Raw genomic sequence first — 72,089 nt, forward strand, 5'->3', positions numbered from 1 at the left:
CATGCCTTTTTCCTTTGCACTTTTGTCTTAAGTATGCAATATATTTTGCACTTTATGTACTGGTTCACATCAAGAGCTTTTGTGAAACCAAGGAAGGCGGCAGAGATCTTCAACCTTGTCATTTCTCCCCTCCAATGCAAGTTCAGCCTTGTTTAAGGTTATGCTGTTCCTCATCCACAACTTCCTCCAGAATTGTCCATAAACTGGTAGCAAGTTCACCAATCACTAGCGTTCCTGCTATTGATGGTAGGCACATGCTTCTACAGTGATCCAGACTCCTAGGCTGTCTTCCTACTGAGGCACACAATTGCTATAGCACCCAATATGTCAGCAAATCTCTTACCTTTCTGTCTATTTACATCTTCCTCATCTTTTTACTATGATAATGAACAGTTTGTTTATCATTCCTGCATGACATAGACTGGAGAACATTTAAACATCAAAATAATGTTTACTACATATTCCATCTCTGTGGGTTTCTACAACAGTGCAGCAGTTAGAGGAGGATCCTGCAATCCATTCCTTTTCCCAGAGAGCTATTGATCTGTGCCATGATCTTCAGAATATTTTTTAATTGCCCATCTCAGCTACTCTACTCTGAACTGGGAATATTACTTCTGTTGAACAAGGATGATGCATCAAGTGCTTTAAGATCCCCAGAGCAAAGAGACTGACATTGGAAGGTTTGGCAGGCAAAAGAGGCAAGGATGTCTGACCCCAGAGCTCTGTGCCAAACACTGTCAGTGCAGACTGACTTTGGCTTACTGCTTCTGATTACAATTATTCTGCTGCTGCAGAGTCAATCCTACACAGAAGTCACAGAAAGAAATGAGCACATTGACTCTTGCTGGAGACAGGCACAGAGGGCAGCATTCAGGGCTAAAAACCTGTGCATGCTATAGAAAACTGGTATTATCACTTCCAAGCCATGGAGCTGAAGGTGGGTTCTTGTTCCCTCACCTTCAGATCTGCAATTTGCATTCTTTTCTACTTTATTTTATTCTGGATTCTTTGATGACACGATGCTTATGATTATTGCTGATCCTTTATTAATGTAAAGTAAAACAATCTGCTGAAGATCTTCAGGTTCTGGTGCATGACATACCCCATGGCTGGTCATAAGACAGGGAACCAGGTACATGACCTACAAGGAGTTGCTCTCCACAACTGTAGACAGGGAATATACCCAGAAGCATGGCTCTCTTCAGAGCAGACCCTCATGAGAATACACACTTCTTGGATGTAGAGGAATGCTACAGCTTCTCTCTTGTCTTGGGACTCTTCCTAGCAGACCACCACCACTCACACTGAGTGTTCCACCATAGTCAAGAAAGCGTGGAACATTGTGTTGCACACAGGCCTGCAAGTGCCACAGCAAGGAGATGGAAGGAAGGACCATTGGCAATGTGCAAGGCGCGACTGAGCAGGCAGTACATGCATGATAACCTCCAGAGCTGCAGCTCCCCTCCCTGCACTATCGTTAGGTCCTTTGGGGACTTGCTCCTAAGACTGTCTAGAGCAGCCTTAAACTCCAGCCATCTACAGAGCTAACCCTTTACCTCTGCTCCATTCTGGCATAATCCTGACAGGACTGACACCAACCATGTCCCTGTTTGTCTCCTTTCCCTTCTTGATGTGCACTTAAGACTTACCCAGATATGAAGAGTTTCAGCAGAAGCCTCACAATTTCCTTTTCTCACCGGTTTTCCTCTTTATGTCTGGCTCCCTTTCCCAGTTGCCCACCAGAGACAAGTTTGGAAGAAAAGATCCATTCTTTGGAGAGCTGTCCTTCACAAAATGGCAAAATCATGCCAGCCACTGCAAATGAAGCGTCTCCTGTGAATCAGATTGAGGCTACCCTAGAGGTTAACTCTCGGATCAGTAGTAAGTAAGGAAAGCTGAATCCAAGGCAGGAAGTAAACTTAGATCTCTGGGGTCAGCACTTCTAATTAGGCAAAGTTTTCTGAACCTAAAACGGTGCCTCCCCAGGGCTGCTGTCTACTGCAGCTTCTTCAATTTCTTTTCTTTGTTGCTGGATGCTTTGTAAGGAGTAGAAAGAAATCCTACAGTTGAAGAGGGAGATCCTTCAGTGTCAAGCATCACAGATTCCTACCTCTTTGATTGTCCCAGATGCTTCTACAAGACTGCACCACTCTGGCCAGACTTTCTTTCTCTCATAGTTCACCTGTAGCAATTCTGAGTTTTGAGCACCGGATGCCCCATGGCCAGTCCCTGCGCTATGGGAGGAGGGTGGCTGTCACAAATTGCAATGAGGTGTGGCCGGGTTGTGCTGAGTAGCCAAGACAGCTTGGAAGAGACCGGCTCAAACAACAATCCTATTCACCACAGATGGATTCTGAATAGGATGCCCCTGGGAGACAAAGCACTCCAGACACAGCAGGAAGCTTCCTTCATTAGGAAGAGACTAAAATATGGTTTGTATTGCACGAATAGGCAAGTAATTGGAGAGCAGCTCCAGCTCCAATTCACTCTGCGGGATCCATTACAGCTGTGTTGTAACAGCACTTTCATGGGCTGAGGAGGGAAGGGCACTGCAGGGAATCAGATGTGCCTGTGTAGGAGATTTTTTTTTTTAAAAATTAAGTGTTTTCAGCTTCTGTCAAAAGGCTATTGCCAATTCAGATCAGGTCCTACATTCAGATATAAGGCAATGAAGGTGTTTTGTTAACAAACCTTCTGAAAGGTCATATTAGCTCTATGATTTGCTGCACCACAATACCCCATTAACGTGAAGTTCATTGGAAGTGATGGGTTGTTAACGTCTGATTTTCTAAGCCATCAGCCAAGAGAATAAGTGCTGCTTATTGGTATGTGTGACCCTACCGGATCATCACTGTATTGGGACCACAGGAGTTGGTCTAGACAACCTGTTTCACTCATAACATTTGTCCTCTTAACACACCTGTGAAAAATGTTCACCCCATTTCAGAGATGGGGAACTGAGGCACACAAGAACTAAGGACTGGATCTGCAATGAGACTTAGGTACCTTGTTTGTCCAACACCTAGCTACTATGGAGGCCATCAGGTCCTTGTCCCATTTCCATCTAAATAGTCACTCCAGAGAAGTTTCTTCTACCAGGTATCTGTAAGGCTATTTGACCAAGATTCTCCCATAGATGTTGAAGATCTACTCAATAGTCAGTGGAGCTGAGGTTGCAATTCATCTCATCTGAAGTACTAGCCAAATCACCACTAAACCGCATAAGGAAAGCTCACATAACCATCTTCACAAGATAAGGCATTTTTTCACCTCATTTCCCCCTTGCCCTTCGCTTCTAGAGCCTTTTCAGCAGCTGAATGCAACGCAATGCAACTTATGGAGAAGTCTTTTCAAAAATGAAAAAAAAAGCCATGTTGTACTTTGCAGCTGAGTCTTAAAAATATCTTTTAAAGATAGGAATGCAAAATATAAGAAATTTCCTCCTGACCCGAGGAGATGGACTCTTTAGAAAAAGCTGGGACTTTAAGAAATAACAGGAAAAAGGTTTGCTTTGTAGTCATGAAAATTGGCAATACTTCAGATAAATTTCAGAATGACAAAGGCTTTAGATACGAGCTCTTTAGTGAAGTGAAGTCTCTATTCCTCAAAGATTTCCAAATTGTTGGGGGGGGGCAGTAAACTGGGGTCCACCATCTCCTGTGCTATTGGCATCTTTCTGACTGTTTTAGGGACCCTTGCAAATCTTAAACCACATTTCTCTTTTTTTTTTTCTCCCTCTTTCCCAGGCCACCACAGAACCCCCAAAAAAGAAACCAGATCCTGTCACTTCGGAGACGGTGGTGATCTGGGGGCTGCGCCTCTGGCAGGTGATTGGTATCTTTGCCATCTTTGTCCTGGCAGTCAGTAAGTTGTAATTCTCTGCCTTGCACCAACCACAACACCACCCCAAGTAGGACCTGTTCTTGGAGGACTACAGACCAAATGGCCATGGAGGTCACAGGCTGAGGCTTTTTGGTCTCTGGCATCGCAGGGCTACATACAGGGGTTTTTGCAGCAGGGAAAGGCAGGTGTGGTCTTTGAAGGAACCACTGATGGGCCACCATGGCTTCATCTTGTAACATACTGATCAACAGGTCCTAGCTGGTGGCATCCCAGAGAAGAGAGACTACAGGGCTGTGCCACAGCTGGGACTGTTTTCAGTTGCAGTACCACATTCAAGCCCAAATGCATGTGATAGCCATGGTCCTGCCCTGTCATACAACCATACAAACCATATCTAAAGGTGTTGTCCCACATGCTGAAATAAGAAGCCTCAAGAGATCTGCAGTCACAGCCAGATCAGGTGTTAAGGTCCCTAACTCCTGTCCTAGGTGCCAAGACTCCCACTTCATTTTAGCAGGGCTTTCAGGACTTAAAAACCTCCTTTTTTTGGACCCAGACACTAGGAAGCCACTGGCTTAGACCTGGAGACTGCAGTGGGTCAGACATTCTCCCAGCACACGTTGAGGATCTATCTGGGTATGGCCGAGTCCCCACCTGAGTGTCTTCACCCAGCTTCATCCCCTTGCAGCTCACTCTCTGGGAAGAGCATAAGCCAGCTTCACTGCATTGCAAACTATTATCATGAGCTTCCTTATGAGAGTATCACTTAGGACACTATCATAACCCCATCAAAATTCAAAGGCAGTATCTTCTGCCCCCTCCTTGAGCCAGCTATAACTTCATACAAAAAAATAGATCAGTTTGAGTCAAATGTGATAAATCTGTTTCTTTCCCATCTTCTTCCAAGTAACAAGTGATAGAACAAGAGGAAATGGCCTCAAGTTGTGCCAGGGGAGGTTTAGATTGGATATTAGGAAAAATTTCTTCACAAAAAAAGTTCTCAAGCCTTGGAACAGGCTGCCCAGGGAAGTGGCGGAGTCACCATCCCTGGAGGTGTTTAAAAGCCGTGTAGATGTGGTGCTTAGGGACATGGTTTAGTGGTGGACTTGGCAGTGCTAAGTCATCGGTTGGATGATGATCTTAAAGGTCTTTTCCAACCTAAACGATTCTATGATTCTTCTTACTCTCTAGACTTTTGCAAAGCGTATAACCAATTCATTTCTTCCAGCAAGCAAAGTTACACTGACTCATCTACAGTTCCCTTGAACCTCCTCTTTTTCCTCTTAGGGACAGGTGAGCAGAGGGACAGAGACTGTCCCCAGTCCCTGAAGGTAAATCCCATCAACTCAGAGATCACCTCAAATCCTTACCCACTCCAGGAAGGACATCATCCAGCCTTATGGACTTAGACACATCTAAATCTTCTATGCATTTTTTACCATTCTGTTCTCATTGTGGCTTGTGGCCCTAATTGCTTATTAAAATTAATTTTATAAGTGGAGCAATGAAGCATTTCAAACTGACTAAAGGAAGGCCTTGAGTGCCCTGGCTTTCTGCATCCCTTCTGTTCTCATTCCTTATAAGTGATGAGCACTTGCCACGTGCAAGCTCCTGGTGAGGAGAAGCCACAGGTGATGCCAACCCTGACCTACAAGCAGCCGTTCTTTAGAACATGGGTTTGCTGGGTCAGCGCTAAAAAACATAGTATTGCAGACAACTGATTTCTAGTGCTCCCTGTTACTTTTTAATTTGCATCTAGATGTAGCCCTAATCTAATCACAGAGCATAGCAGTCTGTGTGTTGTTGTCTCTGCTGGTACTGGGTGAATCAACTCACTTCTTGTTGCCACAGCCACCTCTTTGGCTGCTGTGGGTAGCCTGTATCAGTCCTTCCCTGATAGCCGCCTCATTATGTTCCATGCTCTGTTTAAACCAGACATTCACATTTTCAAAGTGGGTACAAGCATTTTCCTCTGTTTTCTTTTGCCCTCATTGCCCTTTCTGGGCAAACACCGCACCCTACACCCAAAGTCTGGGGGATAACTACTCCCACAACTTGCCAGCTCTCAGTCAATGAAACTCATGTTAATTCATTGTATGCCACAACACCCTTCGCAAACAATCACAAGAAACTGCACAGCAAAGTAAACATGGCCACGTATTTAACCCTCGTGACTCCACACACCATGTGAAATAGGCATCAAAATTAACAGCAGGAGCTTTAGAATGCAAGTAGACTTGTGAAGGGGTTTGTTTAGCTGTTTTTTCTTGGTTCGGGGGCATTAAATGTTAAAGAAATTTTCACCCGGTAGGTCTGATTGTTTTGTTGTTCGTTAGAAGTTGTCACTGGCATTACCAGGTTGTTTAGGGTTAGAAGCATGGAAAGTCTGCCATGCTGGCAAACCAACGCGTCAGATGATGCACTGCTTGCAGAAAAGAAACTAAAGGGTTTTTTGGTTACCTAAAAATACCAGTTGCAAGAAGCAAACATCCGTGAAAGTTTACTCATCTAGTGACAGCCCAGAAATGAAATGTATTATAGAAAACATTCAAAGAAAGTTACAGCCTGGGTATTTAAAGTGCTGAAAGCAGTGATTTATGAGAAACTAAAATACTTTTAAGATTCTGTGTTTAGGCAAGCAAACAAATAGGTTATGTGCAACTCAGTAAGTAACATCTGCTTTAAGGTTCGAGTTCCCATTAACACACACAGGTGGTTCAACAAAATCAGACTATTATGTCAGCCTGCTACTGATATATTACTGAGAGGTAGGAAAGTATTTGCCAGGAGATCACAGGGTTTTGGCTTGCTGAGCCTCAGAGTGATAAATAGATTCAGTGCATCGTTACGTGGAATGGAGTCAGTTTAGGGCTCTACTGCTCTGTTACAGCCTTTTTGTTTGAAGAAACTTTCTTTCAATGAGCAGAGGGGATTTGAAGGCAACCATACCACCTCAGTCAGCTTTATGAAAACAACAATTATTTGGTGAAGACAGCAACTATTAACCAAGTCTGTGATCCAAGTCAAAACAAGGCAGGTTCAAACTTAATGACATTAGAATAACTGAATCATATGATCAGTTCTCACCAATTTCTCATATCTTGCTCCAGCAACGTCATCCTCTTCCTTTGCTTTGCGATCCCCAAAGCATTGATGGTTCCCCAGCTTTAACAGCAAAGCTTTAACTCTCAGGAGCAGATGCAGGTTTTTCTGTGAGCGAGCTCTTGGAGGCTACCTTGGTATCAGTCCAGAAAACGAGGCAATGATCTACTTTTCTAATGGGACAAGAGCTGGAGAAGAGCTTTTAGTATGGCTTCCTTTTCCTGGTTCCAGGAGCACCTTCCCAGTCAGAGCAAGAGGGTAGCACAACCCTCTAACACCACAAACCCCCTGCACTAGAAGACAGAAGAGCATCCTTTCCAGGGCTTCTCAGGGCCTGCACGTGATCCTATTAGCTTACCATCTCGCCTTGTTATCAAGGCTTTGAGGGTGTGCCTACTTTGTCATGTGAATTCAGGTGAGGAGTAAATAAGCATGAGCAGAGGAATTGAGATGCTTTTAAAGTTAATGCCCCCAGCTACCTCACTGTAGGTGATTGTGGAGCACTTGAATTGGATTCCTTTCAGCTGAAATGGAAACAGAAAATAGTTGCCCCAGAAAGGTATGGTCCCAGATATGCATGATAATTGCTAAGGGCAGCCACAGGACCAAACTAGAGCTACTCCAGAGTACCCCTACCCTACCCCTGAAATGCACCAAGTGTGGACGGCAGCTCCTCCATGCTCTTCCACCCCACAAACCTGCCCCTGCTGAGCGACAGAACTTGCAAATATAGATACGTTGCTCTTAGCAACTGCCACAAGATGGCATCATCACATAATAAAAGGCAGGAAAAATAACCAAATCCCAAACTCTCTTACATTTCCTTATTTAATGGAAAAAAAAAAAAAAGATTAAAAAACCCCACATAAAGGCATCTTATATATCAACACACACCACTGAAATGGGTAAAAAGTCTCTGGGGAGATCTTCTAACTCTTAGAAAGGTTTTTGGGTAGGTTACAAACCAAATGGGATGCCTCCTAGCTCTACCCAGCAGAGACCAGAAGAGATGAAATGTTTGCACACCTGATAGCAGAAGGTTTTTCTGTCTCTCCTGCAACAACTGATAGCTAGCTTTCTCATAGGCCATGTGAAACCATCTCTCTGTTGGACCCGTCCATCTCCATCTTTTTCCTTTGTTTCTGCTCTGCGATAAGATACATCGTGAGAAGAAAAAAAACGTTGGGAGTACAGCAGCCCACAGTAGACAATATAACTTTGTAGCACGTGCAGAGCATCATTCAGGTGATGCTGGAGGTCTAACTCTCATGGATGTGTTCAATAATTACACAATTCTTATTCATCTACTAAAATATCAGGACTGCCAAGTCTTTTTGCTACAACTGGAGAAGGCACATGAGAGCTCATTTTTAAAGCAAGCATAACTTCTACAGGGAAGAATTTGGAAAGAAAGGGAGGAAAAAGAAAGTTTGTCTGGTACCACGCAGAGCAGGTCAACTCACTGTTGCTCCTCTCTCCCCAAGATTTTAGCTCAATCATTTTGTCCTTGGTTAAAGGAAACCTTCCTTTTTGGGTATTTGAATCAGGTAGAGCAAGTGTCCTAACAGTGTGCCTTGAAATCCTTACCAGGGCTGCCTTTCAGCACCTGGCATAACTCAGCCACCCTGCATTGCTTCTCTGAATGCTGGTTGATAAGGAAAGAGACCCCTTGCAGGCAGGAGCAAAGACAATGGTTGCATCTGCCTCTCTCTTTCTTGGAGAGACTTTGATGAGACAACAACAGAGGACTAAGATGAGATTAGCTGCCAGGAGGATTTGATTCACTCAGGAGCGCTGCTATCTGGTTTCTTGGTCTTTTCCTTTTTTATTTTTTGTCCTGTGGAAGCTATAAATGGGGAACTGAGGCCCAGCACTATCACCCAGGTAGGGTGGGATTGAGTCATAACCTTGGAATCTTGCACAGCCTGTTTCATCCACAAAGACTGAGGACTTTGCACCAGAAGTATTGTCCTTCGCAAACTGCAATGCTGTGATGGAGGAGGGGATGGTCCTGATCCATCCCTGGGAAAGCCAGCAGCTGGCCCAAGGCTTGCCCCGTGTGGTCTCCATTGACTCACTCCTTTCTTTGGCATCACAACCACCATCAACATTTTTATGCAGCCATGTGGGCTGTTTATTTTCCTCTCTGGATGTTACTTTGGTTTCAAGGTCTGCTGGTTTCCTTGTTTACGTACACCCCCCAGGTCTGTTGACAGCAGCCCACCAGGGAGGATGCAGGCAGCGCCTCTTTGAGTAATGCCCCACTGATTTCTGCAGAGGCAATCCAACAACTGGGTCTGGATGCAGGGCAAAATGCCTTGACATCCCTGCTGGCATATCCCTCTGGAGTGAAAGACATGAATAGAGGGGAGAGGGCATGAAGAAGGTGATGGGAGTAGGGACAGTGCTGTGAAGGGGAAGCAATACCTCTCAGCTCCTGCCCAGGGTCCTCCTTCTTCTGTATCATGCCAGCTTGATGTAGAGTGTCAGACAGATGTATTTCAGGTACCACAGGCAGGGAGAGACACCTTTCCTTATCATCCTGCTTTGAATCTCTACTCTGTTGAATGGAGAAGGTGAAGGTAGAATGGAACCGTAGGAGGAGGTTCCCATGTGGGGTGGGGTTGCAGCAGAGCTGTTACTGCATCCCACCGCGGTGTTCCAGGCAGGAGCTCATGCCTTGTGCTCAACTCAAACTGAAGACCAAGCTGGCTTTGATGGTACCCAGTTATCCTGTCAGGGAACTGCTGAGCTGCCTAAGCTGGTGGTGGACTTTAGATCACCTTGTGTCCATGAGTGGTGGACCTTTAATTCGTTGGTATTATTCAGTGCTGGTGTTTTAGTGGCATTAGAACAGCTCTGGGGCCATGGAAACACGTTTGCTCACTGCACGTCCTTACACATAATCCACGCCAGGTCTAGTACTACTGGGAAGCAGGGCTTACCTGGATGAGGAGTGACAAAGTAGTGGGCTAACGCAGAAGCTGATTGAAAAATTAGGAGACTCAGTTCTGATCTCCTTTTCCCTATCTTTGTGTCCTTCCGTAAGGCCTACCAGAGATGCTTTCCCGTTCTCACCTATGCCAGTCAAATTGTAACATGTAGCTCCAGACATGAGCATCAGTAATTTTTTCTCCTGGCATACAACTACAGACATGAAAGCTTGAAGAAGCAGGTCTGTCATCAGGGGGGATGCTTGGGAGTCACGAATGCAAAGCTTTTGCTTACCTGCCTGCGTAAACTGGGAGTCTTTCCCTTGAACCTGTCAAAGGTTCAAGAGGAGTATAAAATAGTGTGAGAGTACAAGGGAGGGAGGCTCCCACTGAACAAACGCGTTCCCAGGAATCAAGTATTATTTAATGAGCACCAACAAAGCTGTTAAACATCTTGAATGCAATTAACTGAGCGCAGTTTAATTTGAAGTGTTAGAGGTTTTATTTACCAACTTGCTGCGGGTGTTGAAGTATAAATGCCAGGCAAAAGATTTACACTATTAAATAACCATTACTTTTTGGATGGCAAAACTACCCAGATGTTTCCATTAATGTGCAGAATATCCAGTGAGGCACAGATAATTTAGGCTAGCTCAGGGATGCTTCACATGGTGCTTTCTGACAGAGACTTTAGCCGTCTATCTTCAAACACTGCATCACCAGCAGCCCAGCATATGAGAAACGCTCATCAGGGTGCGCAGAATAATACCTGAAGGGATGGATGCAGGGCAGGGGGGAGTACTGTCCTCTATCTCAGAGAACATCACTTGGGACAAGGGATGGTTTTTACATGGGGACAATAGGTTGAGCCCTTCTTTTGCCCTCAGCCCAAGTTCTCCCATGGAAACCTCTTATCACACGTGAGATATTTCCTTCAATTTTAGAGCTATCCTGCACTTGTGTGCCTACAAAATAGCCCAAGCCCCCAAACTTATTGGCACCAGCATACGCAGCTCAAGCTGAGCACAAAAAGGGGTGCTGAAGAGAAAGTAAAGTGTCTTTTACAAAGGAAGGAACATTTTTTAAGTACTCTAATTAATAACAAGTAAATATTCTGTCTTGTTGATTATTTTGATAACAACATATGCTGTTCTTTTTTTGCACTATAATGTTATCTTAAACTTCCATTGTTGTGCATGCTCACACACACACAAACACACACACGCCCAAGGCTACTACAAAATTCTTTGCTGCGATCCCTATCAGCTCAAAAGCATTGGAGATGCCATTGCTTGAGGCTGGCTTCTCCTAAATGTGACACCTATCAGGTCACATAAGGCTGTGTCTGGAGTCTGCAAGGGGAAGAACTGGGGTATTGGACCATGGCTGGGCTCCAAAACAGCTCCTCTACGTGAGTGTTCCCACCAGCTGGAAGCCTAACCTGCTTCTTCATCCTCCCTCCCAGTCAGTGACCATTCATGCTCAAGGCAGGGGGGTGATGGAGTGCAGGTTTATGCACAGGTGGACTCTGGCGTCAGAGACGGGGACAGTGAGGAGAGGCTGCTTTGCTGTGTGGCACAGTGCATGAAGTGCAGGTGTGCTTGAGATCTGCTTGGGACAAGGGACTCATTTGTGTATAGCTTTATGGATCTGAAGGTGAAAGTTAGACTTGCAGCCTTCCTGGGCAAACCCACTTGGTTAACTCTTCATGCTCTGATTTACTATTGCTACTGTTATTTCAACAGACCATCATAATTTTAATTCCCATTTGCCCTTCAAGTGCAATTTCATGCCTGACCCACCCTGTACATTTTCTCTACTCAGTGTGGAGAACAGGCACAAGCCACCATCTCACACAAAATCCAACTAACACCAAACAATAGGTATTTTGCAGATTCCCAGGACAAGGTAAATAACAGCCCATATCCTTCCTTGTCAGGTTGTGTAAATGAATGTAGATAGCAGCCATATGTTGCTTGCAATTAATTAGGACACGAAATCTGTATGTAGCCATAGGACTGACTACATGAGGTCTGGGGGTAGACAGGTCTGAGCTGCACAGACTAGATCCAAATCTCCTTTTGATCTTCCCAAGTCACAAGATTAGCTGTGGGTGTTGGGATCCTGGGTTTTGTTACTAGCTCTAGTTTGACAGAAAAGACAAGCCCATCTTATTGACTATATTTTTAATAACTGCCTGACAAGAGTTATTTCTCCTTGTTATGGAACAATTATCTTTAGATCTTGCCTCACACAGCTGCAGTGTTGGCTCCTCCTTGTGACAGCTCCTCTCCTTGCATGGAGGCAAGAGAGAGGATTCAGTCCCAAACCTCTCACCCCCTGAGATTGTAAATCCCACCCCTGCTCCCAACCTTTAAGATGGGACGGTGGGGAAAGAAGATTAGAGAGCTCCACCTTAGCCTCAGGAGCGATTGCACCAGGCATAAAAGACCCCAAGAAAGAGACAGAAAGCATAAGAAACCAGGAGCTTTTTTTTAGTTAGGGCTTGTGTTAATTAATAGCTCAGAATTCCAGCCAAAACCTCGAATATGGACTAAGATGACTTCATCATCTACAGATGACGAATAAACAAACATTCAGTGACTAAATGATAATTAGTAAAATTTAGTAACTATTATCAGAGCAAAATGATCAGTTAAACAACACAGTGCAGGGTAATGCTGCAGTAAGGAGTTATTTGAATGTATTAGTGGGGGTAGAAAGGTTTTTTGACCTCTGTATGCAGTCCTGGTGAGATGCTTGTGCCTACGTATGAAAACAAATGCTGAAAAAACAAAGGCTTGCAGGAAAAAAAAAAAAAAGCCAAAAAATCCTCACCTCTGTTCAATGCCTGGAGAAAGGGCTTCAAACAAAAGTCTCACTGAACTCACTTTGTTTAGCTTGTTGGAAAGAAGATCAAAAGGCCACTTGATTGCAGCATTGAAGCACTTCAGAAAGAAGGAAAGAAAAAAAAAAAGTATTAAAGGTCTTTTCAGTCCAGTGGATAGAGGCAAAAGCAGGGTCTGGAAATTAAACCAGCTCAATTCAAATGAGAATTTGAGAAATAAATGTGGCAGGGAGGGTGATTAAACATTGCCACACTCTCCATCCCTTAACAGCTCTCTCCTGTAAGGCGGGATTCAATCCAACACAAGTTATTTCACTCAGGCAGTAATTAAACATAATACCTGTGATGTGCAGAGAGGTCAGATGATGTGATCTAATGGTGTGGACAGACACTCATTTCCAGACACCAGGAAAATATCACGTGTAGAGGCGTAGTTAAGCTTGATGGCTGAGCAAATATTGGAGCGGCCCTGACCCCTTGCAGCAGTTCTTTCAGCATACCCTCAGGACATCTGACAAAACAATGTATTTAAAAACATGTTTTGCTTGAAGTCATATTGGCACAACTACTGGGACTAGAATCTAAATCTCTTCATTCTTTGGCTCCTATTTTTGCTTTCTAGGAGATTAGTACATTAATCCAAGTACTAGATTTCCATTGAAAGAACAGCCATAGAGTGGGATAAAATACAGGACTGAGAAGGGTCTTGAGAGAGCATCTAATTAATCTCCAGCCTGGGCTTTAAATCTGACATTTTTACCATCTATGTCTCTCCGTTTTCCAGAAGAAAGCAGATCCTGAGTCCCCATTGCCGCAACCTGATCCCAAGCCTGAGCCACAGCCAGGATGCGGTTACGTGCCCAGTAGATGGTTGCACACCCTTTAGAGAGAAAGCCTCCTCCTTCTGCAGCCCAGCTCAGGGACCTCTTCTGAGGCACTAGCACCTCGGCAATAGCTCTAGTAGCAGCAGTGGCATCTTTAAATGAGGTGGTTCAGGCACCAGCAACAGCATCATCTGAGCGCTCAGGATGGACCAGTCCTACAAGCAGCCACCCAAGCACTAACTAATTTTTTTAAGAGTTTAGTAGCCCTCACTGATCACTGCATTATCACAATTAGCCAGTTATTAGCACTGCTGTGGGTAGCTTGAACAGCCAAAAGACACTAGCTCTTTCCTTAAAGCATCATTGTAATCATATAGTAAGCCACTCTCCAGGCTTCTCAAACAGCATTTAAACACAAGTGCTGCAGTTAACTTGCCATTGAATACATCTGCATTAATTGCTTGCATTATTAACAATGGAATGGCTGCCTAATTAACTCAGAGCAGCACAGGCTACTTTGCTAAACGTTAATTAAATGCTTCATTGGCAGACTGTATTTTTTCAGCTTCAAAGGGAACAAACCTACTGTGTATTGCAGCCAATTTCCATTCAATTTATAAAACTGTTCAGTTCTCAATCATAGCTCTGCTGAAGTATTACACCAAGCAGTCTCTGGAGAAGATATTTCATTTACATCTTTCCCAGCTCCTAGGAGAACCAAGTTGTTTCTTTCCTTCTTCTTTTTGTTTGTTTTTTTTTTAAATTCACTGCCCAGCTAAACTAGAAGCAACTGTGTTACTGTTGATGAGCTAAATTCACTTAAGTGAAAAGAAAAAAGAGACCATGAACAGGGTAACTTGGCCACATGGATATTTAATTTAAGCTGATAGGGCTCCTTTCATGGTCTTTTGCATATGCTCTTAGCTCGCTTCAATTAGAAAACAAAATATTTTTGTTTAAGCCAGTGGGAGTAAACACACAGCTCTAGTCACAAGCATCTAATTGTTTGTGGTGGAAAGTATGTGTTTAACATTTGTTCTCTTACCGTACTTCAGATGATAGTTTTTTGGGGCCATTTCTCAGCTCCTCCAACCTGAATAGTATTGGATATGAATATTAGGAAGACATTGCCCCCAGGAAAAATAATGAAAACATGCTAAAAATCCAGAAAGCAACAAGCCTCACAGTCCTCGTTATTTCCCAAGTCAGCGTTTTTTAGTACATGCTGAAGAATGAAAATATATCATTTGCAATACCTCTTTCATCATCATAGATAGCAAAAAGTTGAATCCTTTAAAATACCCGGTTCATAAAGAACCACTAAGTATTTGTTTCCTTCTTGAAAAATTACATTTCACATGATCAGCCTGGGAGAAGCAATGAAAAATATTTTGATACGTTGTCAGCTTGAATCTTCAGTCTGGAAAGAGAACACCATATGCAGGACCAGACCTGACTTTTTAATTTAAAACAGAAATGTTCCTGCAAAATAGGTGGCTGAATTCAACCGTGTATGTCAGGTAACTGAAAATGAAAAAAAAAAGGTGAGAAAATGATTTTTACAAGCCAAACAGCAAAGCAATTCACAGCGTGTTATTGAAAAAGAAAAAGCTTATATTTTAATCGTGGAGTTAATGGAAGATGCTTATTATCACAGCATCACAAGGCCATATATTATTGATACAGAAAAGCTGAGAAAATGGAGAGAATTGAAAATTGCTCCACTACATTTTGTCACACGGGATGTTTTTTCTTCTGCTTTATGTAGTTTGATAGCAGAGAAACCAGGAATAATGTCGCCATTGCAAGCCTTGATGGCCAATATTTTCATGGACCTTCCATGGTGCTAATGGAGCACTGATACATCTTATGGAGATTGCCTTAAGCTCACCGTAGCATCAGACCGGCAATAGTTTACTCAGGCTGCATTTTAGAAGCCTTCTCAACAATTAAAAAGAAAGCTGAAATTCTGGAAAGGAAAAGGAGACCCACAGCATGAAAAAAAGGGACTAAATATTGCTTGATAGCAGTGTGATTAAAGCATTGACCTGGGGAATAAGAGAATTGGTGAATGTTTAATATAAAACAGAAATTCAAGGCTTGAAGTCAGGTCATCTGCCTGCCAGAAGAAAAGCATAATAACAAATTCTCAAGCTACATCCAAGCTAACTGGTCCCCCAAATACTTCATTCCAATGACCCGGAATTAAAAGTGATCAAGCTATCACTGTTCAACGGAGTTGCAATTAATATTCCTGCACATATTTATATCCCAAACAAAAACTTTTTGTTTAAGCTATTTTCATTGTACCCTCATGGAGGTTTTTAGTGTTGTTTCTTTTTATGTTATAATTCTCCTGCTCTGAGAACATGGGCCCATCCGTGAACGTGCTCAGCTGATGCCATGTCACATACTAAGCTTTTGTAAGAGTATTGCTTTGATGTTTAACTCTCATGGAAGAGAGTACAGTCCAATTCTTGATCTTATAGGAATGGATATTTTCAAACAGCAATCCTCATTACCAACCAGCCTCACGTGATGGCTAAGTGTAACTGGCGTCAGACACAGCCAAGTCGGTAGTGATGAAGCAGGTCTGAGGTGAACCCAGAAAGTCATGTCCATGGGTCAGGGTCTGGGTCCATGGGACACATGACCAGGCATGGGCACAGCTACAACATCCACTGCAGCTGACCTCCGGCGGGGGCCAGGCACGAGAGCATCTGCTTAAGAGTCACTCCAAGTGACGAAAAGAGGAGCCTCCACTGAGGCCTCTTCTAACTCCTCCTTTGAAGGCCACCAGCTGCATTACTTCTCATCTGGCCCTGAACCCAGGCAGCCAAACCCCAGAAAGGGTAATGATGGTGAGGATGCTCTCAGAACCCTTCCAGGCACATTTCCCAGGTTGTCTTCAGAACGAAAAAAATCTCTGCTCTTCCAGTGGAAAATAATGTCAACCTTGGCACCAACAAAGGCCCAGGAAACCCTACAGGTCACATTGCTTTCTGGTTCACTTGATGGATAAATTATCAGTGGAACAAATATAATCTCACTGGTTTAAAGCAGGAAAAAACTTAAAGTTTTTAAAGGCACAATAGAAATGATGCTAAGGTAGCTCCAAACTTCTAATATGCAATAAGCATTTCACTCTTAAGTTCCAAAGTATGAGATTCACCTCTTCTAACTGAGGGAACAGTTCACACACCTAAATGTAGATCTCTGATGTCATTTGGGAAGCCTTAGGGCACGTTGTCCAACCTCTGGCTCTCACTCCAGGGGGTCACAGCTCTTCCACAGCCCTGTGTCAGACTGATCACTCCAAGCTCTTTTTGTAGTTAATGGGAAGAAAGGCAGAGAATTATTTATATTATTATTTATTATTTTTAAGGTTTTAAGATCACATTAATCACCCTGTAGAGATGCTTCTCTCTCTCATCAGTGATAAAGGGAGCATGGAGTGACTGACCATAATCTCTAGCTTTGGGACACATAAACCAGAGCGGATGAATTCCACTCACTCTGTCTCCTGTGTCTGACCTGGAGGGAAAAGCAAAGATATCCAACAGGCAACTAGCAATGAAATGACCATACCTGGCATCAGTTTCAGTGTCCTAAAGCTCCTGTACCAAAATCCTATTCACTGGCCTATTCTTTTAAAAAGATAATGGCATTCAGTCCAATACTTAGCCCCCTGCATGGCTTGAGCCTCACACTAAGCACAACTTGCAAGAGGGTTGGAGATAGGAATAGCACTGTATTATTTTCACATAAGCCTCTTGCTCCAGTGGCTGGTTCTGAATCATTTCACATCCCAAGACAACATAAGTCGCCAGTACCTCAGTTAACACTTCACCTCCATTAGAAAGTTAAACAGAGAGCCCAGCTCATGACTGTCATGCAGCAACTACCATTTTTGTCTCTAGTAATTGAAAAGAAGTAGAACTGCGAGAGATACAACAACCCCTACTCTTTCCTGCAGGGCTAAGCCAACCACTGTGATATTGGCAGGCATTTTGTCCTTGACTTTCAAGGGCATTGACCAAACTCTTTGGGCTTTACTTGAAAGCTGACAGTCTCATCGTTTATCAATCTCCAGGAAATATGGTTCTAATTTTCCCAGCAAATTTTTCTCAAATGTGAGTAGAGGATTTTCTGGCTTAGCTGAATTCCAGAGTGCTTTTAGGAAAACAGTAGATCTTGATTTAAAAGTGGTTAGAGAAAAAGCACGTACCCCATTCCCCCCAGTAAATTGTTTCCCTGCTTGCTGTCACTGTTAAAAATGGATACTTATGTCTAGTCTGACCTTGCCTTGGGTCCTTGCCCAGCTACTGGGTATTTTTTTTGTCTGCTAGCCCGAAAAGGTCTGTGCCATTCCCTTGGTTGCGATGTGGCTGTGGCAGGCTCTGTGGGCAGGTGCACAGTGAAATCCTGCTGCCCTGAACAGCAGGGCAGAGCCAGCTGTGTGCTTTCCAGATGTGGTACCTTACCCACCTGCGAGCTGCCAATGTTGTGCTGCCAATAACACCGTAGGAGTACTTTGCTTTCCTTTTGTAAGACAAGTAAAAGCTCAATTACCCTCAGCTTGTTGCTGACCCTCATGGAAGAGCAAGGGTAAAAGCATCTTGATTGCTTGCCCAATTACAGGTTATTACAATTTCATGTTGTTTCAGGCAATTCACTTCAGGTTCTCATCCTGTTGTGACATTTCAATGGCCCTGAATGTGATTCCGCTACAACACCTCTGCAGCAAACTGTTGAAGGGGAGTGATATTTTTGGCAGCAAAATTCAGCAAAGGGGTAGAGGAGCTGCTACATTTTCCTTGGTAACTTCACACCAACCTCAAAACACTGAGACAGGTGTTTTACTACTTTCCTTTTCTCTTTTGTTATATGAAGAGGTCATGCAGAGCTTGTTCCTGGTTAACGTGATCCCTCTTTACTTAGGAGAGGATGGAGAGGTACAGGACAAACTTTTAGGGAGTAAAATTTACACCAGCAAGTGGTCTGTATGGTGTGTTGTGAAGGCTGTCTGCAAAATGGTTTTACTCCTGGTGAATGAGAAATGCTCATGCTTGGAAACAAACAAAGATTATTTCTCTCATTTGGATTAGTCTCAAAGTTCTAATACATTGCTCATGGTGATACAAAGCCAGAGGAGATTACCTGACTTCTGAAGTGTACAGAAAGTTGGATGCTTGCTCCTTTCTCATAGTGTTGATGCAGCATGGGGAAACTCCTGTTAAAACAAGAGACAGAGCATATAAAACTGATCATACAACATCTTTCCAAGCACAAGGCTCTGCCTGCCTGCAGAACCCATTTCCACAAGGTATATAAACGAGGTTTAGAACTTAGGTAGGTTGGAAATTTGAGCTTTGTTTAGAATAGAAGAATCCCTCAAACTATTTTAAAGATGCCCACAAAAAAGCAACTGAAAAGTTCATAGATGATACCATGAGAGCTCATGCTTCTTGACATGTGTTTATGACCTATGGGCCAACTAATTTTATGATTACCTGTTTCCGAGTTTCATTGATCTTTTCCCTAAAGTTGCAGCTTTGTTGTTGTCAGAAGTGGTACATGGATGAACCAATGATCTGCTCAAGCCTGTGAATTCCTAATCTAGGAAACCAACCAATAGTGGTTTCATTACAATGAATTGTCTGAATCATGATTAGATTTGCAAATGGAAATTCTGAAATAATATATAAGTTTAAGTGTGAAGGGAAAATATTTCTTACTTGGAGTAAAAGCATCACCTGCATCCTTAACTCATGCAAAGAAGCCTAGCTCATGGAAAGAAGCATGATGGAATAGTAAGAGCATGACGGGGGAATTTAGGAGAACTGGGTTCAATTCTTGGCTTGCGCTAAATGGATTTGGATGAAAGTCAGTTAAGGCATATATTGAGCTCTTGTTCTGGATCTATTTTGAAGGGTTTAAAGCGTTTCCATGCCAAACTCCTCATTGCTTTCTTCAGCTCGAGCTCCAGCATCTATCTACCACAAAAATAAGTGGCTAAGATGTGTTATCAGGAACCTATAGCAATAACACACTGTTGAAAGGTGACAGCACATCTTAATTGCTGCTGAAATTTCCAAAGAGATAATGAATTTAAGTTGTTGATGCTCTGATGCTCAGAAACACCAGTGGCATATATAGTTTAAGGCAATGGTTTACATTGATTTTGGTGGGAAGGACATGCTCAGTCCTTTACCATAACTCAGCTGAAGAGTGGGAATTCTTTATTTTCAAGTAAGTCAATTGCTTTGGACTGTGTGACCATACCCCTCAGGCAGGTACTTTCACTGATGTAAATGGCTACATGTTCCCACAGGAAGAAACTCTTCTGAAATTAATTTGTCTTCCTGCTGTCTCGCCACTATAAATGGGCCAGCCTGTACTAGACAGAGATCTGCTGACTAAACTGAATACTCTTGCTTCCCTCTCACTTTTCCCAGTTATCACGCTCTGCTGTATCTTCAAGTGCCGGATTCCCCGGACAAAGAAAGAGATTGAGGCACGATATGCTCAACGGCAAGCAGCCAAGACATATGCAGACAAACTGGAGACTGTGCCACCACTCAACGAGCTGACAGAGATCCCTGGAGGTACTTCCCATGCCCACACCTACACATGAGACCCATCTCTTTTGGGGTTGCTTTCTGTATGCATGAATGCAAAGGGCTAGGTCCTCCTCAGTGTAAATCACTGTGGCTCCTTGGGCATAACCATTAAGATATTGCCATAACTGAGTAAACACCTCCCATTCACATGCACTAAACCTGCAGCATTTGCAGCAGCAGGCATGGTCATTTAGATGAAAGGGACAGTTTCTCCATTGGTACAAGTCAGGGTCATTCCTCTGAAGTTCATGTTTAAAATTTCCAGAGTCTGATTCATTTTAAGGGCCAGTTCCTGGGTTGGGGGGGCTGGTGTCAGTAGGAAGAAAAAGAGTTGTTAGAGTTTCACATTACCCACAAATGGCTTTCCCAATTTGGATGGCTGAGAGTATTTCTGTCACCGGTCTCTGCTCCGCTCACTCATCTTTCCTGATTCTGTACCCTAGGCTCTACTGAAACTCTTCTAACTCTCTCTGGTCATGTCCAGTCCAGACCTCTCAACTCCCTGCCTGTGGTGAAAGAAGAAGATGAAATGGCCCTGCAAGGAAATTAGGGGACTGCCTTCCTGTCTGTCTGTCTATGGCTTCTCTTTTCTGATGAGATCCATCATCCCTTGGACTCTCTGCTTCTCAGTTCCCTTTCTGTGTTTCACCTCTTTTCTCAATACCTTTTTATGAATTTTTTTTTCTTTTTCCTGTGTCTCTGCAAGCCCTGTGGTCTGTAGCTTCATGGAAACTGGGAGTTTCCTTGACTCAAAATGTGATGCTTCAGTCCATGAAACTGGTGAAAGAGGCAGATAACATAATTCTGGAAATTTAGTCCTACACCAGCAAAATACAACAGTAGGAACTTGCACATATCTCAGTATTTCAGAGGTGTTCAGACATCTGACTATGCCTGTACCATAAACTGAGGATGGCCAGACCACTCTCCGGAGCTGAACCCAATTGGCATGAACAAGCCCTTGGCCATTCAGTTAAACTCTCTTAACCTACTTTAAAGTCAAAGGTCATCCAAAAGTCTAGTTAATGCACTTTTACATGTATGAGTAATCACACATGGAAGTGCTTAGTATTGTATCCTTCGATTTCCTGCCCAAAAGACCAAATTCTGACTCTGTAAGGACTGGCTATCAGTAGATCCCAGAGGGTGTAAAGGATCATGCCTGTAGACAGCAGAAAGCCAAATTCACTCATTTGCTGCTGCATCCTCTTCCTGCCTAGCTGTTACTTCTGGAAAACCAATAAATTAAGGATGAGAATATCCAGAAGAGACAGAAAGGATATTTGGGCAGCAGAATGGCCGCTTCACCCCAGAATGCTAATAAATTTTGATCTCCTGTAAGCAGCCTTTACATCCCACAAACATGTATTCCATCCAAAGGCTGGCTGTTTTGGTGCAGATTTAATCAGACTATGGTAAATTATTGCAGCATGAACTCATGAATAAATTACAAGAAAGAAAGCAATTTATGGGAAGTCAGCTGCATATAAAGACTACATCAACTTTTATCCAGTTAAATGTGTAAGTTGAATAGTTGACCACCCTTTGACCTTTTGAAACTCCCAGAATTATGGTCGTGGCACGGTGCAGGGTAGGAGGCTGGTGGATAACACATTGCTGAGTGGCTGCTGATGTCTGGCAATGGCTCATGAATACGTGTGCTCTGAAGCTCCTAGTCCTCTGGGGTCAGATATAAATCTGCCCAAGTTGCCCTAAAGGAACTGGTACTGGGGTGGCGGTCATCTAACCACAAGTGCATTATCCACATCTATGGAGAAGTCTGCATCAGCACTACTTCTTTCAACTTTATCCCTTTATCCACAGTGGAAAATAAAAAGGCTGTGATTCCTTTCACGGCAGGGGAGGTGCTAAAGTGGAAGAGGCAAACTGTGCCTTAAAAATGCCTGTATGTCTCCAATCTTGGGGACCCAAAATGACTGACTCGGCTGTCAGCGCCTGAAGTGTTAGCTGCAAAAGCTATGTGTGATCAAATCCACTGGTTTGTCCTCCTTCTGAGATTACTGTGCATCCTGTCCCCAAAAAAAGTTTCACTACATGATTTAGACTTTACAATGGAAAGTATGCAAACCTTTGGGCTTCATCTCTGTGCAGTTATTTTCCTCTGTACAGAGTGTGATGCTCTGCCATGTCGCCCCGCTGACATTTGGTAACACACCTTGATTTATGCAGTCATGAAGTATAATGTATGTATTTGTCAGCTATTTATATACTTACACTGTGACAAGCCCTGGTAGACCCAGTCAAGGCCAGAGAGATGACTTGAGTCATTTTAATTAGAGTGGCCATTAAATGCTTTAAAGATTTCTGTAAGTGTCAAATGCTATTAATCATGAATATATTTCAATGCTTAAATACTCTTATTTCTTGGCATTATTTTACCCTACTTCACATTTACTATGATGGAATATTCTAACTGCCAAATGGCTCTCTGTGCACTTTTTTGAGTGTCATAGATGGCAAGCCCTTTTACTGGACACAAATAAAATGGACTTTAGGGTTCAGTGTATAAAAAGTTACATACAAATTGATTCATTTGTGCTCTGTCTCCCAGTCTGTGGGAGAAGTACAAGCAGGACTTGGCCTTTTCTCTAGGTGGGGATGTACTGTCTGGGTCCATGGCCTGGGAGATCTTCAAGTGTTCTGGTCTGAGGCTGCTCCAGATAAGATTTTTGGGAGTTCACCTGGTTCCTACCATATTTGTCCAGGAAGCAGCCAATTCTTCCTTCTCCTTTTTTTCATATGAGATGTCAGGATTTCCCCTGTGGTTGTAAGAAAGAATCTGTATTGCTCTACTCCCATTTGTATGTACAATGGATTGCCAGTTCCCAAGGTCAAAGGATAATATTTTATTTTAGTGTGCACGTTGAGGCAGTATTTTAGGTAAACCTAACAAATTCAGGTTTGATTCGCACCTGTAATACATTGCTGCAATTTGAAAGTGACACCACAGACATCCATAGCAACGGGAGATTTGAGGCTACTTAAACAGATTGGAGTCCAATGGCTCCAGGTAAGGGTTGAGACATCTCACCAAAGGCCCATACCAAATTATCTCTTAAGCCAGTTCACTGTCATCTTTCCTTAGTGTGTGACAAATGTGAAATAATTTGACTTAGCCTAGGTGCCAGCTGAAGAAAGCTGAACAGTGACCAACCATCCTCCGTTTGCTGAGGTCACTCCCAGGTCATTGTTAAGTCTTGGGTGATTTTAATTACTAGGTTGTATTAACATGGTTCTCTATTTACATTTCTGAGTCCTGTATTGGGGGTTTTCAAAGAAGGAGGTCATGGGAAACTTAACACATTTTCACTTGTTTTTGCAACACTTTATACTCTGCTGGTCTTGAGCAAAGGAAAAACTTTCCATAAGAAATACATGAAATGTGATCTGTGTTTAAGTGTCAAGTTGCAGCTTGAGATGAGAGTTCAGTGTATCAAGCTCTGGGGTCAGAAATGCTTTGGAGAAAATGAACCACTTCTAGTAGAAGAAAAATAAGAAAGATGAGGAAAAGTTTTCTGCTACCAAATCCTTTGTCAGAATAAGTCTGCAGAGCCAGTGTGATACCTATGAGTCTTCTCACCTGAAATGTGGGCACTGAATCCAAGATATTCCTAAGTAAAAATATTTCATAAGTAAAAATATTATAACTAATGTGGCTTGTGTGTTAAAACATACCAAAACAGAGCTTGCTATGCACTAGAGTTAATTGCTATATGCCCGTGGTACGGTGCTGCCATTAACTACAGTGGTACAGGTAGGAAGCCAGTCCCATGGTGACTGGATGTGGACAGGACATAAGCTAAGCCTACTTTGTAGCCCTGTGCTGGACAAGCCATCTTCTGCTTGTCTGTCTCTGAAGCAAAGATCCCCAGCAGGATCCCTACTGTCCACTCTCAGCTGCAGGAGACATACCCCATACAGGAAAACAAAGAATTAGAAAAGCCAACCAACCAAAAAAAAATCAAAACAAACCCAAGCCAGGTCTGTACTGAATTGCATGAGAGATATTTCTGTTGCTTCTTCTGGAAGGAGACAACTCCACATTGAATATCATTGTTGGGAAATGCCAATGGCCCGTGCTTATAATGTTCATGGATCAGTTCCTACCAACAGGAGCCATTTCCTCCAAGAGATCCACAACTCAGCTCTTGAAATTATCAGTTCTGCTTTATCCCATTCATATATCTTCTCAAAACAAAGACACAAAAAGCTGGTAGTCAGTGAGGAAAACAGCTGTACGAACAAAGCCCCATAGAAGTATTTTCCCTTTGTCCAAGATTTGCCAGCAAGGATCAGGATTTTTGCCTCCTTCCTGGCTAGTTAAGCCAAGTTAACTGCTTTCCTGTTTTCTTTTTCCATCCTTCTATACAGCTCAGGTTGCAGAAGAAAAAAAAGAAGTTCCTACCGTATCTGGAAAAGTGGACAAGGCTCAGGGTAAGAAAGATGGATCCAAAGGCTCCAAGAAGAAGGATGGTGAAAAGGACCAGAAAGAAGGATCCAAGAAAGCAGGGAAGGATGGGGCCAAAAAGAAAGAAGGGGAAAAGGGAGAAAAAGGACAAAAGGGGGGAAAGGACACTACTGACAAGAAACAAGGTGGTGGGAAGAAAGGTGAAAAAGAAGGTGAAGCAGTAAAATCAGGAGGAAGCACCAAAACTAATGGCAAGGCTGGTGGGAATGCCAAAGCCCCAGCAAAGAAAAAGTGACCTTGCTAAAAGACTGGCGGTCTTTCAGGGAGGACACTGTCAAATTGCTGCGATAGAGCACTGGGAGCAGATAGGACATGCTGTCTTCATATATTCAGGCTGTTGAGTGCCACTGGATGTATGGATTTATTATCTTTCGAAGACCAAGTAGCTGGTTTTTTGTCCACCAAAGGAAAACCTGGCCATTTGGCTACACAATATCTTGTAAATAAAATGCACTGTGCAGAACTACATGATAATAACAACTGGAACCAAACTGCAACCTGGAGTGAGAACAAGGACTTTGGATAAGCATGGAAATGCACAGAGATGAAGATCTAAACTAATGGGAGGACATGATTCATTTAAAATTTGTTCTTCTTGGGGACCTTAAGGAGTTTGATAAATGTTTATTAGCACTCATCTCCTCCTAAACAGGATTTGCATGTGGGTAATTTTAGGGATTAAATAAATTCTGGATGCTAAAACCCAAAGAATGGAGTTTTTGAAGTTATAGCTCATGTGGTTTCTGAGAAGTGGCTTGGACACATGGGAGAAAGCTTTCCTTCCTTCTCAGATGCCTCTTCCTCTGGTCTGCTGAAGGAAATACAAAGAACTGCATAACTCCCAGAAGATTTATCCACCTTTTTCTCTTTTCTGATGAAAGACATATAAATCAACCTGTGGGAGGATGTGCACAGAATAAAAAAAGCAGACTTCATCTGTGCTGCTGTAGGCAGTAGCTGTCCTCGGTTCATCATCCCTTCAGGAAAGGCAGGAGAAGACAAGAGCCCACTGGGACGAAGGGGATGTGAAGACGCTCAGCATGTTACAGCAGAAACTCAGGGTCTCAGGAGAGCAGGGCAGAACACATTCATGTCTTTGCTCTCTCCCTGAGCAGTTTTGAAACCAGGGATTTTGCCACACTTTTATGTGGCTGTTATTTCTCTCACCTCCTGGAGAATTTTGAAGAGTAGTTTTATCAGGAGCAGCTTTTCTCTTAGAGTGTTTTGTAAATATCTCAGCAATTTATGGGGTATTTAGCTGAAAAGCTAATGGGGGATAGTTTACACGCTATTGTGATGACTAAAGCTCTACCTATTGCCTCTGCTGGATACACCGTCTCTGAGTATATACACTGGCATGGCTTTGTCCACTCCATGGGGCAAGGAGGGACTTATCTCCAGTAGTTTATTCAGCTCAGGCCCCATGAGTTAGATTTATATTAATCCAACTGCTTTCTATTCACCCTGTGGTTTCAGCACAGACAGAGAGCTGATCTATCACTGCAAAGACATTTCTCATTTGTCCCACCTTTCCTTTCCCTTCTCTCCTCTCCTACCCAACCCATCCTGGTAGAAAATGAACCCAGCAAAATGAAGAGCATGTTCTGCTGTGTTAATGAGGTCAGTCAGCTCATAAAAGGCTCCAAAAGCACCAGAGCTACTGAAGGGGTGGTGTAAGACTTGAGGAGCAAGGATGGGAAAGATGTTCACAACCACAGGAATACTTACTAAGAGCATGAACGGTGACAGTTCACTGCCTCCAGGTATGATCTGCCACGCTAGGGGACTACGGAGAGAAGTCAGGGTCAGAAATTCTGCCCCTATATGCAGACAAGTGGTTGGAGCCCTAAATCTCCCTCGGCTGCAATGATACCCAACGATGAGTGTGAATGTGTGTGTTACAGACATCTATGTTTAAGTCTGAATCTCAGTCCCACCCCTAATTTTTCAAAGGCTGAAGATGAGTGGGGATTGCAGCTTCCAGGCAGGAGCAGAGGACCTGTTTTCCATTCCCACCTCTGCCTGAGAGGTCACAGATGTGACCTGAGAGGTCACAGATGTCCAGGTTTATGGCTCAGGACAACTACTGAGCTGTATGTAAGACCAGGAAAAGGACTTTTATCCACTTTTTCAGCTGGAACAAAAGGGAATACAAGAGTCACACAGCCAGCTGGGGAGGAGGCAACCCTGCAGGAGCACAGGTCTGTAATCCAGTCTGTGTCTGTATGTGTTTGTGCATGTGTAACACCTGATGAGGTATCAGTTCATATTAACACACCTTCACTCAGGGAGCTGTAGAGACTCCTCGTGCCAGAGTTAATGAAAGCACGTTGATTCCAACGCACAGAAACATGACGGGTGTCAGTCATTATATTTCAGTCACCTGCTTTCTTCTGTTTCTCTCCCTGTTTAATTGATTTCTTTCATAAGGAGTCACAAAGAAAAGAAAGGAAAAAAGATTTTAAAAATTGCATTCAGGCCGTATTATTTGCCTGCGTGCGCAGATGTCACCCCCTGGGAAGTGCACAAGGCTGCATGAGCTCACTGTGTGTTTTGGGGGGACTGAGTGGATGCTCACACCTTATAAACTCCAGTTCAGAGGTGAAGCAGCCGTAGGGTGGGATCCAGCTGTGATTTGGGCAGGAAGGACTGCTTCCCTGCTCTGCGGCTGGAAATATGGTGTGGTGCTGTTAATCCTGCTGTTATGATGCACAGAACGAGGACGCTGACTCAGTCTGTACCTATTTGGTGGGAGGGGAGAGGAGCAGACCTATTCCTGATCTGAAAGCTTCAATGAAGGAAATCTGCCCCTTCACTTTGTCATTAAGCTCACTATGACAGCGTAAAATAGCACTTTCCTTAACCCTCTCCTCCACAATACAACCACCATCTCGCTCACACCAAAGAAAAAAAAAAGAAAAAAAAAAGAAAAAAACCCTGCATCTGGGACTGCTGGAGCCTTTGCAATTCATCTTAATTAATTTCTGCCAAGATCAGACAGAAAATACATTAAAACTCTTATATATTGGATCGCACTGGTTTGTGGTCATGTCCTACTGAAAAAAAGATGCTGTGTTAATTAAAAATAAATGTTTCTCCTCTGAGAAGGACCAAGCCTGGGTCACCTAAGGGGATGTATCAACTTGTTTCTAAATTATCAGAGTGACAGTGTATGGGTGGAATGAAGGGAATACGTTACTGGGGGTTGCTGACTTTTAGGGAAACATCCTGCCTAACAAAACTTATCATAATATCTGAAGTGGGCATGGAGGGAAGTAAATTTACAGGCACGGTCCAAAACTGGTGTGTGTTTTCCCCTAGCTCATATTATACTGGTCAGGTGGAATCTGAAAGCCAGATCTTGGTGGGTGTGAAATAGCACTGCTGGAGTGGAGCACACTGACCACGAGCAGCTTGGGAGCTGCTTTTTACACCACCAGATGGAGAAATTGCATTGGAAAAATTATATCCACGGCTGCTGAAGCTTTGCAAAATGAATCATTAATGACAAGATTGGAGATACGCTGATTTCTCTGAAAACATAAGTGAGACAACAAATCCCAGAGGCCAAAAGCAGGGTTTAAGACTCAAGGCTCAGCCATCCAGGTAGTAATGACCGTAGCTCTGCTTTCATTAGATTAGTCTGATGGTGTGTGCATGGCAAGGGTGATGTGGAGAAAACAGAGATACTGCAGAGCCAGGACGAGGAAGGATTTGCATGATCTCCTGCTCGAGATATTCCATAGCTTTCCACTAGAGGGGACCTTGTTCTTCCTCTGTAATATGTGGAGGCAGTTTTAAAAGTAGTTTGTGCTGGATATATTTTGTCTTATTTGTGGTGTTAAATCAAGCCTGGTGTTAGTAGCATCTCTTCTTCGGTCCAAAGAAGACTTTCATGGCATGGTTTATCTACCTGAGCCATCATATCTTCTTCCAGTATTGTTCTTTCATTCATTAATAGAGTAAGAGTTCAGCTGACAGTAGCTTAATACCCCAAAGATGTCATTGATGTAAGAGACATCAAGAAAATAGTCATTGGCGTTGGTGGATAACACTTGTCAGCCTGGTGAGGTGTCCCCAAGGGGTTGCGATGAGGATCATAAGTCTAGATGAGCAGGTCAATAGGAGGAGATGGGAAGCTGAAGTTTTTAATTTAATTCCTCATTCATTTGGGAAAGAAGCCCATGGAAAAGCTGTCCACATTATTTTCCTCCCGCTCTATTTTCCTCGTTGGTTTTGCTTTTGGTATTAATGAAAAGCAGTGAAAAACTAAGCATAGGTTCCGTGCTGATCTGGCGGGAGATACTACACACAACGTGCATCTGTTGCTAGGAAATTTCATGATACTTTTTCACAACTAAATTGCAGCTTTCTCCAAAGGATGAAATCTTCTGGAGTAGTTACAGCTGCCCCAGAGGCTCTCAAGGAAAAATATGGTCTTTTTTTCCCTCTCTTTGTGCAATTCCTTACACAGTGGGACTCTGAATAAGAACTGCTGCTTCTTATTGATTTCATAATACAGATCTAAATATTAGAAGTATCTTGGATCTACCTGCTGAAAGTAAACTCTCCGTGCCCAGCTCCCTTTTGAGATGTAGCAAGGAAGAAACCTGGATCACCTGTGCTGTCCTGATCAACCTGGTTAGACCCATGGAGAACAAATAATGTGTTCACCGGGACTGGGAGATTTCCCCTTCCACCAGGTGACATGTGGAGTCCCAAACCTGAGGTAGAGTTGTTAAAACCACCGGTTTTTCCTTCCAGTGCCAAAAAAGGAAAGGATCAACCCCCAGATATTTCCAGGACTGGAGATGGAGCTTTTCATCTGTAGGTCAGGTTGGTCTTTATGTTACTGACCTGCGTGGCCATTTTCAAAGAGATAGGGTTTCATAGGCTTAAAGAAAAGGGTCTTTTTCAGAAATAAAGAGCTGCAAAAGTTCTCTGTTCCCTCTTTCTTTTTCCTTCTTTTTTTGGGGGAGGGGGGTGCAGGGAGAAACTGGGGTCCTTTGAGTGTGTTCCTGCAAATGCACCAGCCAGCTAAACACCTCATGAAGTGTAACTCCAAAACCCCTAAGGTGTCTTAGAGATGCATCAGACAATAACCGTGAGATAACTCGGGCTCTCCACTGTTCCTAATTTCATATGGCATTTTGCATGGCACTCCCCTCATTTCTACACATAGATCCAAAAGACTTTTATGGTCCTAATCTTTTCTGGCTAAACAAAATACATCTTCGTTTGCTGAGTCCCTGATGTACTGAGTCCCTTAGTCTGGACTCCTGCAGACTGAGAAGTGTCATGCAGGGTAACTGGGGCACAAAAGGCAATCTGCTTAATGTCAGAAGCAAAATATGGGACAATAGATGGGACCTGAGCACTGATCTTGTGAAACAGGGCTTTGTGCACATTTCCTTCTTAAGATGCTCCAGGGATTTGATTAAAATAATAGTGGCGAAGCCTCCTTGAACTTCGCTATCTTCTCTTACCATAAAACTGCCTGTCAAAACAAAGTTATTTGCAGGGAGGTCATAGGACACAATAGAAATTCTCCTATTGAAGACACAATAGAAATGCATGTTCACTTTCAAAATCTGCTGTTGAGAAACTAAAGAGGTGATACAGTGCATTGGGGGAACTCATTTTGCTTTGAGGGAAGTGAAGGGAAAAAAGAAAACAAGACATAAAGAATTTTGTAATTTGCCTTTCCTTGAGCTGTTACTCACAGCTCTCCTGAGTCTGTGATTCTACGGAAGAGAAAATCTCCTTTTACCTCAAGACCGGGAGAGTCTTCCAGAAAATCTTCAGTCCATACTTGACCTGTTCTTTTTGCCTTTCCTGGGTATTTTTGTGCTACCATCCAGGACAAGAGGCTGGGCTGCAGGGATCTTTGGCTCGTCTAATGTTGAAGGGACACTGGAATTTGGTGGCCTTTGGACAGATAGCCTATTCTTATGATCCTCTGTAGTGTGTCTTGCTTGCTGCCTGGGATCTGCAGCCATTTGGGGCCATCACTTCCAAGCACTTTGGTGGTTGGTCCTGCCTTGCTGTCTCTCAAAAAAGGAGACACATTGTGGTGGTCTCTACCTGATACTATTCCTAGCATTCAACAACCTCTTGACATCCCCTTGCACGTGAAAAGTCTGTCCGTGGTTGACCAGATGAGCTCTGGACTGTTTGTTCCTTGGGACGAGGAGGGATGGCTTTGAAACAAAACTCCCTGAAGCAGAAAGCCAGCTCTGTGCTTTGCAGCGAGGGTCTGTCCCTTGCTGTGTGTCCCTCCTGCGGAATGTAGTGCTGCTCTCCCTCCATCCCAGCCTCAAAATGGCTCAGCTCTGAAAGTCAGTCACATCTTTTTCTTTGCTCAAGAGATAGGAAGTAGCTTATGGGGGGCTTTCTCCATAGGCGATGCATTCAGAATACCAATTTAATGAGTTTATTTTAGAGGCTTTCAAATATTCCCTGGCTCCATGCTATCACACAGTGGTGTATCTTACTGATGCTAAAGCTTCCATATGGGGATTATGATTTTTTAAAATTAATTTTAAACATCCCTGGAGACTTTATTAAGACTTCCTGTAAGAGGACAGGGAGTCTAATACAGAGGGAAAGAAACAGGAACTTCGATTTTCACTAGAACAGGGCTTGACTTTATAAATGAAACGCACTCATGCTCTCCCCCACCCCGTCCCCATCCCATTTCCCCCCTCCCCAGCCCATAAAACAGACCCTAGGATCAATGCCCCATGTGTATAGAAATAAAGACTAATCGTTTAATTTCTGTGGCTTTCTGTTTGATGAGTTGCTGAGCTGGGAGAGGGACAGAACTGCTGTGTAGGGCACAAGTCCTATCCTGGCTGGAATGTGGACGGCAGATACATGGAGGAGGGGGGGGGGACATGTTCACTGAGGGTCACTTGTGTTGTGTGTTTCTGGTTATTAATGAAAGGGCTTAACACACATTTCCCCTTTTCATTTTCTCTCTTAGTCAGAGAGGTGGAAAGCTGGGCTGAGCTCACCCACTGGGTGGTGGCATGTGGTTGAGAAGGAGAGATACCAGGGAGATGCCGTCCATAGCTGTTGGGAAACCTCTCTCCTGGGGAACACAAACTATCAGGCAACAGCAAACATAACCTGAGGAGAACCAGCCCTTCAGCTCCATGAACCACTTTCCAGGAGATGTGTGCTCCACATCTTCACCCCATGCAAGAAACAAGCATGGTTTTGATTGCCCTTTTTGGGCGGTCAAAAACAACTCTCTCACATGCATGTTTGGAAATATAGCAGGGATTTGTTGCTATCCATTACCAATCTGGAGACATAAGGTTGAGGGAAAGAGCCCAAAGGAATAATTGTTTAATGCTATCTCTGTTGTGGTAAACACCAGAGCCTTACAAACTTTCTACTGCCTGCCATCCATACCAGGCCTGGATTGCAAGTTCTCCCATGTCTCTAGACACACATCCTGAGGTCCTTCTGAAATGCCATCTTTCCTGAGCAGGATCACTTGCGTGATGGATAAGCGAGCTTCAGGCTATGCAGCCTTTGAGCTCCAAGGGACAGGAAAGGAAAGGAACGGACGCAAGTCAGCATGGACGCTGCAGAGACAGAAGCAAGCTGACCTCTTTGCTGGAATGGTCCTTATCAGCCCATGCGGGGTTGTTTTAACAGCCGGCTGTGAGGAAATGAGCTGGATGGGGAGGCTATGAATGCAGATTCCCAAAGGCAGATGTGGAGCATAGGAGTACACCTGCAAACAAGCCCCCTTCCAGAGAGGGTTCCCTGAGCCAACAGGACCTGGGCCAAAGCATGCTTTAGGTACAAGCAATTGTTTGGGGCCCTATAATTTGGGGGACCCAAAAGATGTGACCCATCCAGGCCTCCTCTGTTCCTAACAACAAAACAGCAGCCTGTGGTGGCTGTGTTGGATTGTGCACCTGAAAACACTGGAAGAAAGATGTCCACAGTGGATATGGCATGGGGAGGGGGGTAGACTTTAGTTTCATGGGACTGGGGAGCTGGTGAATGGGTGAGGAGCATGGGACTGAGCCTGGTTTACTGAGGGAGGGTATGAAAGGGACAGGGAGGCAGAGCTCAGGGCACTGATTTGGTCAGGTTTAGGTGTGATGTGGTCAAGGAGGGGAAATAAAGCTTTTTCGTTTGGTTAAACTGTTGCATTTGCTTTTCACAGAATCATAAAATTCTAGAATCATTTAGGTTGGAAAAGACCTTTAAAATCATTGAGTCCAACCGTTAACCTAACACTGCCAAGTCCACCACTAAACCATGTCCCTAAGCAGCACATCTACATGTCTTTTAAATACCCCCAGGGGTGGCGACTCCACCACTTCCCTGGGCAGCCTGTTCCAATGCTTGACAACCCTTTCGGTGAAGAAATTGTTCCTAATGTCCAATCTAAACCTCCCCTGGCACAACTTGAGTCCATTTCCTCTTGTCCTATCACTTGTTCCTTGGGAGAAGAGACCGACCCCCCCTTGCTACAACCTCCTTTCAGGTAGTTGTAGAGAGTGATAAGGTCTTCCTCATAGGACTTGTTCTCTAGACCCTTCAACAGCTTCGTTGCTCTTCTTTGGACATGCTCTAGCACCTGAATGTCTTTCTTGTAGTGAGGAGCCCAAAAGTGAACACAGTTGAGAGTATCCACCTCTAAATCTTGCTTGGGATCCTAGCTGTCTTAGCCTGGCTCCTTCCTGAGGTGTGTATAGTGGGACACCAGGTGAGACAGAGCTGTGTAGGAGCAGGGTAAAAAAGAACGTCCAACAGAGCTGGACAGCAATAGGAAAAATCTAGAAATTCAGAGCTAGACAATAGGGAAAAAGCTAGAAATTCAGAGCTAGACAGGGCAGAGCTGGAGCTTCGTCTTCAAAAGCAACAGTGTGCACTAGGCCAGACAGCTGGGAAAGGGCAGAGGAGTCAACTGATCCAAGGAAGGAGATAGTAAGCAGCCTGACATATATGCGGAAAAAATTTCTAGGCAAAAAAAAAAAAGAAAGACCCAGACATATGGTAATAGTAGAAGCACGGATGTACACATCCAACAGCTTGACTCTCACAGTCCAGCTATTATGGCCATAACATAATGAAGCGCAGTCCAATTTAGGATAGACACTTGTCAACTCTGGGCACAAATCCTGTTGTCATTGCACTCAGAGGATACACCTATGCTGGTAAAGAAACGAGCCAGCACCCGTTCCTTGGCGTAGAAGTCATCTGCCCCACCAGGGCGTACATCCACATAGCTGAAAACTGAAACAGTCTGGTTGCATCCAAATTGCGCAGTTGGAAGAATTCCTGGCTTGTGATAATGCCTGAACAATACCCAGGAATTGTTTTGGAAAATATTAGTTAACCTGGGCCAAAATCATGCTAGAGACTGAGCTAAAAAATTAACAGCATAGGTGGTATTAGAACAATGTTTGGCCCATCTCCTGGTCTCGTTGAGTTGCTGATAAAAAGACAGTAAACGCTAACAGTTCCAGCAACTGCTGATGGATGTTGTAGATGATGGTAGACCCCACATATATGGGGTTATCTCTTCTTTTGAGGGCTCATGAGGTGTGTTGTTCCCTGATACTTTGGGACAAAACCTTTGCTTTTTGTACAGTGCTTTGCAAACCCACACCATTTCCTGCAGAGCAACATCAGTCCTGCCTTAGCTCTGTTAAGGTTCCTCACCACTTATCAGAGGTATGCTCATGCTACAAATGTCTGCCTGCCAAGCATAAATCAACTGCCATGCTGTCTTGTCCTCCTTTTCCTTCCTTCAGAGAAGTATCCTGGGCTTAATTCCCAATTTTCACTCATTTGTGAGTCCAAGAGCTGCCCTGTGGGTGATTTCTGATGCCCATAAGATGGATCCTCACAGGCCAGTGACGGCATCCTGAGACAAGCAACTGTAAAACAGAACCTCACAATAAAGAAGGGGATTCAATTAATTTAAAATTTCCACCCAGACTTTTTTCTAAGCAGTTGGAAAAAAAATATATATCTTCTCAACAGCAATATATTTTGGGTTTTTTGAGGGCAAATGGGAAGTTATTTCAACGGAGTGATTTGTCCACGTCTGATTGGAAAGAAGTCTATTAGGAGATTCTGAGACCTCATGTCATTTGGTATTGGAAATAGTGTCTCATGAATTTCCTTGATTGCTACAGAATTGTCACATACCAGTTTTGGATATTAGAAAAATTGCCCATCTAAGGCATTTCTGGAGCTGTTCCTGTATTGAAAAGCTTTATTTGCACTTTCAGAGTATTATTAGCTTTGTTATAGAAGAAAGAAAAAGCTGCTGAGACTTTTCTTACTTTGATGTGAAAGAGATGGTGGAGACAATGGAGCTTGAAGAAACTGCTGTGTTTCCCATCCCTGCACACAGATCTCAGCAGAGTTTTTGGGCACCAGGCTCAGGCACAATCCCCCAGGCAACAAAGCTGGATAACTGCAGGGCATTCAGTGAAGATATGGGAAGGTGACCTATATTTTGGTTTACCAGCATTCAAGGGGCACGGTGCAACGCACAAGGAAGATCTGTAGAAAGAGGATGCTCAGAAACTGCTCTGCTGGGATATTTACCATGCCACTGAGATGAACCAAGTCCATTGCCTTGCTGTTGCAAAGACTGTGCATTTCTAAGGTTTGGTTTTACACCTAATATTTGGGAGATCATCAGAATGATGCAGAAGGTAGGCCACATTTCATTCTTTCGTTTCCAGAGATATGAAACAGTGGGGCGGGTTATAACCTGTTTCCAAGGAAGCTAAATGTGGACTGCATAATTGAGAGAAAAAGGGTAAACTTTCAAGAAATCATAACCAGAGGACTAGTGAATGGAGGACTTTGGATTGGTGGCACATATGATTTAATACCCACCTATGATTTAATACCCACCTATCACAGGTGGCCTTTGTATACATTTCCAGGTAAATCTCATTAAACAGGGCTACCTAGCAAAAAAAGATATGTAAAACCACTGGATTTTCCGTGAATGTATGTTCTTACATAATTCTGGCACATATGAAACCTAGATGTTAATTCAAGATGAAGCATTAGCTCAAGGATTGAATAAAAGCCAAGGCTGAATGTGGTGGAACGATGCTGGAATAAAAGGTGACCTTTCCTCTCCTTGGGGGCGTTCAAACTTGACTTAAAAGAAGAGCAATAATCTTTGAAACAACTAACCTGAGTTGCTGCATGAGAGCTCCTGCATTTACCAAAGGCAGTAGGTTCAACCCCAGGTTATAGACCAAGCTTTCAGAAAGTGAACTTTAGATTTTCTTCAAGAACCCACTGTCCCCCTGCTCCCTGTAAAAGTCTCAGTATGACTTCGTTGTCCAACATCAGCTGTAACTGATGCCCTACATTTCCCAAACAGCATTCTTTTTCTCAGTTAGGACCCTTCCAAACATGAAAGTGATTTGAGGGACACATTCCTTGTGGAAAATCCTCAAGGGGAAGCAGTTTCCTGTCCACAAAAAGGGGGTAAGGGAAAGTATCTGACCTGAGCCTTTCAGACAGCAATCATTTTCCTCTGCAGACTTGGAAAAGCTCAACCAAGCACAAGAACTGGCAAGAATAAAGGACATGCGACTTATGTAAGCATTGACCTGCTGTCTGCCCGCAAAATAAACTGTAAATTTACAATAGGATTTAGGCCTAATGACTTAGGCATCTAATGACTTAGACATTGAATGTGAACTTCTGATCAAAAAAGGAATGCTTGAAAATTATTCTGTTTTCGTTTCAGACTAACATGTTCATTGTGGGGGGGATCCGAGGACCTTTTTAACTACACACATATAAGAAAGCTACCTAGCCTATATAATTTGAAAAATACCCACCAGTGGAAACGAGACCTCCAAAACACAGTTCTGGCAAAACAGCCATATCGCATCTGATCCAATAATACAGTTTAATTCTTTCAACAACTTCTTAGCTAGTTTGCCAAATCAGATTGTCCCACTGGCCAAAAAAATCTCAGAAGGCTGCCAAACCTTTTCAGACAAATTCCCCAAACTGAATATTTTATCCTGTTATGTACTGGAAAGAGACAAACAGAGAGAAGAGTCCATTTTATTCTACTTACTGAGCATATACGCAACAGTTCAATCTGAGGACTTTCAGAGAAGCATTGCAGTGGTGCAGGAAGCTAATGGCTAAGAGGGACTAAAGAAGATTTGGAGAAAATTAAACCCCTATTTTATTTGGTCCTTTTACTTCAGTTCAACTTAAACACACTTTTCCAAACACTGTTTCAACATTTACACATTTGTGAATAGGAAAGGAGTGGCTGAATGAAACTCCTTTGTTGTAAAAGAGTGGAAAATATGGAAAATGATGGGCAAAGGTTTAATGAATGCTGAAACACAGAAAAAATTACTGTGAATATCTGAGAAGGTTGATATGTCCTGCAGTCCATTTGGAGTCAGTGGTGAAGGTCAAAGTGGTCTAGACAGAGGTGAGGAGAAGCATCAAAGAAGCGGAAATAATGGCCTGCAAAGAAAAATAAAACAAAGTTTTACTGTAGAGAATGCCAAGGAAAAGCCTGGAAATAGTTTTCAAAAGATCACTAACTAGATCAAAGAAATATTGTGATTTCCTGGTCCACTGCAGACAGAACAAGTGAAAATGAAATTAGTTATAGAAATAGACATTTAGGGCAGGTAGTAGAACAGACTCCAAATGATGCGAGTAATGAAGTATTGAAACCTCCCTCATTTTAAGATTTTAAGAACAAGTTAGATGCGACTCGTGGGTGGTTTAGGTGGAGCTGATTCAATATTGGGACTGTGACATGGAACTAGACAATGTCTTGAGTAGAAAAGTGGTGGGTTTGTACACACAAGATGTGCCAGATTTCCAGTTCAGACTAGAAGTCATGAGACTTGTTTAAAGCGTTTTTTTAAAATATGGTTTTAAGGATGCCCTTTTTTCCTAGGACTTTCTGCTTTCAGAGCTTCTTACTGCATATTTCCAAGCCTTGTTCTTCCAATAGAAAGAAAATGGGAAAAAATACGTTGAAAGTTGACTTGAAATCTACCAGTTGTCATCTTTGTGGAGAAAAATAACATCTTCTTTATGCAAGTGATCCATCCTTCCAAAATTTAAGTAGTTTTTAAAAGATCTGAAGCACAGTTAGAACAAGGTAGTGCAATGGTTAGAGGGTTAGCTCAAATCTTGGGATCAAGACCCTGTTCTGTCACATGCTTCATGTTTGGCCTTAAATAATTAATTTCTCCTCTCTGTGTTGTGCCCACCGGCTCTGTAGAGGGGAAAGAAAGAGCTCTGCCCTGTTTCATGAGGCTATTTGTGAGGAACAGTGCATTACAGCTCAGGGATGCAGTCCTGTTGGCAAACAGAGCAGATAAACCCTCTAAAATCTGGTTAAAACTAAAGGGATGGTAACATTGATTCTGGCAGCTGGGAATTTGTTTACACAGTGATTTCACACAGCTTCCAAACCAGCTTGGGAACTGGGGAAAACTCACAGTGTAGACAAGACTGCATTGTCCTTTCTTTCTTAAAAATAACTCACATTCTCCTGCTTCCCAGAAGGTTTTTTGCCTTTATAGCCATAAATACTGTGTTCTTGCTGAATCATTTCCCAACCCTCTTCATCGCCACCTGTTAGAGACTGGTTTAGGATGCCCCACGTTGCCAAAGCTAAGAGCTCAAAAAACATGAGTCAGAGCTCAACAACCCACTAGCCTGGCCTATAACCAAGAGGTATCTTCAAAAACATAAGTGTAAACGTACTTATGTACGTATATCCTGTGTACCCACTTTTTTTACATCTGGACTCCCCCTGACAAGGGTAAGAGTCCTCCTTCCTGGACCAGCTTTTCCCAGGGTGTCCCCTAGGGAGGCTGAAGGAGTCCTCAATCCTTTGAAAGCTCCCAGACAGGCTTCTTCAGAATTGCTGTTCCCTCCATGCCCATCCTTCACCCAACCCAGCTGCCTCATCACTCTACTCCCTCAACAATGGTCATTGCTCGAGCATGGTATCATTCTTGAGGTAGGTGCAGAATATCTGAGGACGTAAGATGCTTCAAAGCAGAACCTTGGCATGGTTGTATTGGCAGCAAGTGAGCTCTAGAAGTTGTTCCTGTAGAGTCCTGAAGAGCTGTATTCGTTCTGAGTGACATACTTTGCTAAATAAGAAATTCCACACCCAATCAGCTAGCCAAGAAACTCACTCTTACTGTATAGAAACACTTGGAACTTCTAAAAGAATAAACCAAGAACTTCGCCCTCCTTTTTGTTTACGTCTGTACTAATAAGTTAAAGAATACCAAGGAACTTCCCCCAGTGCAAGAATTCTGCCATCCATATAGTTAATTTCTTTTGTCCCGGGCCAATGCCAATTAGCATCCTTCCAGCAAATGCCTGGGCCTTTTTTGAGGTTTGTACAGGCCAAGGACTGTTCCTAATATGCAGTGCACAAAGATATCCTGTTTCAGGTTGTCATGACCTACAAGTAGGAGTAGAAGAACTCAGCTGCAGGGTTGTAGGCTGCGCTGTGCCAGTTGACCTCAGGACCACCGGAAAGACCCCGACCCATTTTACTTATGGATTCAGATGTATCTATATCCAGAGTCAGGTTCATACCAAAGAATGTGAATGGAGAACATGGAAGTCTTCTGTCTTGGCTCACTCTCCAACTTCCTTTTTGTTTTGCAACTGTAGATATGACCCATGAAGCCATTGGAGTGCTTCCAAGGGACAAGCCAGATCCAATATTTATAGGCTCAACATAATTTAGTAGTTCCCATTCTCTTAATATATGTAGAAGGTTTTATTTTATTGCTGTCAGACTTTTGTTCTTCCAAATTAATCATTGATATTAGACACATACACAACACAGTGATAAAGGTTTTACAAATGTCAGAGACATTGTAGATGTCAGACACTAAATTCGCTATCTTGGAAACAGATATTCTGAAGTCTACTACACAGCAGAGTCAGGGAGAAGGAGAGTTTTTTGCATAACCTTGAAATTCAAAGGCAAATGTAAAGCGGCAATACTCTAACAGAGTTGAATAGGCACTGAATAAATATCCCAAGACCTTTTAGGGAGACACTGCTTATTAAAGCAGCATTGAAGGAAGTTGCCATCTGAATCAGGAAACCTTAGAAAATATCCTTTGCATGTATGCTTTGTGAAGCTCTGTGACTCAAGGGTAAAATGCTGGCAAAATAAAAATGATGAAATACAGTGTCACTTATTAGAGAATTTAACCTCAACTGGAGCTTGGCATCAAAGTGATTTAAAGCTGCTGCCAATTCCAATCCATCTGCAGTGGTGTCTATTTATGTCTCCTATCTGCTTTTCACTCTTTTTAATCTCCTGTATTTTCAGAGTTGGAGGGATTTTAGGTTGTTGTCATTGTTTTTAGTTTTTTTTTCTTTTTCACTTTTCTCTTTCAGCAGGATTTTGTAAAAGGCATTCAACTTTTCTTATCTGGGAAAACATACATAGGCTTCTCAGATATGGGATTCCATACCAAGGCACACTATGGAGAGAGGCTAATGGAAAAAAAGGCAAGAGATCAGAGAAGACGACCAGGAAAGAGCAACTGGGTCATAAGGTACCTTTGAGTCTCCCATATGATCTGCCAACATTATGGGGATGCCTTGAATACCTCAGAACCTGTCAAATGGCACTACATGCTTAAGTGTAGTGTAATGAAAAGAGTCCTTGGTGATGATTCCTGTTGTCACCCCAGCCCATACTGAAGCACCTGCCTAACAGATATTTCAAAGACTATTTCTGATAAAGGGTATAGATAGGTTCTGGAGTCCAAACTACTGAAGGATGTGGTATCTAACTTGTTTTGTGGCCCTACCCAACACCACAAGGATACTGTTCCTGCTCCAAGAACTGGAAATCATTTTCTGAGCATCCATGAGCAAGTCTCTGTCCAAGTCACCTTCGCAGCAAATAGAAAAAATGAAGCTAATTCTCTCTTACATCAACACAGTTCCTACAGAACAGGTCAAGGACAAACCAGGTTCATAAGTGTGGAGAATTATGTAGGGATTGAACAGGAAGAAGAAAAATTTACATCTTTGCATTTAGAAAGGAAGAATAAGTCCAATCTATGCAACACCTCCTTAATGTCCAACTATTTTCAGCTGTGGGACATTTGAATGTGTCTTTTTCCTTGTTTTTTCCCAGTCTTGTCTGGTACTCATGTGAGCTTTCAGCATCCACGACACCCTTTGATAGAAAGATATTACACAGGTTTACTACTCATTATGTCAAGAACCACTGTCTTTTGTTTATTTCAAAACTGATTCCTAGGGACTCCATTTCTTGTACCCTACTTCTTGTAATGGAGAAGGCAGTTTAAATAGATACCTTTTCAAGCTGCTCAGGGTTTTTTAGACCCTTCTCAGTTGTTTCCTTGTCAGACTGACCATTTGGGCAGTGTGAGTTTATATCTGCAGGCTTCAGGGTGGATTGGGTGTCAGCTCGCCTCCCACCCTGGCATTTAAGAGCAATGTGGCTATGAGTCCATGCACGATCTAGATCAGGTGGAAACTTCTGAGTGATCCAACAGCACACAGACATGGTTTTACTGACTGTAAAACCATGGCTCAGGCTAACTTGGTTGCTTTTGCCCTAGGCAGACTGGGAAGCAATTACACTCCACCGGCAGACTGCAAAGGTCATCACGTTATCCAGTGGGTGCAATGATGAGCAATTAGAAACAGTACGTACATATAGCCCCAGACACGGTTAGCTGTCCATGGCCATGCTAAACTAATGTGAAGCTAGAAGGATTTCTCTTTGCCAGCTGTCTACAGAGAACCTAAAGCTTTTAGAATGAACTTTTAGTCTCGTTGAATATTCATGGACTGAACTGGTGTAAGTCAGGTGAACTGCAACGAAGGCACATGCTTCTGGAGAAGCATGCCTATCTTCTTTTGCTGCTTTAACAACTGATTGCTATAGCTGTTTCTTTACCCACCAGGGCACTACCTGTTCATAATATTTACCAGTTCACGTCCCAGAGATGCCACCAGTCATTGAGGCCAATAAAATCTTTGTCAAGAGAACACCATGTAATAAGGGTTGGCTCCCTGCAGTGCTCTTAGATGCGAGTCAGTAAATATTTGATGTAAAGAATGGTTTGAGGGCTGGGCTATCCATTTACTAAAATAAAGAAACTGTATCTGTATGGGTAAAAATGAATTTCACTGAGGGAAAAACGTGGCAGCTTGACATGAGTAATATGAAGCCCGGCAGCAAGAGAGAGAACAAACTGGTAAGTAAATAATCTAACTAGGTAATGAGAAAAGTGTTCTGTAGAGTATGAGGGAAGGCCTCTATAAGATGTAAATAATGCATTTTAAGGAGAATTTCTGCTTTTTTTTGGAATAACCTTAAATCTTGCCTGGATTTAAATCAATGTGAAGGACATCTTTGGAAAACTGTTGGTAAGGATAAGAATATTGAAACCAATGGCCAAATATCCCAGAGATTTCAAAAAAGTCAACCCGCATATTACTGTTAGCCTAGTGCTGCTCTCAACCTCCTTAGCTCTTTTCACCAGGTGCCAGATATACAAATGCTTTATTCTGAGTGAAGCTGGCTCTTGTAATCAATTCAATTTTGAAAGAGAAAGAAAACCACTGATTGAGTCTCGGTGTCTTCTAGGGTCTCTGGATTCCTGGTGCTGGGTAAACTGAGGCACAAGAACAGTGCTGCAACTAAGCGCAGACATCTGAGTTGCTGATGTCTACAGCTGGCGAAGGCAGCCCAGGCTTCTTTTACAGCTTGCTAAAAGAAATAAATGCTCCTAAGGCACTGCTCCTCTCATTCTAAAGTAGACATTAGGTCATATGAGTTGCTCCCTAAAAGGCTCTATTTCTTTCTACTGACTACAAAAGGAGCCCAGGGTCACTAGACCAGAGGCGTAAAGCTGCACTGTAGACATCTAAAGGCATCTGAGGTTTCTCTCTCCGTGTGGTGTCCTACTACAGAGCACAGATGGATGGCAAGGTCTGGCACGTGCAGCAGGAAGCAATGATAAGGAATGCTGCAGAGCCCTGGGATGCTTGTCTCGGCATTACACACTTGGATAGGAACAGTAGAGGGAATCCCGAAACTGTGGTCCCTGAGACAGCCTGAAAAGCTGTGAGGAAGAGCAGGGAAACGTAAAATGGGTTCTTAAACCTGAGGGGTTGATGATAAAACATCCATTGCTAAAGGCTGATGATGTGAGAAAGAAAGGGAAATGGAAGAAAAGCTCCACCATCAAGTTGCCAGGGTTGCAGTTCCTACTTATCAATGGCATGGTGATCCAAAGAACCTTGGCTTTGAGAACTTGCCTCCCTCTAAAACCCTGATGACCTGTTTAGCAAACATGGGACCTTCCTTGCCCTAGAAAGGGTCCAACAAGGGAATTAATGGACTTACAGACCTTCCTGTGTTCTTCTCTGGCTCTGCCTTGCCCTGAGAAGAAAGCAACCTCAAGGAACCCAGAACTTGTGAGTACTTCATAAACTTTAAACACCACAAAAAGAATCACAATATTTGCTGTGGGGGATGACTTTTAACCCAAGCCTTTGAAGGACGATAAAGACTGGATTCTTTGCAAAAAAACAGGCATTGCCTTTTCATTTAAGTGAAACACCAGGCTTTTATATCCAATCTTTAAACATTAAGTGGCCCAGCTGTGTTCTTTAATGTCACCATTCTGCAACCTTAACAAAATGAAAATAGCCATGAATATCATCGATCTCTGGGCACAAACGCATTTCCACATCCTTCATTCCACATCCAGCAGCCTTTCACAGGCCAGAACAAAAAAACTTTCACATGAAAGTCTAGCCATTCATCAGAAAATCGGCTCGATAAAAATGGTGAAGCTCAAGATTCTTTCCCCCTCTCTGGTTTCGCTCAATGGCTTCCAGATTGCCTCCATTTGATTTACAAAATGAAAGACGTGCTTCCCCCTCCCCTAATTACCAGGGACACAAATTCAGTTTTGGATGAAAACCTTTTGTGTGTGCCTCTTAAGTCCTCCCCAAAAGTTCTGCCATTGGAATTTGGCCAACCATTTTGTTGATGATGCATGAGCTGGAACCGAATGGAGATGATTTTTCCATTAACGGCTTTGGCTCTGCAGAACCAACAGGAGTAAAATATTAGTTTTGCTTGCTAAAGAATCCACTATGACTCAAAGACACAATGAAACAGATCTTTGGGGAAAGGGGCTTATGTTCCTAGAGAATCACTTTCCTAACTATAACCATACCCGTTCTCAAAGCTGTATACAAAAATCTTATGTATCTTATTACAGACAGTCAAGAGTCCAAAGGTTCAGACCTCCAAAGGGCCTTGAAAGACTTGGAGCAAACAACTGAGTATTCTGTCAACAAGATTGTTTGGTTGGTTTTTTTTTCTCTACATAAAATGTTGATCTTGTCTAAAATACAGATTAAAACAAATTTTAAAAAAATCAGGTTTGGGGCATTGTTTGAATTTTTGTAAGTCTTTGACTCCATTAAGAGAGTGGAAGGACAGAAGACTGTTTCTCTGTTGAAAGACAAAATATATTCTGGGTCCATGTTAGCCAGTGAGGACCTAGGTGAGGCTGGAGATTTAGAGAAGTGGAGGCCACCCAGAATGGAGGAATACTTCTGTAGTTACTGTCTATCACCTTATGCAAAAAGGCTGCTGTATTGGGTGGTACTTAACAGAGAGGCTACCACCACCTTCTTATCCCTCCTCTGGTTTATTTCTGCCTGGGTTTAAAAGGAATTAAAAGTAAGACTAAAGTTCTGTATGAAGTTACATTCTGTATGACATTCATATTGCCTGAACATGGAGACCTGCAGTGGAGAAGGTGGTGATACAAGAGGTCCTTTCCTAACCTGGAGGTAGCACCTTGTCCCTTGCTCTTCCTCCAGTGCTCCTGAAAGCTCAATCCCATCACAAATCCATTGGGTAATTAGGAAAAGATGGGAAAGATGCCTCTACATGATTATTCTCTTTCAAGGTCCTTTGTGGCAAGCTTGGCTGAAACATGATTTCCTCTCCCAGTGGTGGCATGGGGAATGGTCTCACCCTATACTCAAAACCTGGTTTGTCATCACTGCATCTCTGGTTGCATCCCCTTCACTGGCAAGTGAGTCATGTTATTCCGGAAGGATCACAGTGCAGTAGAGCGCATATTGGTGTTTAGCCACTTGGTGTTTCTAAGTGCATTAGTGGGGTACATTACTGTAGAGACGCGTCTTGATGTTAATATTTGCAACATCCAAAGGTAAGACAAGAAATTGTCTGAGCCATCACTTCTTTCATATGTGACTACAATGATAGAGAAATGCGGCCCCATTCTGACACTACTTCCTTATTTTTCAGTTAAAAAAGGCAAATTGCAGCTGATCAAAATTATGTTTTGAAAACCATTTAAAAAGGTTTAAGCATCCAGCAATGTTTGGCTGAAAAGCAGCAATGACACTTATTCAGGGAGTTTAGCAGAGCTAATCCAAACAATTTGCTTTTATGTGTGTGTGTGTTTGGCCTTTGGGTCTACTCCAGACTCATTCATCTCACAGTAACTTCACGTAGCAAATAAAAATAAGAATTTGTACCACAGCAACATCTAGGGGCCTCCAACAGGATCTGGGCCCCATGATGCTCTGTTGCATAAACATTTACTTAACAACTGGCTTCTGCCCTAAGTAACTACAAATCTAAATAGGATAAAATAAAAAACAAATAAGCAAATGGGAAACATCTTCACTTTCAAGTGCCCATCTGCCTGTCTGTGTTCAGAGATGAGCGGTGGACAGGGCACAGAAATCCCACCCCTGCTCCCCACCCTGATGGCCTTGCTGTTGGCTATGTTGGAAGTGCCCAAATGTTTTTGAAGAGCTGAATTTAAGATACACATCGGGCTGCATTAACATGCAACACGTTCAGCCCCAGCAGAATTCAAACTTCTCCCCCAAGGGGAGGTTGTCCTCCTTAAAAGCTGTGGCTATGGACCTGAGGCAGTCTTGAGGGTTTACAAAGCGGATGTGTGACAAGGCTGGTCTTAAGAGTGGACTCTTATTTTGGGTTTCACTGACGGTATAAACACACCCAGTGCAACATTTTGGTACTGTCTAACAGCTGGTTTGGCTTTATCAGCGATTGACATTTTTCAAACTATTTCATAATGGACTTTCTGCAAATTCCCTCACTCGGAAATCTGAAGAAGCTCAAGGGTAAAAGCACTATTGCAAGTAATATGGACATTAATGCAACACAGAATCTGGTGGTTGGAAATACACCTGAGTTTTATCCCAAAATTTTCCATTAACTGGCTGCGTCGTGCATACACAAGGAAAGAGTTTACAATGGGACAGGAAAAAAAAAGGTTTATCCAAGCAGCTTATATAAAGTTGGTGGATGAGATATTTAGGGCAGGTCATGTTTCAGTCAAAGAATTTGTGAATTTGCCTTGAGTGCCATAGGAAAAAAAAAAAAGAAAACCAGCAGTATGGTTCTCTCTCTCTCTGGTAATTGTGGAGAAAACCTCAGGCATCACAGTTTAGACAAGATACCTAACTCAGAGCCCCAGCTGAACTGGAAAGCTGTTAATGATACCTCTTTTGCTCAGGCTTGCAGACCTGTCTCCATCATCATTGTTCCCAGACCTTAGCTTTATTATTCATGTAGAGCATTTTAATTAGTAAATTCTTTAGTCTTTAATGCATTTGCTTCAGCCAGCTAACCGCATGGCCATTTGCCCCCCCGGTGGCTTCAGAGTCATGTAGTAGGAAGTTCACTTTATTTACTTTAATGACACTTTTTCTGAATTAATAGATCTTTTGGAGATATGAACCCTGACAGCACTGTTAATATAAGATTGTGAGCTGAATTATGCGCTGTGTAATGCTACTTACTTCAGTCAAATTGCTCTTGAGCTTCTTTTCTCTTATTAAATCAGGGCAAGAGAATTTTTACAGGGCAAGAGAATTTTTTTAATTCTTTATTTTTAAACAGACTGAGGCACAGAGGTTAAATGATCTTGGAGTTTGTATTGAGTTCTCTGTAAATCAACTCAGTGCTCAAGGAGATAATAAATATTAGCAATGACTATAAAAACATTGAGCCAAAGAGAAGACGACAGAAATATCTCTGTGTTAGAAGAAGACAAAACCATCACATAGCTAAATAGTGCACCCACATCTTGAATGCTTCTGGCAATTTTGGTTCTCCTCCCCTCCACCCAGGAAAGGACACACTGGGATCAGAAAAGGTTCAGAGAAGGGTGACAGAGACAATCAAATGGCTACATCAGAAAAGAGGGCCCCTGCTCTTCAGCTTGTTAAATAGTGAAATAGGTCTGTAAATTCCTGAAGGGTGATGAGGTGGGAGAAAGTGAACAGGAACCTCTACCAATTAAATGGAGCACCCACTGAATTTTTGGAGCAACACACTTCAAAAACAAATGAGAGGAAGCCTTTTTCTGCCAAACTCATATCCTGTAACTCATTGTCACAGGAAGCTGTGGAGTCCAAATATATAGATAGGCTCGTAAAATAAAGACAAAACCGTGGAGGATCCATCTCGTGGGATTATTAAATTCAAGGGTCTGGATTCAGCTTCCAGCTCAGGAAGATTCTGAGCTGTAAAGTGTCAGATCCTGGGAGGTTATTCCAGACACAGGATCACTCTCTACATTCCATGTTTCTTCCGCTCTTTCCTTATGCATTGCCTTTAGGCTATACAGATTTTTGGCTTGGCTGAGCGTAACCACCAATAGGAAATGTAGAAACAGACTTGTTCTCATAACCAACGGTTCTACTTTTGCTGTCTTCAGGGCACCAGCAATAAAGTAGCTGTTTGTCTGCCAGCCAAAAGATGATAGACCCAATCACTTGGGTCTGAGCCTGTGATGTTCAGATCTTCCTATTTTCATGCTTCCTATTTCTCCTCCAGCTGCCACTGTTATGAGAAGGAACTTCCTCATAGTACTGTTTCAGTTCCTTTTCCATTTGGGGCATAAGGAACTGTATTGTAATGAAATATCTAAGGCAAAATAACAGAACTCTCTCAGTGCACAGACATCTCCTTAGGAGCAAGTGCACAAGGCTGATGAGGTTTCTTTGGGGTCTAAACGCACAACTCGTAATGGCAATGAATTCATCTGGGCACTGAGCACCAAGAATTGTATCTTTTCTGTGAGATAAATTAAGGTTGAAAGGATAAATCCCTGAAAAAATCCCTATGAACTTTCTTAAATTTATTCAGTTTTGAGTGCTTTACTTTAAATTGAAACAAAGGTGAAAAAGACTAATTATACCCTTTAGCTTGATTTAAATTCTTTATGCTGTTCTATGCAACACATATTCATGTATTCTAGTGTTTTGCACAACCTTTTTCAAAGCACTTGAATGGGAGATCTTCAAACACATTGAAGTCTCATGAAGAAACTGTTCACTGTTCAGGAATCTGTGTTACTAGCCAGATTGCAAGAGGTTTAAAAAATTTAAGTGAGTCATTGGGTCACTCGCTTTGGAGATCTGTCCCTTATTCCACAGCCTTCCACCCTGTGCTGTAACCCACCAGGTACTGAATGCTCTACGAGGAAATATAGTTCTCTCTTCTGTTGGAATAGGGCACCTTGAATTTTCTTGAACTGCTGCATTTTAAGAACTTCTCCATGGCCAATACCCATGGAGAGGCTGACCTGGGATAACTCATTCCTAGCCATTCCTCTGAAGCTGCATGTTCAGTTCTGGGAAATGGAAAATGAGCACTGGGAGGTGACATAGAAAAAGGCAGTCCTATGTTTTGAGCAGACTTTTTTTTTTTAAATTTGCTTGGAGACTTTCCTCTCTATCTTGTCATATGTTGTTTAAATCCAGGCTTGGCTCTTAGGGCTTCCCTGCAGCTATCTGTTTTCCCTGGGGATACCTGTGGTAGAGTCTTCATAATTTGAAAGCCTGGAGCTCATTCCAAAATTGATGAGACAGCAACGAACAGGGAGCCTGAGGATTGATACAAGTTGCTAGGCAAAGTGGCCTGACTGAGTTCAAATGAAATGCTCATTTTCACCTTCTGGCTTCAAAAATGAGGAGTTATCTTAAAAAAAAAAAAAAGCATCCCATTACCATTCCACTGATAGCTGGAAATCTTCCTCTCTCTTGCTCACCTGGCAGCTGCTTAAACCGTTCAAATGCCTTTATGAGCCAAGCCAATGTTTGGCAAGTCCACTTTTATTTCAGGAGACTAAAAAAAATCATCTTTTTGCCTGTTCATTCCTTTTCATTCTTAAATCCTCTGTGCAATGAGAATGTTAACACTTTGTGATACTCTTTTGAACCGAATTCTGCTACAGCTTGACAAGTCACGTCTGACACTACACATGAGGTTTATCTTGGCTAGTGGTAGTCATCTAAGTGCCAGAAATCTAACTCTGGGCAAGTCACTTGAGGCTCCCTCTAGAATCAGATTCAGAAAGCTGATCCTTCCTGGGAGCAGGTAGGTGTCTAAAAAAAGTAAGATAAATCACCCACTTATTTTCAAACGGAGAAATGTTAATTTGGTGTTTGTGGAATGCTGACCTTATACATGCTCTTACAGCCCAGTGAGGGAGAGGATCCGGGCTTTTATCAAACATTTGTTCTTCACATTAGAGGGTTATTTTTAATGTACGTAGTTTCCTCAGTAAGATTTGCAGCATAGTCCTTCAAGCAGGTCTGGACTGCTAACTGGGACTATGTGTGAGGCCTCACGCGTGGAGGACAGAGATGTCTCAGGCTGCCTCTTCCACCCAGGAAAGACATTGTGTGAGTCGCCTTTATGGATATGTCTAGATAGAGCTGGCAAAGGCCACAGACACTGCAGCGTCTGTTAAAAACAGTTGTCTAACCAGCACTGGTGGCAACAAGTGAACCAAGCCACTGGCCATTGCTCAAGGTCTACTCCTGAGTGCAAGCTTAAACTCTTCAGGAGCTCTGAGTCCTTCTGGAGACTGAGAACCTTTCTAACCACCTGCTCCTATCTTGCTCTCATTCCTCTTGTTCTCTGCATTGCACCAAGGCTTCTATGTCAATGCCTAATCTCATCTCTGTTTTGCTCTGAGAACATAACCAGAGAAGAATTGCCTTCTCAGAAGTGCTCTGTAGACTTGATTATTTCCCAGGACATATCAAAAATCTGTCTGCTTGGTCTACAGAAAACAAATTTTGTAGTAAGGGCTGATATGTTTTATTAGACCAGCTGATACAGGTGGAAATAACAAAGACGCTTCCAGAGACTCTTCTTCAGACTGAAATAGAAGCACCCAACCTCATACTAAGTAAAAGTTGTCTTGTTTATACCTTTAAACCATCATGGCTACAAGGTGGTATTGAATACACATCCTGATTCAAAGTCCAGAAAGGGCAAGGGAAAGATTGCCATGGGCTTTAGTAGCTTTTAAGTCATTCCAAGGGTGCTCTATGCTGAGATACCAAAACGTGGCTGGAGAACAGCATTTGTTCTGAGGAAGCTAGTGAGATATATTGACACTTATTTAACAGATGTTCACAGTTGTCTATGAGGTCCTTAGATGAAAAATTATATAAAAACTTAAAGCTGTTTTATTAATGATTTATTAATATCTAAAAGGTTTCAAAAAGGCAGTGCGTGCGATTGCTGTTTTGAAGGTATTGAATGAATGGGGTCTGATAGCTGTTAAACCTTGGGGAGATTATTCTGCCAGGCAAGACTTAGAGTTTAAGCTTTTAAGTTTGCTTTTACATGGGAAACTTTTCAGATGTCTTAAGTGAAATGTCTGCTTTTTTTCTAAATGTATCTCTTATCTTTGCTTCCCAGAATAATTCGTTGCAATAAAAACTGGATAGAGAGCCAGAAAATCTGTGAAAAATAGCTACACGACACATTTGTTGGTGTCACTGTGATTCAGGGACACACTCTTGGCCATGGAAAAAGGAAAACAGGTACAGACCTGAAACCCCAAATGGTCCTCATGTCTCATAATCAGGAGTAGAGAATTTGAGGCTTTTCTGGAAGGAGGCAAACCCAACAATCACTTTACAAGATATACCTGGCAAATTTTTATGCACCTTGTGTTCTGCTCCGTGCATGAGCTCTGCAGTCTTGGCTGAACTGACATAGCTAAATGACTATTTCTCATCAAAGTCACTGGAGATCCAAAAGCTAGAGGCGTTCACACTCCTTTTCACCTCGGAGACCCTATTCACTCTGGGAAAGCCCGGAAGGCATGGAGGTCAGATCAAAACACAGGCTGAAGAGGAGGAACTGTCCTCTTGTTCTTTAACAGCTTCCAGGTAAGAGCACTTCCCAGTGTGGGGAACCTTGAAATCTAGGCTTTGTCAAATCCACCTCTTAACTAGCGAAAATGTTCTGATCAAGGGGACCCTTTATCCTTCCTTGAATCTTCTGTAACAAATAGCAATAGATCAATGAGAGAGAGAAATTAAGAAGCATTTGTAGTTCACCAAAGGTTGATGGGTGATCCCTGCTGGGATATTTTCAGAGATTTTGGGTCTAACAGTTGTCTAATGCAAAACACAGGCATAGTTCAAGATCAATTTGCGTTTTTGTCTTTGTAAGTTATGAGCTGAATACCCACCACAAAGCATACTCCACCAACCATTGGGCTTAATTATCAGTGTGAGCATACCAGCAGTGCCAATAAAATCAGGCCTAGAGTTTAAAATGCAAAATACCATACAAATTGCTGAGAAGTTACTTACAGGGACAGCCTTGATTTTATGAATTCATAGGAGACATTTCAGTTAATGCACAGCACGCGAGGTGCTTGGAATGAATCCCATAATCTCATTACACACCCATGCAGAGTGTCTGTTGGATATACATTACCTTTCAGCTCTAAGGCAAAATGGGTTCATTTAAATAAGTGATTAAATCATAAAAGACAAGAGCTACCCAGGATAGGCAAGATAAAAGCAAATGAGTACATTTTCATTTGCACAAAGAATCAGTAACAACATGGGTCTAGTAAGAAAGGGAGCTGGAAAAATTAATAGAGTATATAAATTTAAAGCACAGGAAGGTGATGCATTAGCAACTTTTTGTGTCTGAAAGTGAGCAATAGAAAACGTCTGCCAGGACCAGGTCATCTAGAGAGGAAATGAGGTGGAGTCTGTGAATGGCAATCACAAGCAGTGTTTGCAGCTCAGGAGAGCTGCATTTTCCTACAGACACAGAGGGTTTTATTCAGTTGCCTAAACATCAGTGGTTTGTACCCTCCTGGATCAGAAACCAGTGATCAGGAGGGATCCTCCAGGGCAATTCAAATGTATTTAGATGCCTTCAAATAAGCAATCAGATCTTTTCCCAGATCTTCCTCGATTCTAACGGCAGATTAATTACTCAAAACACATTTAATCATATAAATTAGGCGTGCTAGTTTACATGTTGGTTCCCACCCTTAATTTCTCTGTGCCACAGAACAAGATCCCATAATCACATGTGATCTGATTGTAAGTTTTAAGAAATTCGCAGAGACAATAATATTTTCTTCCAAAGCTGCTAGATATAAACCTCCATTTAAAGAGAAGTTACATCTTAAAATTAATAAAGTATATGACTTCAGTGGCATGAGAAATGGTGTATGGTCACCTAAAACTCTGAGGAGGTTGTACTCTCTTCCCAGTCTGTAACAGGAAACATATTTTTTCCTCCAAACCTTTGTCTTTTATATTGTAAACACTTTTAGGGCTTGATTGATTGCACTATGGGCTAAAAAACGTAGTCTTAAAAAAAAAAGAAAGAGAAGTAACATTTTCTTGAAACCTGAGAAAGCTGGAGAGAAAATTACGCCTTGTTCTTTGGGATATAAAGATGAGATGTTTCCCTCACTAAGAAGAATCAGCTTTTGCTTATTTAAAGACAATTATCATGGAAGAGGCTAAAATTGCAGGTAAAATAATTTCAGTTTTCAGAAGAAATTTCCTAATCATTGGAGCAGAGGAGCCCTAGGATAAAGATGGAGGAATGATGCGGGATTCCTGGGACTGGAGGTTTCTCATATCAATTAACACTAGTAGTAATTTAGCTGACTGCCTCTGGAGGCATGCACCCTTATATTTTCAGGGTTGTATCTCTACACTGAGCAACCCCAATTCCTCCCATCTTTCCCCACAGGTTGTGCTTTCAGATGTGTAAATAATTCTTCCTACTGCTCCATCACTTTCGGCCCCACCTCTGGGGCCATACCCAAAGCTGAGTAGAGTTAAAGGACCCTGGAATGGGTCTTGCAGACGTTGCTTTTGCCTAAAGCGTGTCTCAGTGTGACGTTGGATTTTGTGGCATCTGTGACATTGCAGATGTATGGGGAGCCTGGGGTCCGCTCTCCCCTCTAGACCTTAACCAGCCATTCCCATCCTGCACTTGTATGGGTGAAAATCCCTGCAGAAATACAGAACTTGGTGTTTTCCACACTAAGAGAGGGAAGAATGTGGCAGAGGGGGAAGAACTCTGTCCTAAACTGCAATTGCCACAAGCCTAAAATTCTACTTTTCCCTGTAAACACAGCCTTTCTCAAACTCAGATAACAGCGTTTCGATCAGTTGCTTGTTTTTCTTGTTACCAAAAAAATTGGCTAAAAGCAAATTTCAAAAACTCCTAGCAAAACTTGCAGCCGACACAGTTCCTTTTCCAACAAATGTCAAAGTTTTTCCTTGTTTTAGTGAGTAATCATAGGAAATGGAACAGTAGGTTGGTTTTGCGAAGTTTTGTAGTAACAACAGGTAGCAGTACAAACCCAGTGGCTGGGTATGAAGTGTGAATGAGAAGCAGCATTCAGCAGCATAGGTGTAATTGGCCTCAAGTTGCGGCAGGGGAGGTTTAGGCTGGACATTAGGAGAAATTTCTTTACTGAAAGAGTGGTCAGGCCTTGGAACAGGCTGCCCAGGGAAGTGGTGGAGTCCCCATCCCTGGAGGTATTTAAAAGACGTGTAGATGAGGCGCTTAGGGACATGGTTTAGTGGGCATGGTGGTGTTGGGTTGACGGTTGCACTCGATGATCTTAGAGGTCTTTTCCAACCTTAATGATTCTATGATTCTATGATTCTATAATTATCCAAAGAGAAGACTGTTGCCATCATTACAGTGACAAAAATAGCAAACTTAAGGAAAAAAAAACCCAGCCACCAAACCTCTGCTTATTTCGTTCGGCATTATAGATGTATAATTAAATTGTGCATCAGGATATTCTTACGGACCTTAAACTTTGACTGTAAAATACCAGTTGCACTGATAAATCACAAACACGTGTACATAGATATTTCAGAGTTTTTCTGTTTGTTTGGGGTTTTTTTCATAAGGATTTTAAAGGTTTAATTAGTGTTTAAGAAACTAATCAAAACCGCAGAATCATGAGAACTCGTGGCCACAAATATGAGCAAAAATGGGCTAGGAATCATCTCAGCTGTGGACATCATGCCTCAGCCAGTCATCCTGGGGATGCAGTGTGTGATAGATGGGAGGAATCGCTTGCCAGGATCGGTTCTCTCTAACTTAAAATGATGCAAGGAAAGAAGAATTTGCTGACGGCATGATTTTGAAAGAATGGGGAAGTAGCATGCTAAAATACAGGATATTGTTGCTCTCTTGGCTGAAAAAAGAAAGAGAGATAAATTTTAAAAATGCCCGACCCATCCCCTCTTCGGGAGCTCCACTTTCTTTGCACCACTTAGGCATAGCTGATAATATTTACTAAGAAATACTCCTTTGGTTTTAAATTCAGCTTTTCATTTTGGCTTCATTTTCGTTGTTTTGAGTTCCTCCAATCTCTGTGTTATTTGTAAGAGTTCGGAACTCTACGGTAGCTTTAGAAGACTACCAAGGTTTGGGAGGGGGTACTCTTTTTTTTGTTTTTATTTTTTGTTTTTTCTTGGTATGATTGATCTGGTTATCTAAACTCTTTTAATTGCAGTAGTGGTCAGTTAATTGCTTGACTTACAGAATATTTCTCATCAGAAAAAAAAAGAAGAAATAATTGCAACAGACTAGGATTTCTACCCCCATTCAGTGTTACTCCTTAATACATTTTTATGCATGAGTGCCACAGCGCAGAGTGAAGCGGGAGATTCATCACGTAGGGTCATCAGAGGCTCTCCAAAGGTAGGATGGATATTTCTATTTTCACCCCGAGCAAGGATTTCATCCAGTGGCATAGCTGGGTGGGGATAACTCCCTCAGGCAGAAGAGCACACAGATGTTGCTACTCTGCATCTGCCCTATTAAGAGCCAGAGCAAATAGCTTTACAGTCTTTCTTTCAAAGCAAATACGCCTCCAAAAGGCTGATTCTCAGGAGGCAGAACTGATTGCAGGAGCTTTACATCTTGTTTCATTACAATTCAGGAAGCTGTAATGCTTGGCATCCGCTGAGGATTTATCTATCTCCAGAAGTGTAGCCAAGGGTGAACAGAGGTAAACGAAGTTTATCCTCTTCTAATTTGGGCAACTGGCAGTTTACAGCTCCATGTGGCGGGCCCGGAATACCAAACAAGTGAGTTTATCCACTTGTTTATTGACTCCCGTACAAGAGTCTTGTGCCAAAAGAGAACAAAGATGGCTTTATCATTCCTAAAGACAAAGCCTGGCTGATCACCAGATGTCAGATGGAGCAGAAAGCTAAAACAAGCAGGGCAGAAACTGATTGCAGCCTCATTTCCTATGGAAGAGCAAGCTTTCAGATAACTTCAAGAATTTTCCTGTGTGTGGGTGAATAAGAGTAAGGCAACGACCTCAGAAGAAGTCTGGGGGTGGTGTTCGGATTGACTCACACGTATCACTGTTAGCTCGAATGGGAAATATGCCCAGACCTGGTTTTGCAGCTGACTTTAAACCACAGTCTGGTACCCAAGAATTCCCTCTAATCTTTTTTCCTTCAGGTTTTGTATTTTGCCTGCTGATCAAACCTCCCCTGATGTGCCAGGAGGTTCAGAATCGATAGCCTTGTTCTGAATCATATCAGCTTTCACATTTTCTGTTGTTCTTGTTGTTATGAGAGACTTCGCTGCTTTAAAACATCTTCTTTCAGGTACTGCAGAAGATTTCCTACTTGGCTTCCTGTTATGCTCACACAAAGTGTTTTGATGATTTGGGGTTTTTTATGGCTTGAAGGTGGTTAGGCATAATCTGCAATCACAATGATTAAAGCCAAGCTAAGTGAATTCTGGAGGCAAGAAAAAAGAACACAGAAGTGACTAGCCGTACACAGACCGTTACTGCTGTAAGGAGATAGCAAAGCTGATTCTGCATCATAATTATGAAGGAAACATTTGTAGTTTTTCCACAAAGAGACTGGGGCATTGCAATTTTGCTAGCGTCAGACGTATTCTGTCGGTATATTTATCACAAGAAAACACAGAAAGACCTTTTGAAAGCTCACTGAAGTTGAGAGGAAAATTGTCCCCTGACTTTAGTGGAATTTGGATCAGGTACAAAACACTTGTTAATTAACCAATTTACAAAAATTTAAAAATTGAATACAAAGTCTCTGTAAAGAAAGAATGCTTAATGAGCTTTCTAACAACTGATACAGACCGTACAAAGCCTGCAGGGTTCCCAGGAACCAGTTCCAGTGTTGAACACATCGTCTGATTACAGAGCAAGGGCTTGAAGAAGCAGCTTCAGAAAAGAGGGCTAGAAGGGACCCCAGGGGTCAGGCAGTCCATTTCTCCCCCTTCAGCTAGCATCAACTACACCAACAGCATTCCTGACAGCTGTTTTGCTAACATAGTCGTAAAACACCAGACTTTCCCCACCATCTCTCAGAGCTCTGAGCAAGGAATCAGAAGTTTCCAACGTTCCCCTAAGCAACAGGATTAGGGACCGCTGATTTCTAGGTCTCCCTCTGAGGTTTGAAACCAATCCACAGCAGTTTTGAAAAGACAGGCGATTCAGGCAGAGAGACAGCCTGGTAGCCGAAACTTCCTTGTACTGATGGCAAGCAGGACGAGGTCATATTGAATCGTTAAAGGTCTGAGCACCATGGGAGATGGGTGTCATTGCTTGATAGTACTGTATAAAACCGTAACAGTAAACCCAAAATCTGCATTGAAAACTGATCAAGGTAACGTGATTCATTGTCCTCCTTTTTGGTGCTGAAGATGACGTCAGCCCCAGTATGTGGGAGGCAGCAGGGAAAATTGCTCCTTTGAGCATAGTAGCCCATCCAGTGAGTGAATAATTCACAAATCCCCAAGAAGCATTTGTACAGGTGAACTGAGAAAAGGAAAAATTTCACTTGAATATTTAAGAAATCTTTTCAAAGAATCCTAGAGGTGGATTTAATTGAGGACTAATTAGTCTGTCTGAATATAATTTACCAATATTTTCCTCTTGCCCAACCCAGGAGGCTCAGAGCACCCTGGTGCAGGAGGCAGAGGCCTCAATCCTCAGCAACCAACTGGCTCCTGTCACAGATGGTGCTGTGAATCGTAGGAGAGAAGGGGTTCCACTTAAAGAAGTCTGTATGGTCATCACCAAACTGGAGTTACTTATGTCCTACTACTGTGCTTCATCTTTAACTGCAAGGGATCTGGACAACCCTCCAGCTTTTACAGCTGATGGAAAGATTCATGGTGAAGCCTTGTTGTTCTCCCCATGGCCCACTTTCTACAGATGTTAATCAGTTATCCATTTTCTGGCACAACTGTGCTATGTACTTGGGAGAGATTAGGAGGACTCACTTGCAAGAACTAAACAGCAAGAGACATCTAATCTTTGCTTGACAAAATGAATCTTTCAGGTACTGCTCGCCAGTTCTGAATGATGCTCTGGAGCTTCCACCTCTCCAGCCTTGGAGAGTCATTTTTCTTTTCCACAAGCAGATAAACCTTTTAGCAATGCCTTTGCTCACAATCCTCATGAATAATAATGTGGAGTTAGACAGACTTCCTACGCTCATCAGGCTGCAGATGAAGGAGCTGTTGCCTGGCCACTTGGGGTTAAGGGCAATGCATGAAAAATCACGTCTCTGATTGAAAATGGCAGGGAAGATTGAAAGGGGAAAAAAAGAAGCTAGCTGAGCCTCTTAGTTCAGCCCTGAGGGAAGATTCCTCACAGTTGTGACTTGTGGTATCAGGGCTTTCCTTATGGTCCTTGCTCTTGGATCTGAATGATGAGGGGGAAAGTCCATTACTTTTCCAATTAATAAAAATAGTTGACAGCCCCTCCTGATCATGACAAGTCAGTTAATGAGAACTCTGTGGGCTGTGACACCAGAAAGCCAGAAATCAAAATGTTTGCCTGGATCCTACCCTCTTTTGGAAAGGGAGGCAGAGGGGACCAAAGGATAGAGGTTCACGGATGGGACTACTACAAAAAGGTATTGAGAAAGCACTCTTCACAGTACTGGGCATCTCTTTCCGCTTTCCTGGAGATAATCCCACTGACATGTATAATAAGGGCACAAGGGACCACTGCAGGAGATGGTGTCTTCAGTCAGCACTGGCAGGACTGGAGCATCTTGACAGCATGTTGTATTGGTGGCACATGGGGTCTCGGCAGTGGCAAGGGTTGGTGACAGAGCACCTAAGCTAACAAAATCTTGGAGGGCTGTAGGTCCATGTGGGCAGATGCATTTCCAACTCCAGGGGCAACACCAGACCCGGAATCTCTCTTGGGTGAGCAGGATTCAATGCTGATACTCCATCATCTCCGGCATGTGATGTCTTTCTGATCCCCAAATGAAATCTTTCTGAAACCTTCAGATGATCAGCCTATTCCAAACAAGCAGCAATGTTTTTCTTCATTTCCTCCAGTATCTTCCTTGCTCTATGTTTCCCTCTCCAGTTCTACACATTTTTCTCCTCCTGTGCTGTGTTTTCTCCAGCTTGTGTGCTTTTCAAGGCCAGGTGATCGCTGTGACCGCAAAACCAGTGTAAATCAATGGCACTGAATCCAGGAATAATGAATATGTAGAGTAGTCTTAAAACACTGGTACACTTGGTATGAAGACTTCATCAATATCTTCAGGTTAACCACAGTGTCTCAAGCATATAGTGACAACCAGGCTGCTTCAGTATTCTCTTGTATGATGCAGCATGTTTTGAAATCCTATCAAACCATTCCTCTTTCTTTTGCTTTGGTTTTTTGTGTGTTATGTCCTGGCTAATTCAGAAAGATTACTTCCGGGAGAAATAAGTCCCTGTTTTTTATTAAATACAAGAAGAACAGAGGACAAGTGTTCTAAGAGGGAACAAACTTTATATAAAGTAAAAAACCCAGCTTTACAGTAACCTCTTAGCCAAAGCAATCTTATCCTTTTCCATTTGCAGTAAGGTTTTGTTCTGTCTCTTCCAAAGAGATCCGAGTATCTAAAACATAAAAATACCCAAACCATTCTTTCATTTGCCAAAGGTCCTGGCACTGAAATCTCCATAGCAGATGATATTTGTGATTCTTTGTGATTCTTACACTGCTTTTCCCAGGATGATACCATCTTTAGAAACAGTCCTTAAGTAATCTATTTTGGTGCTTACTAACCTTTTAAATTACTTCCCTTTCCTTCTTGGTCTTCAATACCTTGTATCTTCCAGGTCAAGGTGAACCAGCCCATCAGCATGCCCCATCTTATGCAAGAAAACCAAGGTCAATAAAAACCCTAATTCTTCCATGCAGTCAAGATTTGGTGAAGCACCTTCAGAGAATGGCTTTGATGCTAAATTGATTTTTGATTTCCAACTTCAGCCACTTAGCTAGGCCTCCCAAGGAGTGGGATAGCTGGTGCTATGCTCTGTTTTTGCTCTATCCACAACCACTTAAGGTATTTTCATCCCTCTTATTTCCTTCACAGTAAACTCAGACCTGGTGATCTTGGACTCAGGTGTTTAGGTGATCAGTAGCCATTCCTTACTGAAGATTGGAGGAGACATGGTCTACCTTCCAGGAGAACACCCTCCTCCATTCCACTGTCCTTATGTTCTTCAAAGGTGAAGACTGAGTCACTGAATTCAGCATAAGTCAAAAAACACTGACAGGCAAGATATTTGACAGCTATTTATATCAGCCAGTTAATTGGCTATTGCCTATGCAGTAGCAGTTGATAGACACCATCAAGAAAATAGTGCCCCTACAGAAAATTATCTCCTCTTTACACTCCTTGCAGTCACCTGGGACATATGCTATTTCTGATAATGTTATGCATATATTAGGTTGGAAAGAAAGTATCCAATCTGTACTTTTGCCTACAGGCATGCTATGTTGATCATACTCACCAATACATCATTTATTTATTTCAAGTCAGCTCAGCAAGGCCAGTCCTGGCAAATGAGTTGGATGGGTTGCTTCCAAAAACAATTAACAGGTGATATTTCTTCTAAGCTGACTTTTAACTCAAGTCTGGATAGGAAAGGTGCATTAAAGAGCATTGGTATACATCTTCTTTTTTGAGTTAACTGTGGAAAAGTTCCTCTCTGCAGCTGTTCAGAGCTGCTTGCTCATTAGAAGCTCAGAAGGACAGATAACTAATGTTGGGGTATCTTGTAGGCTTTCTGCAGTGCACAGGAAGGCCTAAAATTGGAAAGCCAAGAACTGAGGTGGCCAAGTTCAAAGGTGTGGAGTCATTCCCTTTAAGAGAATGTGGGGGAGAGGCCCCTGACATCTCCATAATGCCAAGGCCTGGTCAAGGGACTCTTCACCATTGCAAGCCCATGGACTGCAGGCTAAAGAGAGACCCCAGAGGCTGCAGTCCAACCCACAGTCTTAACCACCCATGGACCCTTCCCATCAGATGGAGAGCAACCAGACTTCCAATGACCAACGCCAAAAGTAAATACTGGACACAAGGTTTTCGGGGGGATCCCACACTGTATCTCAGCTGCTACTTCGATCATTGTCATCTTTGTGTGAAGTATTAACTCCCAGCTGTTGTCAGAGACAATATTCAGGGCTCATTGGACCACAGACGTGATACTCTGTCTTACACTTCCTCCATTTCTTAAACCCCAGGTAGTCTCTGTTGAATACATTATAAATCTGGCATCGTGAGATTCACAATGCACTTGCTGTATGGGATGAACGGAACAAACTTGTTTCTTTGCTATGCAAGCTGGTAGGCATAAGGGGGACCCTATGGACATGTTGGCCCCACCACGTGTGTCTATAGCTTCCTTGTGCAGGGAGCAGCAGGGCAGGCAGCTGGCTGCTTCTCTGCTGGCTTATCAGTGGTGGCACAGGAAGCCCCAAGCACGGTCTGCGGGTGGTGATTCAGGGAACTGGAAGGATGTGGTCAGCAGCAACAGCTATCAGACGCGCTTATCTTAAGATGCTCACATTTCTGCACGGGAACGTGGCAAAAGCTCTCCCTCCCACCACCCGTCCCCAGCTCATATGGTGAGACCAAAGGCAGAGCCAGTTTATCACATTTTCTAAGTTGCCTCATTTTGCTTCCTGTTTTGAGCAGCTGCAGCTAAAACCAGCTTGTCCTGAGAACATAACAGCTTCCAGCGTGATTGTTCAAGCAGATTTCAAACGAACACCTTTTAATGGTGCTACCATACCAAACCCTTCAACTAAAGCCAGCATGCCAACTCCATCAGTTAATAGGACCAGGAGCTTTTTACCTACCTCCTCAGCTGAACACCAGAAAAGCATTTAATATGAGACACACGCTTGTTTCTTAACTTCATGTTCCCATGCACCTTACTGCTTAAGTGTTCAAAAGCATTGTCTCGTGTGCTAGCTGCACGCAGCTGTGGTCTTCCTTGCAATATAATGTCCATTCATCCTCTCTGTTCACCTGGTCAGCTTGACCTTTGCTTGGTCAGTCCAACTACTTCTCTGGCATGGGATCAGGAATCAGAGAAGAGAGCAGAGCTCAAAGGCAGATGGTGTTCTGTGCTTAACACAGTTGAACAATGTTCAGCACCACCAGCATCTGTTCTTGACAACATGTTTTCATTTGTAAAAGAGCTATTTTGATGAAGCAATGGGTAAGTGGGTAATCCAAATTCATATGAATTAATACCAACAGGGTCACAAAAATACTTTTTAGCTAAAAGAAGGCAAGCCATTAAATTCACTGCACTCTTATTATCTCAGTCTCCTATTCCATTATTTTCACCCTAGCTAAATTTTGGACTTGTTTTTGTTGAATCATACATAAAAGCAACATTTTTTTTCCCCATATAACATTCATCTATTTAATATTGTGCTACAATTCCAGCTTTCTCTTCAACTAGAAAGTTGTTAGAACCTACTCTTCCGTTCAGTACCTAAGCCCCAAACACAAAAGAAATTAGCTACAATCACAGCTGGAAACTTAGTTTGACGCTGGCTAGAATGCACGTGAAACAATGCAAATATTATAAGATGGTGCTATCAAATACACCTGCACACCAGAGCATTTCCCACCAACTGATGAGTCCCACCTTTACAAGACAAGTCACTAACCTTCCAGAAGCTCTAATTGAAGAATACCACTCAGGTTGTTAAGTGCTACAGCACTTTCGCGCAGGAATAGCAACACTCACCACAGGTGGCAGTTAGTCCACCAAGACATACTAACTGGCTCATACATCTGAGCTGCTGGAAGGCATGTTGTTACCTGCTGAGCCAGGTAATTGTGTCTAGCTCCTTCTCTCACAGTGGGTCAGAATAGAAAATACTCAGGCTTAAATGTTGGTTTGCATTTAGCACTTGACACAGCAGTCCTGGTGTTAATGGAGCTGCTCAAGCTTTTCCCATGACATGCGGGAGAGGGCATTGCTTGAGCATGGGGTGGAAAAGGTACTCCTTCACAAGGCCAACTAACCCTGTGCTCACTGGCATTTCTGTCTGCATCCATTTCAGGTGATGAATGGAGAACTGCTCCAGCCATACCTTCGTACTCAGTGTTTATTCATCCTCCACCTCCCCCACTTCCACTTCTCTCTGCAGCTTGTGTCTCTTCTACAGCTAGCCACCTTCTTCCCTTCTCAGCAGTGTATATAAGTTATCATTAACCCTTTGCTAGTGTTTTCTTTAAGCCACAGAGTTACACAAGCCAGTGGTAAGACTTCAAACTCAATACAGTAACAGTCCTCCAAGAATTTAGAATCATAGAATCATAGATTAGTTAGGGTTGGAAGGGACCTTTAAAAGCCATCTAGTCCAACCCCTCTGCCATGGGCAGGGACATCTTCAACTAGATCAGGTTGCTCAGAGCCCCGTCCAACCTGACCTGGAATGTTCCCAGGGATGGGGCATCTACCACCTCTCTGGGCAACCCGTCTGCTGACTAGTCTACTCCCACCATGGTAGAGTTGGTCCAAATTTCTCAGGCAGGAGTTTTCCATTGGAAAATGTTATCTGTGCAGTGCTGCAATGTTCTGCAGGAATGTGTTGACTTCTTCAAGACCATCAGTGGAAAGCGGGCAGTCAGGTCAGTCAGCTGGTCTCCTGCCAGCAAACCTTCCCAGGCGTTCCGGCATCACAGCCACCTATGTAACGTCCAACACAGGATTCAGGCTGCCAACTTTCCAGCTTTCCAAGCAGAAGGGATGGTATGAAACTATTGTCTTGTTTCCACAGTGGACCAGGGTTTGATGTTGCAGAAGTGGCCTGGTACTTCTGCTCCTTTCTTATTCTCTAAGCTGACGAGCTTCATGGATATCTATCAGAGCTCTCTTTGTTTTCCTGGCTTCATCAGTATCCAGACATCACTGCTGTCTTCTAACCAGTTGTGCAAAGCCAAGAAGAACAAACATCCGGAGATGGAGGTTTCTCCAAAACTTACCAGCTTTAGAGAAAATAAGAAGAAACTTTGTGAATGTAAAAAACTGCCCAATTAAAGATATTGTGGAGGAGGGGAGATGGCAAATTTAAGTTTTTTTTGCTGGTCAGGAAAATGTTTTATTTTAATTCCTTTCTCTTTCCCCAAAGAATGCAAAGTTTGGCCATATTTTCTATGGGATAGAAGTTGCTATGACATTCACTGGCAATGTCTTTCTAACCTCTACAAGGTTAGTTTTAAGTACAAGATCTGTCCCCATGCATCCATCAAACTATTGCTAGAGAGCTTTAATTCTGACAGACCATCATTTTGTGGAAAATATCCCTTCAGATAGTTGGGAAAATGCCACCTCTTTTTTCCCATAGCTGGCTTGTGATAGACTTGACAAACCAGCTTTTTCTTCTGATTCAATCCCAACTGGCTCGCCAAACTCACTGGAACTCAGGCCAGCCTTTTCTGGAGTTTCTTTTATTTAAGGAAAGTGAAGCAGCCTTAAATAAATGAAGCTTGATTCAGTGATGACCAAAATTATCATTTTGCCTTACAATTTGGTTTTCCGACTGGAGGTATGATAAAATACGTAGACTAAAAAGCAAAGACCACGATCATGAGCAGAAGATAGGTCAAAAATCAGGAAACCAGAAACAGAACAGCAGAGTAAGGTTGGGAGCCTGGAGGACTGGAGCACACCAGCACAAGTTTCACAGCAGGCTGAGAAGCAATTTGAAGTTTAACTATGGTTTGTCTCCTTCCTGGTGTCATACGTGCCGCGGGACTCCTCTTGGGAGATCCATATCCTTGTAATCTCCAGTGCTGTGAGACAGGACATGTGGCTGATCCTTGTGAGTTATTGTGGAAACTATCAAACAGTAAGTTAATAACACCTCCTGGATAACAGATTACTTTGAGAAAATGGATTGATTCCCTTTTGTCTTTTTTTTTTTTGCATCTTTATTACTTTCACTCAAGGAGGAGGAAATTAAGGAGGAAACACTGAAGATGTGGCATGACACCACTTTTATGAATGAACACTTTTGAGGATGCTTTTGTTGTGAATCTGAAAAATTGAATTGACTTCTTATGTAAATAGAAAGAGTGGCCACAGAGTGACAAATGCACAAGGAATGTTCTAACTCCAGAGAGCAACAAATTGAGCTGCGAGATGTTAGCTGGTTTTTGGCATTGCTCTTTCTTCCACCAATGTGATTCTGGATTGGTTCCTCTGAAAACTGAGTGTGGTCTTCCTCTCTGATCATTCTTGATATCCTAAATTTAGGACAAAAATAAGAATAACTGCAACAAAATTACATATAATCTTCCTTCCAAATGTACCCTATCATTAGACAGATATTCAGGGCATGGATTATTATCAAGCCCATAATGACAGATTTCTCAGGAGATCTGAAGCCTACACAAGTCCTGTATTATTCTCCAGGGCCCCTAAATGCAGTACAAAATTAGAGCCACTCTCTAAGCCATAGTGCTCTGTGTGACATAATACAAAGATGCTCCAAGTATCTGCAGATATCAGTGCACCTCATAAGGCAACGTGAGCCTTACTGTTTCTCTACAACATGGACTCACTGAAAAACTGAGGTTTCCAGAGCTGATCTCTAAAATGGTTTGTGCTGGATTCCTGTTGTTTCTGGATACCTTGTAAAAACACCTCCAGGAATGTGGATTAACAACATTTTGAATAAATACGGTCCTTTTTCATGGAAGGCAGGGTAGCATTCTTGTTCTGTAACTTAAGAGTCTAAGGTCATGTCTATACCAGTGAGCTAAAGAGCTGGACATAGGCTCAGGCACTGGGCAGTGATTAACCACACACTTTAACTGGTAGCACAGCCCACGGGAAAATTTTGGCCTGGGCCAGCCAGTGTCCTCACAGATTCTCAAGCGTCATCCAGAGTTAACCTGGGGCAGTTTAAGCACCGTGACCTTCTGTATTGCTCAAATCACTGGTAGTACCCAACTATTTCTATCCCAGATTAAGTAATGTCTCAGGAGTTCACAAGGGTCACTCCTCACCTGGTGTGTAGAAACAACGTGAGAAACTATGAGGCTTGCAGAGGCACAGCAGTAGAGGCTCTGTCTTTACAAAAACATTGTCTGCCCTTGAACTCTGCCTTGTGCCCAGGCAGAGGTGGTCTCCGACTCTTTTAAAGCAGAACCCAGTGCTTGATTTCCAGTCCTTCAGGAAGGGTGGGCAACCACTCAAAACCAGCCTTGGCATCCTCCTTATGCCATCTGAACAAAAAGGTGACATCTACAACAGTAAACTAAACAGCACCAGGTTACATTGTCTTGTCCTGATGCCAATTAGCAGGACCTGGCCACATCCACACTATTAAACTCTCTTATCCTCCCAGAGGAGGTGATTACATCTGAATTGCCTATTGGCCTACACCGACACCCAAACCAAGCCCAGAAATTGTCTGGGTGAGCACCACTTGGCACAGTCTGGATTAACTCAGTGCATGTTAAGGCATGAGATGCAAGACTAAAACCTGTAATCCTTTTACCCAAGTTGATACTAAATTTCTTAGAGACATGTCCTTGAGATGTGACAAAACCTAAGAGTCCTCTGTGGCATCATTCTGCAGAACTTCATAGTTTTCCTCCTTAGAATTTTTTGTGCTTCTGAGCATGAAAAAAGGGAGGAAGGGAAGGGAAGGGAAGGGAAGGGAAGGGAAGGCAAGGCAAGGCAAGGCAAGGCAAGGCAAGGCAAGGCAAGGCAAGGCAAGGCAAGGCAAGGCAAGGGAAGAGGATACAGCCCAAATTGTACTTTTCTGATGGCTACTTTAGACTGCTCTGCTGCTGGTCTTTATGGCAGGTGTCAGCTTCATTTTCATTTACTTCAACACCATTGTCCACTGTCCAAAAGATTAGAATAGTCCTAGTGTCAAAGAAAATGGCACCTTATGGATACAAGGGAAAGCATAAATTGGCACCAAACGTCTAATTCAGCCTCCCCTAATCCATATGGGGATCCTGATACACACACAGAAATCAAATGCAGACAGTGCATAAAACGCTACTACTTTTCCAATCTGTTCCTATCTTACTTTGGATTTGTGCCCATGGTGCAGTGAAAAAATCATAGCCAATTATTTTTTGCTGTAGTCTCTCTTGCAACAAAAGTAAATTCACCTGGCTCATCTAATCTGCCTTTGGCTGGTTTTGTGGATGATTATGGAAAGCATAACCTTAAAAAGAAATTATCAGAGGCATATTAACGCTTATGCCATCAGACATATTTTACTGATTCAGTGACATTAGGGTCTGTTTGCTTCTGTTCTTCTCTGTTAAACAGTATTAGTGGAGGCAGTTGGAGCAAGGCAACAGGCAGGTGTGCAGGTCCTGCTCAGAAGACACGTGAAAGCACAATTTCCACTGGATTATTTAGCTAAAAACAGAAAGGACATCTTCTAAGAGATCAGGTTGCTCAGGCCCCCGTCCAACCTGACCTGGAATGTTCCCAGGGATGGGGCATCTACCACCTCTCTGGGCAACCTGTGCCAGTGTTTCACCACCCTCAGCATAAAAAATTTCTTCCTTATATCTAGCCTGAATCTCCCCTCTTTTAGCTTAAAACCTTGTCCTGTCACAACAGGCCCTGCTAAAAAGTCTGTCCCCATCTTTCTTATAAGCCCCTTTAAGTACTGAAAGACCACAACAAGGTCTCCCCGGAGCCTTCTCTTCTCCAGGATGAACAACCCCAACTCTCTCAGCCTTTCCTCATAGGAGAAATATAGATTCATCCTTCAGTGAATACAGAAGCATTTAAGACTGGGGAAAAGGGGATTTCAGAAACAAGATTATTCTATGATCACCCATTAGGGGGCATCTCTCCCCTTCATGTAGAGTATCTGGAGGACGGATCTCAGACTAGTTAGACCATCAGCCCCATCCTGCTCATCTGCTCCGAGCCAAGCCTGCTTCTGACAAGTGCTCAGGAAATTATGAAGTTTGTTCTCTGCCTCACTTCACCTCTGGGTATTTACAAATGTCATGGGCAGTGTTTGTTTGTGGAAGCCCGCCGGTTGTGGTGGCTTTTTTTTTTTTTTCTCTCCCTCCTGTTCTTTTTTTACAGTCCATTATCAAAACCACAACAGAGATCAAATTTAGCATGATCTCATCAAAACCCTGCAAGAGTTCAGGAAGCCCATTCCAAGTAAAGGAGGGTTTGCATTTATCCTTGTCCCCAAAGGCTGACTACAAGACTCAAGGTGAGCAGGCAGGTTGCTGCTGTGGTGATTTGTTTTGTTTTCAGGGTTCTTTTGTTTGGTTGGTTGGTTGGCTTTTTATTCTTTTTTTTTTTCATCCAGAAATGCTGGTAGCTCAAAATCGAAATTTTTCATTGCACCTTCCCAGCTGCAGTCAAGTCCTTTTTCAAGTAGAGGCTGCAATCTCTGATCAAAACCAGAGTGAATAAGTATGACTACAACAGCAGGGGGTGAAAGAACAACTGCTGCTAAGAGGCTGAGTCTAACTTGTAAGACCACTTGGCATATTTTTTCTAGTATATTTGGCAGTCTTCCTCCGGAAGACTGATCCCCTTCTCACCCTCACAATCTCTACTGTTGGATTAAAGACTTGTCTTATCCATAAGGTAACTTTCCTGCTGACAGAAGCTAAGGAAAACTGTAGCCAGGACTGCCTGCAAGGATGGGTGACAAGAATGAGTAAAGTTATCAAACTGCTTTTACATAAGAAATGCTCAAACATACTCGATCTCTCTTTCCTGGAAAAGAAATGACAGAGGAGGATGTGACAGAAGGCATGAATGGCCCACAGAAAGTGAGTAGGATACTCATTTACTATTTTTTTCAATACAAGAATTAGAAATACTAGAAATAGCCAAGTTCAAAACAAAAGTTCAAAACAAAATAAGGATGGACCTTAACAGATGAACCATGCTGCATCTAGATACAGTATTTGAAGATATTCGTGCCTCCAGCTCTTCATCCTGGCCTACTACGATTGCCATCTCTCAAACAGAACTTGGATGAAAAAGAAGCTGAGAGAAAAACAGACTGACTCAACTGGGCAACAAAACCTACTTCCCATATCCGTTATCCTTGTTAGGAAACGATATGGAGATGAGGATCCACCACATGAAACAATGACCATGCAGATAAATACTTACCACGGGATTAATTTTATTTAAGATTGCCTAACTGCCATGCAGAAAAAAAGTGAAGATAATGCATCCAGACAGTCTTTGTAGTCAGTGGAGTAATGATAAGCACACATTTGAGCTCATCCTGACATGTGTTTGAAACAGGTGTGATGATCTACTCTGTAGAGGTGAAAGTCACCATAGTCAAAAGGGAACCAGATAGTCTAAGCAAGTAAATGAGACTCTGAAGTCCATGGAGAGATGCTGGTCTCCAAGTGTGACTCTCACTGCCTCTTTTAGACATCTCCCACTCAGTAGACTCAGTTGCTTTCTGGAGATGTAACTGTTATTGCGCTGCCTGAAGAGGGAGCCTGGAAAACTCTCTAAGACTAGAAATCTGACTTTAAAATCCCACAGACAATAGAATTTCAAATTAATTTCAAATTGAAAAATATTTATTGTAATAGGCACAAGCCCAGATTTAACAGGTTCTAGTAAAAATCTAATTGTTATTTGTGGATAGTATGTGTTCTGATAAAAAATGTAAAAAGAAAAAAAAATTACACTGGTCAAAAGACAAAAGGGCAGTTATGACTTCATATGAGTTCTCTGTCCCTTTGTCAGTACAAAACGCAGGGTGTTTTGTTAAGCAATAAGAAGGTAGAAACAATTGTCTTGGTAAGAGTATGTGATAAGAGAGACCAGATAGTATTGGCTGGTTTATTGCACATTTGTATAAACAGTATGACCTGATGGATGTGGTATAAGCCCATTCCCTCATCCAAAAATCTAAGCCCAGACCTTGAACAATCTGGGGTTTTTCTTCCATTTCTTGAAGTACAGATTGTGGTCCAGAAGATTGGGCTTGAGTAAGACCTGATTTTATTATGCATTTTCACCTTGGCCTAGAGCACAAGGATTGCCTTATGGGAGGGACTGTGGCCTTATCACTTCCTGTGTCTATCTAATTAGTCATATGCTAGGAAGAGAAGGAAAGAGAAGTGCTCCTGTATGCAAGAACAAACACTCCTATAATAATGTCTATGACAATGCCCAGGCCTTTTGACTGACAAGAAACTGGTTGCTTTTTAATTGTCCCAATACAAGACATGGCTTAAGGGAACATGCTGAAGGAATTTGGGTTTTCTCAGTGTGGAGAAGAAAGGCTGGAGGAGGTACAAAACCAGCTTTTGAGTGTCTCAGAAATTGTTTCAGCATGGAAGAGAACAAGCTGTTCTCTGTGTCCATGGTGGCTAGGTCAGGAAGCCTTGGACATAAACTACCAAAAAAAAATTTCAGATTGGTGATTAGGACAAATGTTATAACAGAAAGGGTAGCGATACAATAAAACCGATTGCTTGGAGCTGCAGTCGCCTCCACTGGGCATCTCTAAGGATAGGGTAGATGTTAGTCAAGGATGGCTTATAGTGTTGTTCCTGCCTAAGGACATAGACATGCATGGCATAACCTTTCAAAATCTTCTATGATTCCCCATGGCACTCTTTTTAATCTTATTCTCATAATTGGAGTTCATTATCTACTGTATTAGTCTGACTGTTTCAACTGTATTGATCTACTGAATCATTCTTAATTGTGGCCTTAACAAAATCATTACCTTCTTCCAACTTTTATTGGTTCACTGAAGTGGTAGTAGATTAGCTCTGTAATATGCCTGCTAAGACCAATTCTGAAAATAAGCATAGGTAGCGCTAGCTAATTGCAATGAAGTCAAAGACTGCTGGGACGCAGAGTATTCAAAATGAGCTATGAGTAAAACCACTTAGATCTCCTTCTAAATTAATATTCAGCTCCTGCACACTATCAATAGCATTGTCAAACTTAGTTAAATGTTTCACTTTTTCTGAGCCACAGATAGGCAGACATGGAACATCAAGGCAAGAAAAAGCAGAGGTCTGTCAAGCAAAAGTAGCCTGCCCCCAGGCAAGGAAAGTGGCAAGGGTGAAAGAATAATCTATGACTATATAAAGTTTAACTTCCTTATTTCCTCCACCTCTATTCTCTTTTCTTCAGTACCCCCAGCTATACAGGAATCTTCTGTTACAAGAGGAGTTCATCTTTGGAGCTAAGTTGTTCTTATGACCTCGGCTTCCCTCTTCCTCTGTAGGGCAGAGAGCAAGGAATAATAAAGTTTTCTTTGGACTGGTTTCCTGCGCTTCATTAAAAATGTTATGTTAAGCGCTGTCACATTCACATTCAGTATATGTAAAATAATCTGTCCGCAACTGAGATCTAGTCATAAACCAATCCAGTAAAAGTAAATCCTGAATCAGGAGGCTTAATAATCCTTCCAGAATTCATAGTAGCATTAAATATGATTATGATGAATATTCTTGCTATCCATCTAAATACCTACTTTGGCATTTGTTGTGGTTTTGGCCCTTTTCCAGAGTGGAATCACCGAATCACAGAACTGAAGAAAACCCTGCAGAGAATTAGTTAATCCCTTCTTCCTAGTGACATGGTTTCTGATAGATGTTTGTCAAACCTACCCTTAAAGATATTTGGTGAGGGTAGGTCCCCACCCATACCCACAGAATTATTTCCAGTGCCTCATTTTTCACTCCATTAGAGATGGAGGCTTCTTAAAGCCTAATCTTAATCTCTTTGTTCCAAGTTAAGAACATGACTTCCTATTCTATTCTCCACAGGTCTTGGAGAACAGATTATTCCTTTCTTCTTCAAACACCCTCTTATATATATGTTCCCCACATGTGTGTTCTCTTTCTCAGTCCAAGCCAGCTCAAAATGCCTACCTCAGCCCATTTATGTACCGCTTGTCTTTTAGAATCAGGACTAACAAATTAACCCTTTCTATAACAAAGGTCTGCCTTGACATCAGAATTGTAACACATCATCAGGTAGGCACACTCAAACTGATTTTAACCCACCTAGACCAGGCCCTGTTGTTGATGTAACCGTGGAAAAAAGCAAAACCCATCTGAACAGAGAGGAAGATGTTCCACAAACTCAGGGCTACATGGTTGGCAGGCTTTGTGGTAGCTGTTTTGAAGTTAGCTCAGGTATGGTTACGTGAGCTCTGATCACAACAAAACATCTGGATGTACGTAGCAATGGGTGAACAACTGTGATCCAAATGAATTCCGTTGCTTAGTGCCATTTGAGACATTAGAGGGAACTGAGACATCTATACAGGGCTGGAAAATGCAACAGAGGACTTTTCAGCAGCTGGAAACCAGACCTGTGAGGGTTTCAGCTGATGTTTGAAGTGGTACCAAGTGTTTATATCTGGGAAACTGAATTTCATTCAAGATGTTGGTAGTTTGATTCACCCCATCCAAAAGAATGTAACTAAAATGGGACAAATGAATTTTGCCTTGGAAATGCCTATTTCTCTTCAGTGGTACAAAAGGGGCATAGGGAACAGCTCAGATGTAAACATCTGATGTTAGGTGGGATGCATTCCACCCAGCTACTTCTACAAGACTGGTACATGGTATAGAGATACCCATACCATCTTTCTATAAACTAACTGAGGTTGCAGGAGGCACTAGCTTCCATAACATGGAGCTCTG

General features: G+C 42.6%; 1 protein-coding gene across 1 annotated transcript; it reads left to right on the forward strand.

Moving 5' to 3' along the window:
* Positions 1-928: 928 nt before the first annotated feature.
* On the forward strand, positions 929-25,126 carry TMIE (transmembrane inner ear). Its single transcript, XM_075140881.1, has 4 exons — positions 929-940; positions 3,693-3,867; positions 20,012-20,161; positions 24,569-25,126. Exons 1-4 carry the CDS (start codon positions 929-931, stop codon positions 24,898-24,900), a joined length of 669 nt encoding a protein of 222 aa, XP_074996982.1. The 3' UTR covers positions 24,901-25,126.
* Positions 25,127-72,089: the final 46,963 nt, after the last annotated feature.

The sequence above is a fragment of the Calonectris borealis genome, chromosome 2, assembly GCF_964195595.1.
Source record: "Calonectris borealis chromosome 2, bCalBor7.hap1.2, whole genome shotgun sequence".
NCBI classification, from domain to species: Eukaryota; Metazoa; Chordata; class Aves; order Procellariiformes; family Procellariidae; genus Calonectris; species Calonectris borealis.

Coding starts and splice junctions, on each gene's coding strand:
- TMIE (XM_075140881.1), top strand. Junction 3,868..20,011: donor CATCTTTGTCCTGGCAGTCA/GTAAGTTGTAAT, acceptor CACTTTTCCCAG/TTATCACGCTCTGCTGTATC. Junction 20,162..24,568: donor GCTGACAGAGATCCCTGGAG/GTACTTCCCATG, acceptor CCTTCTATACAG/CTCAGGTTGCAGAAGAAAAA.